The sequence below is a fragment of the Macaca thibetana genome, chromosome Y (genome assembly GCF_024542745.1).
Source record: "Macaca thibetana thibetana isolate TM-01 chromosome Y, ASM2454274v1, whole genome shotgun sequence".
NCBI classification, from domain to species: Eukaryota; Metazoa; Chordata; class Mammalia; order Primates; family Cercopithecidae; genus Macaca; species Macaca thibetana.
Genome location: NC_065599.1, coordinates 6,331,208 through 6,403,296, shown reverse-complemented (window position 1 = coordinate 6,403,296; position 72,089 = coordinate 6,331,208).

Below are 72,089 nucleotides of genomic sequence, written 5' to 3'. Positions count from 1 at the left end.
ATGGGGGTCAAAGAAGTCATGCACGCTCCTGCCCAGCAGCGGACTTTTACGCATTGGTACTGGAAGGGGGAGGGCAGTTGGTGGGATAAGGGCCTGATAGGGACATCTCCATAGGCGTGGCTGGGTAAGTTTCCATTTCTCTGGATTGACTTCACCTCGCGCATGCTCAGTTGATCTGCATTTTCCTGGGCGGGCTACACTTTCCCGGGCACTGGCAAGTTGTTGATGAAGAACACAGAAGCAACAGGGACTGTGCCTTCTTGTTCACCTTCCTCCATCTTGTCCCTTCTCCCTCACCCAAACACAAGGGAAGACTGCCTTACCCACTCCATGACTGGCGCTGGTGTTTTGGGTCCACAGATAAAACGTGTCTGCTTTGTCTCTACTAGAAAAATGAAAGGAATTGAAATTAAGAGAAGGGAGAGATTGAAGGGTGGTGCCAAGATTAAAAGGAGAAAGGTTAAGGGATAGTGAGAGAGGTTGGAGAAGAGGGTTAAAAGGGGCTGCTTAACTGATTTAAAATTGGTGAGCTGTTCCCTGGGCTGGTTGGTCTGAGGACTAGAGATTGTAAGTGGATCTTTCTTATGGAGCAAAGAGCAGGAGGACAGGGAATTGATCTCCCAAGGGAGGTCCCCGATCCAAGTCACAGCACCAAAGTTTCATACGCGTCCGTGTGAAGAGACGGCCAAACAGGCTTTGTGTGAGCAACATGGCTATTTATTTCACCTGGGTGCAGGTGGGCTGAGTCCAAAAAGAGAGTCAGCGAAGGAAGAAAAGGGTGGGGCCATTTTATAGGATTTGGGTAGGTAAAGGAAAATCACAGTCAAAGGGGGGTTGTTCTCTGGTGGGCAGGAGTGGAGGTCACAAGATTCTCATTAGAGAAGCTTTTTGAGCCAGGATGAGCCAGGAAAAGGAATTCCACAAGATAATATCATCGCTTAAGGCAAGGACTGGCCATTTTCCCTTCTTTTGTGGTGGAATGTGATCGGTTAAGGCAAGGCACGGCATTGGCACTTCTTTCTTGATTCTTCAGTTACTTCAGGCCATCTGGGCATACACGGGCAAGTCACAGGGGATGCGATGGCTTGGCTTGAGCTCAGAGGTCTGACTGACACTATCTTCAATACAATGAAGTATGAATCTACAAGCCACGATTTTATAATTCTGTGGATTAGGACCAAGTGCATGTTTTTGAATATTTACATAAAGGGGTTGAAAAATGAATCCCTGTAGGATGTCTTATTATGAAATTGCATTGGAAATGTGAAGAAAATTGAATATGTGAAGTATATTGAATACCAACAAATATATATAATAGTCCATATTGAAATCTCAAAGACCCACACAGTTTAGGGCAAAAATAGGGACCCTAAACTTAATAACAAAGAGAGGCTATTTTATCCTTCCAAAATAAGAAGACATTGATGATGAGAGAATAACCTTGTCAAGAGAACTCCATTAACAATTATTCTGCTCATTTACTTAGTGCAGGTGAAGGCATTGTTCTTAATGGCTTTGGAGTGGCCTTAGAAAGCCATAAGAAACAAAAATATAAGTATTGAAAATGATAGATCATTAATACTTGATAACTTCTACAATACATTTCTTTTACATAAAATTAACAATTTGTTACCAATTAAATTAATTATATATAACATGTGGATAATTTAGCAATAACAACCCAGATTTGAATCAACCAGGAAAATAAAAATGGAATTTTGCAGTATGGTCATGAACCTTAGTAAGATAAAAGAATCTTTATGACCTACCCACGTTTGCCTCTTTCCTAACACAATGTTGTACCAAAGCGAGTTAGAGAGAAACGCCACACTTTCAGATGAATTTAGGAGTCCTTTGTTAGATGGTGACCCAGAGATGGCTAAGACTACAAATTCTCTTGGCCCTGAGGAAGAGGCTTGATTTTCCTTTATGCTTTGGTTTAGAAAGGGGAGGGGGAGCTTAATTGCAGCATTTCTACAAAACTAAAAACATGTAAAAAAAAATTAAAAACACAAAGGGTTACAGGGAAAAAAACAGTTCCAGGTGCAGGGGCTCCAAATCTATCATAAGGCAATAGGTATGGGGGCTCTGCTGGACACAAACTCAGGGCTTTATGGTGTTATCTCTTGAGCAAAATCCTGAGAACTTTGTACATAGCTTACTTCACTACCTTGTCTGTTAATTGGATTCTTTGATATGTTGAGAGTTAGCTTACACAAGTTAACTCCTTGAGGAAGGGGGTGGGTAAGGAGTCCTTGATGCCTTGCAAATGAAGGCGCCAAATGGAGTTCATGGAGCTTTCTCAGCTAAGGGAGAGTCCATTCATATGGAAACAAGGCTGGATGATTAAGACAGAGTCTACAAACAAGGTTAGGTATTACATTCCCCACTTGTGTTTTTGGGGAATCAAATCATTGATTCCTCAGTTATAATAAAGGGCCATATTGAGTTTTAAGATATATAAGTTTCACAGAAGTTATGTGTTTCTTTACAAAGTTAAGAACCCAATCTAATATGCATGGCCTCAAAATTAAGCTTAATATTAATAGCAAGATGAGAAGGGGTCCAGTTAATCCAGTGGCTAGAGTAGCTAGCCATGGATTCCAGTTAAACATGCTTTGATACCAGGGGATGTTACTTTCTCGTTCTGATTGACATCTGTCTAGATTTTCTCCAACCTTTTGGAGAGTATCGTTTATGACTCCAGACTGATTGACATAGAAGCAACAACTTTCTCCTAGAGCTGCACATAAACCTCCTTGAGAAAGGAATAGTAGATCTAAGTCTTGGTGGTTTTGAAGAACTACTTCAGTCAGAGACTCCACCTGCGAATGTGGTATACCTATGGCAGACTGGAGTTACTTAAATCGGCATCTACCTGTTGAGACAGGGATATTAGTCCAGTTTCTTCTTGAAATAGGGCAGCTGTACTGATGGTTGCTGATCCAGCTTTGCTAAGTCCAGCCAAGAGGGGAACTAGGAGTGGGGTGGCTTGGCAAAACTTGGGATGTAACTCAGGAGAAACAATGAGAAGTTGTCCTTCTGGTCCACTGTACATGTATACCTCGGGAAGTACATGAACTAGCACTCATAGGAGAGGTTCTGGTGCAGTCCCATTAAGGCAGCAAGAGACCTGAAGTTCAGGCCAACCAGGTATTGTTAGGTGCTTGGTAAGAGACTAAGGTGCTTATTGAAGTAAGCAGGGACTGATTACAAGTAGCCTGAAAGGAAGAACCAGTTAAGTTATATCCAGTACTAATTAGACGAGAAGTGTTCCCAGACACATCCCCTTGTGTGAGGGCATGGGGTTTCATATGATAAGATAGAGGGCCACTTTTAAGGGTGGCTTCTACTCCTAATCCTGCATAATAAGGGGGTTTTGCTTTTAGACATACCCAAAAATCTAGGGCTAGTTTATGCTGGGTGAGGTTAAAGAGGTGATGTACCCCACCTGGTATAGACATCAGGCTGGGTTGAGGTTGCTGCCATTGCAGCTCCAGTTTAGGAATTAGGAATGGTGGTGGAACAGTTAAATCAACATTGTCCAGTGTTTTTGGAACATAGTGTTGCCTAGATCAGTTAAAGGCCTGATTGACTTGGGTGGGCTCCATGAGACTAGAATTTTCTTCTGGATGGTGAACATAGTCCCAACATCAAATCCTGGGATATAAAGTCTTAATCTCCATGACATGTCGTAATACCATTGAGCTGAATTAGGGTTATGGACAGTTATAGTAAGAGGTTTACAATTTTTTCTAGTACACAATTTAGGATGGGAAGCATGACTTACAGAAAGAGCTGAAGATTGGGTGGATTCCCCAGAGTAAGTGCCTAAATTTACACATGTCTAATTAGGGCAGAAACACCGGTAAGTATCTCGACAGCTAGAGTCAGGATGATTCCCAGGACAGAGGTAAAAGTCAACATTTTGGAGACCTTTTTCTGCACCTTTGGAGCTCCCACATCCAATCTGGCTCCCAGAGTGTCCAAATCCTGCTGCAAGGTTGATGCTTCCTGCCCCCATGACCAGCAGGTTGTGTTGTTCTTCGTGGGTATGGGCTGGTTCTGGGAAGAGCGCACATAAATCAACTGCAAATGAGATTTCCTTGGAGTTTCCTGCCTTCCAAGTAGGGATTGCAATTACATGTCCTGTCGTGAAAGAGGTGAGGAGAAATGAATAAGAAGGTACAGAGGACATGACAGGCAAAAAAAAAAAAAAAAAAAAAAAAAAAAAAAAAAAGAGAGAGAAGTAAATAAAAAGAGTTAATCTAATGGCTTCACCTAACTAAGCCACAGTTTTAAGAGGCTTGACCCAGGCTTGGGGACCTATGTTTCTTGCTGGGTTTTGTTGGCCTTTTTGATGCAGGAATGATGAATAAAAGCAGGAGTCCCATCCACCTTCAGAACCATTGGCATGGTGAGGATGGTAGTGTGAGGTCCTTTCTAAGCAGGAGTGAGTACTTCTCTCTGGAACTTTTTAACAAACACCAGGTCACCTGGCTGGAATGAGTGGCAAGGCCCCATCTGGTCAGGAATTGGATTGGGATGGGCTCCTCAAACAAGTGGTTGGATAGTATTTTGTACCTTTTGGAGAGACTTTAGGTACTGTAATAAAATAGCTTGTGATATTTCTGTCAAATGGGTATCTCATAGCTTAGGTAAGATAGGAGGTGCCCTCCCATACATGATTTGACTGTGGAAAGGAGACTGCGGGTAATAAGTTAAGAGGCATGACTGGAAGTTGTGCTGCATCCCGGGCCTCTGAGTCACCTTTCTGTTTACTATGGGCAATCACCATGTTTTCTCTTTGATGTCCTTTGCAGTGGATTACAGCCACCTGCTGAGGGAGCCATATGGCTTCAAGCAGGGCTAGAATTTCTTCTCTGTTTTTGATAATCTTTCCTGCTGAGGTGAGTAGCCCACGCTCCTGATAGATGGTTCCATGTGCAGGTACAATAGCAAAAGCATACCTGTTGTCAGTGTAAATGTTAATACGTTTATCCTTACCCCATCAGAGAGCCTGAATGAGGGCTATCAATTCAGCTTTTTGTGCAGAGGTGTTTACTGGTAATGACTGGGACCACAGCACATCCCTCTCAATAGTAACGGCTGCGCCAGTATTTCATAACCCCGTTCAAGGAAGTTGCTACCAACTATAAACACAGTGGTTTCCGTTTCTTTTAGAGGTATATCTTGGAGATGAGGTCAGCTAGTTTCCAACAGTTCCTGACAGCCATGGACAGGTGTAGTGAAGTCTGGATCAAGGAGTAAAGCAGTTGAATTCAAACACCTTGTGGGAGAGAAAGTCAAATGAGGCTGATCTAATAGTAAACTGAAACTGTAGGATGAGAGCCTTCAACATACATTTTCCAGAAGTACTTTGTAGTAAAAATTTAACCCTTATGGCTCCTCATGCCATAAGGGTTAAATGTTGGTCTAGAGTTAACTTATCAACCCCTTGGACTAGGCTTGCTATTGTCATTGTGGCTCACAGACAACTTGGTGATCCAGAGGCCACAGGATCTAGCCTCTTAGACAAATAAAACACTGGGTGTTTCCAGGGTCTTAAAGTCTGAGTAAGCACCCCCTTAGCAACTCCCTGGCTTTCATGGACAAACAGGTGAAAAGGATTTGAGATATTTGGGATGGCTAGAGTAGAGGCTTCAGTTAATACCTTTTTCAGATGTTGAAAAGCCTGTTCCTCTGTGTCTGTCCAAACTGACAAGCCATTCCCTCCCATAGCAGTGTACAGGGGCTTGGCAATCTCTGTGAACGATGATATCCATAGGGAACATTATCCCATGACCACCAGGAATTTATGTACCTTTTCTTGTTGGTGGGAGTGGGGATTTCTAGGATAGCTTCTTTCCGGGCACTGGTGAGTGCCCTTTTTCCTTGGTTTATCTTGTATCCCAGGTAGGACTCTCTGAGAAGACAAAGCTGCGCCTTCTTGGCTGAGGCTAGATACCCAAGCTCTTGAAGGAGGTAAAGTAGGTCCCTAGTATGTTGCAGGCAACTGTCTTTAATTTCAGTATCGAATAAAACGTCGTCCACGTACCAAAGAGGAGTACAGTTAGGGTGACTGGCTCAGAATGGTATAAAATCCTGCTGGAGAGCCTCTCCAATAAGGGTGGGGGAATTTTTAAAACCTTAAGTTAATCAAGCCCAGGACAATTGGGTGATGTCTCCTGAGCCAAGATATGTCCATTCAAAAGCAAAGATCAGTTGACTCTTGGGGACCAGAGGAATAGCAAAGAAGGCATCGTGTAGGTCAAGGACAGTGTATACTCTATGTTCTGGCAGAACCAGGCTAAGTAGAGTATGCAGATTAGGGACAGATGGATGGACAGTAATGCTCCATTTATTAACTTCCCTTAAGTACTATACTGACCAGTAATCATTAGTTCCCAGTTTCTGGACAGAAAAAATGTAGTATTCCAGATGAACTGACATGGTGTGAGTGTGCCAGCTTGTAACAGTCGTTGAATATGGGGATTTACCCACTGTCTAGCCCACTAACTCATAGGATATTGCTTTACCTGGACTTACAAGGCAGTGGACAGGAGCTCTATGACCACTGGCGAATGGTGTTTAGCCAGTTCTGGGGGATTTGACTCTGTCCAAAAGCAGGGAAAGTGTGTCTGTAAGTCCAATAGGAGAGGATTAGTATTATTTTTCAGTATTATCTATTGTTTTGAAAATAATAGATATTCCTCTGACAGAGGAGTTAGCAGGAGTTGGGCAGTGGGGGGCTCTGTATCTCCTAGCATGAGGTGGGTCTGCTGGGCTGAGAAGGAGACAGAGGCCTGTAACTTATGGATCAGGTCTCATCTGAGGAGAGGAAAAGGACAGTCTAGGACCACAAGAAATGAGTCCGTCCCAAGCTCACTTCTTGTGAGTGTGTGACAGGATATTCTTGAATAGCTCCAGTAGTCCCTTGTACAGCCATTCTTTTATTAGAGACACTGCTCAAGGGGGTCTGCAGCACTGAGTGCTCTGCCCCTGGTATCTGCTAGGAAACATACAGGCTGGCCCCCTACTGTAGTGGTCACCATGTGATCCCAGGGGCCAAGAGCGAGGGAGCCCTGGCTCTGTCAGTCATCTGACTCCTTCATTTCAGGGAGAGTGAGGACTTTTTTCTTTTCTGATTTCTCCTCTGGCTGTAGCAGCCATTCCTTTTTCTAGTGCCTAGTCTGCTTGCAATAGGTACATTGGTCTTTCTCTAGGAGAGCCAGTTCGCCTCTTTTGCCCTTCTGGTGGGGACCTGAGGTTTTCCAGCCATTTTTCTGTTATGGGAGCCTTCCTTTCTTGATCTCCTGGATAGCTGCTACTAAGATATTTTTTGTCTTTTGGATGCTTCATCAGTGTCCTTTTCACCTGCCTGTGCTGCTTGTTTTTGTTTTTCAAACTCTTGCTTGTCAAAAACTTTTTGGGCCATCTCTAAAAGCTGACTGATATTCATCCCAGCAAATTCCTCCAGTTTTGGGAGTTTTCTTTTAATATCAGGGGCTGCCTGAGCCACAAATGCTAAATTAAGAGCATAGCTATTTTTGGGAGTCACCAGGTCAAAAGGTGTATAAGTCTGATAGACCTCCTGGCGGCATTCTAAAAACACTCCCAATGACTTTATCCAGCCCCTACACAATGTCAGTCATCTGTTTATGGGTTTCCGACCAGCTCCCTTGATACCCACAGGGAGATACTGGTGAAATCATCCAATGTTGTCTTCCCACTTGAGGAGTTTGGGTCCCAATTAGACTGAGTAGAGGGAAAGACGTCCTCAAGAAGGTCTCTAGCTTCCTCCTCCAGCCTACTGGCTGATGTGAGGAAATACTTTCTGGCCTCTCTTCAGATATGTTCCCTCTCTTCTGAGATAAAAAGGGTCAAAAGGAGCTGCTGACAGTCATCCCTGGTGGGTCAATGGGTCCAGAGCATGGACTGCATCAGTGAGATCAACACCTGGGACTTTCCAGAAAAGGGAAGATTATGAGTCTTCCAGTTACACAGGTCAGAAGTAGAAAAAGGGACATAAACCAAGATTGGGACTAAGCGGTTATTACCCAGAGAGACTTGTGTTTCTCTCAGTGGTAGAAGGGGGTCTACTTCCTCTGGCCACAGCTGCAATAGAGAGGCAATAGATGGCAAGCCTACAAGGGACATAGTCGAGGAGACAAGGGAAGATTCTAAGGGAGAAGAAGAGTTACAAGGTAGCAGGAACTGGGTGTGGGAGACTCTCCTTTTCTTCAGAGGGAGGCAGTTCAGGGGGAGCTGAACCAGCCGAGGGTCAAGTCAAAAATGTGGTCTGGCTCAAAAGGACCTTGGAGGCAGAATTATGAATGGCACATGAGCAAAGCCATGGAGGAGGGCTTCTGACCAAACTCAGCCATTGATCAATGTAGGGAAACTGATTGGTGTGACTGAGTGTTCCAGCAACAACCCTCCACACAGCCTGAACAATTGCAAGGTTCTATGACCCTAATGGGGGCCTCCTGACTCCAAGCTTTGGCTGTTCTACTTCACAGAGTGTCCAGAGTTTGCTTTTTTTAAGGCAGACCCCAAAATCCTCTGAAAAGCCTAGAGAAAAATTCTTCAACATACATTGGAAGGGGCTCCAATCCTTATAAGTCCAGGAAGAGGAGTTTCCCATTTTTGGAGGGAGGTTAACAAGGTTTGAGCAGGGATATCAAACCCAGCATGGACAGAGAAACTCACTCCCTGGGGGACTGGAGTATCAGAAAACAGAATTAACATAACCATAAGGAGCAGAAAGACAACGATAGCTAACACTATTTGCCACATGATGATTAACTTTAGTTTTAAGATTGAGGGAGGACTAGAGGACGACCTGAGGTCTCCTTGGCCAGATGGATGTAGGTGTCCTCCCTCTTTCCCTGGACCTGTAGCATAAATACTTTTGGTGTCTCCATGACTCAAAGGCAAATAGCTCAAACTTGGCCTTTTTTTTTTTTTTTTTTTTTTTTTTTTTAAGGGTTTGATGAGTGAGAGAAGAGTCAAGTCCTAGAGATGCTGAACTTGCTGTGACTCTGGAAAACAAGATGTACAAGGTAAGGTATAGGGATGAGCAGGAAAAGGGCCACTCCTCAGATATTTCCTAAAGTAGGAGAGTAGTCACAGAGGAATAGAATAAGAGTCTAAACGGAGTAAAGCGGTAAGGGCGTCGGTTTCTCTGCACAGTGCCCTATATAAGGGCATGACAAAGTTATAGGATGACTGAAGAGATGAATAAGGAGGTCTGCAGAGTGGCTATTTTGAACCCACCACTGGTTTAGTCTGGAGGTGGCCCAGTCACTTGGACATGGGGTGTGTCAATCTAAATGCTAGCAACCTTCATGATGCCAGAAATCCCAAACAGGCGAAATGCCCCCACACTTGTTCCCATAACAAAACCTGATTTATTTGTGACAGAAAAAGCAGGACTAGGATGGACAACCCAAATTATTGATGAGAAATTTAACCTCCTTTGATAAAAAATCAACACTAAGGACCTTGAAGAAGTTCTTGCCCAGATGTCTTGGGCAGTATCAATGACCTGACATATGAAACTGTGACAACAACTAAACAGGACAATAGACACCGAGCAGGACAATAAACATAAAACAAGCAAAAGACTTAGAATATATAAACAATTATGATGGTTTTTATTAGGTAGACAAGGGGAGGGAGTCCCGTGGTGGGATCAGTCAGATGCCTGCCTGGCCGCTCCCCCTGAGGGGAGTTGGGCTCCTCTTAGCATTGGCAGGCCAGTATAAACTCCCGGCTCAGATTGAGCTATGCCTGATGCTGCCTTAAGCCTTACAAGGTCACCACCGAACCACAGGTGAGGGCCCAGTCAAACTCCATAGCTTTCACCATGGAGCTACAAACTGGAGATGCAGAGGTAGACCCCTGGACTCCTCCATCGTGTACACATTCACACAGAGTTTATAACAATTTTTCTTATTTCCCATTCTAAACAAAGGTCCTGGGAGACCTGAACAAGAGGAGGAGAAGAGATAGAGAAATGGGAGCAGAAAGAGAAAGAAAGAAAGAGAGGATGAGAGAGTGAGAGATTAGTTTTAATGGAGAGGCTGGCCTGCTAGAAACCAGAACTCTATCCTGTAGCATCCAGAGTATGGATAGAGTCAAGAGAGGGACACCTTTGTCAGGGCTCCTTCCCTCTCCCCAAACCAGAACCAAAAGGTGCCTAACAGAAAACCAGGGCTCTGTCCTCCAGCGTCCTAGAAGAGTGGGCAGAGTTAAAGAGAGGGATGCTCTCATCAGGACTGCTTCACTCTCACCAAACTGAAGTCATATCTGACTTACCTGACCCTTGGGTCAGAAGCTGAGGACTCAGACGTTGAATTTTGTGGGCACACACACACAGTAGTCGATCCACTCTCCTACAGAAGATGGTCACCTTTTGGGGACCTGGAAAAATTTTTTTTCAGGTGGCACCTCCCCTATAAGCTGACCATCCATCTGTGGGATCCCAGAGTGATCCCAGCTTTTGCCTAGTAGTGAATAATAAATCTCGCTGGGGCCTCCAAATGTTGCACCCAAGCGAATTAGACAGAAACGCCACACTTTGAGATTAACTTGGGAGTCCTTTATTAGCTGTTGACTGAGAGACAGCTAACACAGAAATTCTCTCAGCCCCGAGGAAGGGGCTTTGTTTTCCTTTGTACTTTGGTTTAGAAAGTGGGAGGGGAGCTGAATTGCAGCAATTCCACAAAAGCAAAAACATGCAAAAAAATGAAAAACACAAATGGTTACAGGGATAAAAACAGTTCCAAGTGCAGGACTTTAAATCTATCATAAGGTGACAGGTATGGGGGGCTCTCCTGGACAAAAACTCAGGGCTTTATGGTGTTATCTCTTGTGCAAAATCCTGGAACTTTGTACATTCGTTGCTTCAGTACCTTATCAATTAATTGGACTCTTTGATATGTTGAGAGTCACCTTACACAAGTTAACTCCTTGAGGAAGGGGATGGGTAAAGAGTCCTTGATGTCTTGTAAATGAAGGAGCCAAATTGAGTTCATCCTTTCTCAGCTAAGGAAGAGCTTGTTCATGTGGAAACAAGGCTATACGGTTAGGGAGAGTCCAAAAACAACGTTAGGTATTACACAATAGGTTCTCTCTTACATTGCCTGAAACAATGCAAAACAGCAAAGATACTTTTTTTTGATGATCCAGAACCTTACTTTTCCACCTGGCAATTTTGTTTTCCTTTAGACATTACTTTTTAAAAAAACAAAATCCTGAGGACCTGCAGTTAGGAAGCAAAGTGTGTTATTTTTCTTCCTAGATGGAATGTTTTGTTGTAATTCACAGGAACATATATAGCCAGTGCAGTCTTTCTCAAGGTGGCTTCTGAAATGCATCACATCTAAACAGACACTGTATTGTGTCTCCTCTACATAAAAAAGCCTTTATTAGCCATAATGGAAAAAAATCAATATTTTGATTATGTCAACATTCTTGAAATTATTAAAATTATTATAATAAAAAACCTTTAGCAAAAATTAGCAGACTTTATTTAAGCAAATAATGATTCACAAGTGAGGTGGCACTTGGAAGGAGGGGAGGTCCAGAAAACTGTGCCAAGCTGTGTAACAAGAGAGGTTTTTAGACTAAACACAGAAGCAAACCAGAAAAATCATCTGATTGGCCAAAGCTGGCCATCTTCTTTATTTGGGCATAATGTGATGTGGCATTCACCTTACTTGAGAAGAATCTGATTCATTGGATAGCTATGATTAACTGAAACTCAACTGTTTGTAATCAGGTGAAAACTTAATGGGTGTTTTTCTACATACTACATTAACTGACCTTAACTCTCTATTATGTAGAGACTCAAGTATGAAAGCATAACCACCTCATTTAATTGGTTTGTTTTGTTTTTTTTGAGACAAATTCTCACCCTGTCATCCAGGCTGGAGTGCAATGGTAAGAACTCTCTCAGCTCCCTCCAACTTCTAATTCTCAGGTTCAAGCAATTCTCCTGCCTCAGCCTCCTGAGTTGCTGGGGTTACAGATGCAATGTGCCACCACTCCCAGCTAGTTTTTTGTACCTTTCCAGCTAATTTTTTTTTATCTTTAGTAGAGAGAGGGTTTTACCATTTTTGCCAGGCTGGTCTCGAACTCCTGACCTCATGATCCACCCTCCTTGGCTTCCCAAAGTACTTGGATTACACATCTGAGCCAACGTGTCCAGCCCACCTCATTTAAGACTTACAGTCCACCACTGTAGCCAGAATAGTACCTTTGTAAAAGAAACCTGTAAATCTTTCAAGAGCTGTGGCTTCCTTCAGCATCAAAGTTATTTTACACTGATGTGTACCCTATCTTTGGAATTTTTGTTTTTGTTTTGAGATAGGGTCTTTTTCAGTCACCCAGGCTGGAATACAGCAGTGTGATCTCAGCTCACCGTAACCTCTGCTTCCCAGGTTCAAGCGATTCTCATGACTTAGACTCCCAAGCAGCTGTGGCTTCAGGCCTTTGTCACAAAACCCAGCTAATTAATATATTTTTAGTAAAGACAGTGTTTTGCCATGTTGGCCAGGCTAGTCCTGAACTTCTGGCCTCAAGTGGTCCACCCACTTTGGCCTTCCATAGTGTTGGGATTACAGGTGTGAGCCACCATGTCCAGCCTAGATTCTTTTGAGGAGGTCCTGCAAGGGAAGGAGAAAAGCTTTCAAATGTGATGAAAACATCACTGAAAATTCTGTTAATTGCTAATCCTGCATCCTAGAGAAATCCACTGAATTGTGTAGCTGTTTAAATTATGAGCCATTATGATTATTTTGAATATACTATTTAATACTTTTTAGGTGTGTGACTTTTGTCGTGTGTGTGTATGTGTGCGCATGTGTCTGTGTGTGTTCCAATAATGGACTTTATTAGTGTTCCTCATTCCTTAGACAGATGTCAGTTGTGCAGATATGCTGGCCTAAGGAGGTGGAGGGGAAATATAAGACACATGCAGTGTAAGTAGAGAGTTTCTGTGGTCCAAGTTTGAAGATTATAACCCAGGACCATAGGTTCAAGTTGACCAGAATGTATGCTCCGATCAACAGCAGGAACAAGTGAATTTTTAAAGGAAAAAAAAAAGAGGCAGTTCCTAAATGATTTATCAAGAATTTGCATGAAAATAACATAAACTATTGATTGGCTATAAATTGTTCTTTGTATTACAAATTCCAGAGACATGAAGCTAATAGGTGAGTCAGCTAGTTAGAAATAAAATGTATTCAAACAATTGCCCCCTGGCATGGGTGTTCCAGGAAGTGAGTGTGGCTAAAGTCTCACACACTCTTGTCTCCCTGGGCCTGATAAGTTTTGCATACCTCACAAAACTCAGAGTTTTCTGAACTACTTTTTTTCTATCATGTAAGAGAAAAATGTCTATAAATATAATGTTGTTAACATTCTATTGGAATTTGAGTAAGACTGGAAAAATCTTAAAAAAAAAAATCATAAACTTCTACCTCAAATTTCTCTCAAAATTTCTAAATGACATCTATGCAAACCCAATTTGGAAAACAAATCATGAATGAAAAAGTCACTTTAGAATTTACAAAATTTAATGGAATTTCAAGAAAGCCCCAAAACAAATAAAAATACCTGGAGCAGGATCTCTTTTTGTAGAAATCACTCAACTGTAATATCCTTGAAGTTTTTTTCTTTGCATGGAATAATCTGATTATAAAACTTGTTTCGAATTAGTTGAATGAGATATTTTAAGAATAATGTTCAATACATTTTGATGTAAATAATAGATTGCTCATGGAATAAGTGCATGTTGATTTAAGCCTTCATTTTCTCATAATAGGAAATTTTACTGCTTTCCACACATTTTGTCAGCTTGAGTTATAGCACAGCAGATCAGAGCAAGATCAACAATTGAGAACCATGTGCACACAATTATGCAAATCTTTTATCATGTTCCCTCTACTAGAAGTCATTTAATTGTCTTCTTCTATATGTAAAGACTACTATTTCTGGAATCAGGGAAATAAAGGAAATAGAAATGAATAAAGCTTTATTCAAAGCCAGAAGTGAATGAACACCATCATTAAATAGGGCAATATACAAATAAAAATAGAAGGAAATTTCCATAAGGAACTAAAACACCAAAGAAGGAAAATATTCTAAGACTTTGTCTATATCTGTTGTAAACCATATGGATGTTCCAAACCAAAACAACAACTTTGGTAAAGTTGGAAGGCAATTCTTTTAAAAGGAATAAACAATTTAATTTTTTTGCCATTTTTGTCCTTTATTCTTTTCCTGATTTAAGGCCATTTTTTTTTCTTTTGGAGATTGAAAATGGGCACAAGCTGAACCCTATAAGGAATTCTCATGACTTCTTGTTTGAGATTTATATTCTTTAAATTATATGTGATGTTTAGATGAGGACTGCATTACGTTTTTAGATTGCTTTTGGCAGTATGGTGATTTTTCACAACATTGATTTTACCCATCCATTAGTGTGGGTTGTGTTTCAGTTTGTTTGTGTCACGTGTGATTTCTTTCAGCAGTGTTTTGTAGTTTTACTTGTAGAGTTGTTTCGACTCCTTGGTTAGGTATATTCCTAAGTATTTTAATTTTTTTTTGGAGCTACTGTAAATGGGGTTGAGTTCTTGATTTGATTCTCTGCTTGGTCACTGTTGGTATATAGAAGAGCTACTGATTTGTGTATATTAATCTTGTATCCAGAAACTTTGTTGAATTTTTTTGTCAGTTACAGAAGCTTTCTAAAGGATTCCTCAGAGTTTTCAAGGTAAATGATCAGATCCTCAGCAAACAGTGACAGTTTGACTTACTTTTTACTGATTTGGATGCCCTTTATTTCTTTCTCTTGTCTGATTGCTCTGGTTGGGATTTCCAGTACTACGTTGAAGAGGAGTGGTGAGAATGGGTCACCCTTTGATACAGCAGTCCCACTACTGGGTATCTACCCAGAGGAAAACAAGTCATTATTCAAAACAGATACTTGCACACATATTACTATAGTGGCATAATTCACAATAGCAAAATTGTATATCCAACCCAAATGCCCATCCAATCAACAAATGGATAAAGAAACTGGTGTGTATATATATATATATGGTATAATACTATACCATATGGTGTGTGTGTATATATATATGGTGTAATACTATGCAGCATAAAAAGGAATGAATTAACACCATTTGGAGTGACCCGGATGAGACTGGAGACTATTATTTTTAAGTGAAGTAAGTCAGAAATGGAAAACCAAACATCATGTGCTCTCACTGATATGTGGGAGCTAAGCTATGAGTAAGCAAAGGCATAAGAATCAGACAATGGACTTTGGGGACTTGTGGGGAAGAGTGGAAAGGCGCAAGGGATAAGAGACTGCAAATATCATGTAATGTGTACTGCTTGGGTGATGGGTCCACCAAAATCTCACAAATCACTACTAAAGAACTTACTCATGTAACCAAATACTACCTGTACCCCAATAACTTATGGAAAAAATTTTAAAAAATTGTATGTAAGAGTATAACTATATAATTATGTCATAGATGTTGTTTATAGCATTTTTTTTCTTTTTTTTTTACTTTCCTTTTTATCACCTTCCTTTTTTTTTTTTTTTTTTTCCTTTTCTAGCTTTCTGGGATTGCCAGTAGTTCCTGGTGTTCCTGGATTTGCAGCTGAATAACTCCTATTGCTGACTGCATCTTCACATGGACTTTTTCTTTATTGTTTGTCTGTATCTCCACGTTTTTTCCTTCATATAAGGACAGAAGCCATTGGATTTAGAGTCAACCATAACACAGTATAACCTTATTTTAACTTGACTGACATTGGAATAACTTGTGTGGGTCAGAGTCCTTTGAATAGATGGAGTAACTTAGATTTCAAGACTGGATTCTAAACCTCATCTTAATCACTGTCTGATACTGGGAAATCTTCTCATCCAAACTTCATTTTTCTTATTCATCAAAGCATTGGTGTCAGCAATTCTCATTTCAACAAATTCATGTAAAAGTTAAATGAATCTGTGTAACATGAGGTTGTTGGAATACCTTGGTCAGATCCTAGATAAGGATGGAAACACCACCAGATAAGCAACACAGAACAAATAGAGCATGTCTATTTTCTAACTTACCCTGAATTAAAGTTTTCAAATATTTTCCCCGAAAATTGTAAGTGTTGTTGTGAAGGACAAAACAGGATAATGAGAGCATTCCTGGGAAAATTAGTTTCTTGAAGAATTAGCTTACTTGTTAAATCATAGAGAGACGAGAAAGTGGTGTAAAATTTCATGCTTCCACTAAATGGACACGTTGAGCCCATGCTCAATTACATGCCATTATTTAACCAGCTCCAATTATATAAAGCAAAGGGGCCTTTCTGGGCATTTGACATGCACCTTTTTTTTTTTTTTTTTTTTTTTTTTTTTTTTTTCTTGCACGGAGAACGGATTAAAAGAAATGAGAATACTTCTTGTTTGAGGCATTTTCCTTGCTGGTCCCATGGAGCTTGGCTGTGGGGTCCCAGCTTATTCTTTTGTTTTCCCCTTCTCTCTGTGTGAATGATGCTTTCTGCAGGGTCTGTGTTTGTTCAGATATTTCTAGGGTGACCAACTCATCCAAGTTTGGTCAGGAATTTTCTTGGTCTACCTCTGAAAGTCTTGCATCCAAGAATTCACTCTATCATAAGCAAACTGGCATATGACTCTCATAGCCACTCTAGGGTTTGACTGATTCTATCCTTTGTCAGAGGTAAACACAATTGGGGTGAGGTCCAAATGCTGTCCATTGTCTTCTACAGGAGAACAATATTACAATAAAAATATTTTTACTTGTATCACTTTTTATATTGCCTCATGTAAGACAAGACTCATCTCTTTTTTTTTTTTTTTTTTTTTTTTTTTTTAGACAGAGTCTTGCTCTGTCGCCCAGGCTGGAGTGCAGTGGCCGGATCTCAGCTCATTGCAAGTTCCGCCTCCCGGATTCAGGCCATTCTCCTGCCTCAGCCTCCCGAGTAGCTGGGACTACAGGCACCTGCCAACTCGCCCGGCTAGTTTTTTTGTATTTTTTAGTAGAGAAGGACTCATCTCTTATTTGGCAAATTGTAAATTATGCATGTATCACAGTCTTTACCTACCTACGTAGCCAGTTTCCTAACTGGCTACCTACCTATATACCTACAGACTTATCTATATACTTAACTACCTGCCTATCCACCTATCTATATGTTTGTCTACTACCTACTAAATATGACCTAAGTACCTATATACCTATCTATATTTCTTTCTACTTACCTACCTACCTATATATATGCCTATTTAGCTACCTACCCATCTACCTACCTTTGTATCTCTCTATTTACCTGTCTACCACTTACCAAATATGACCTAAATACCTCTCTATTATATATATTATATATCTACTTACATAATAATATACCTAGCTGTCCACCTATCTACATATCTACATAGATACCTAACTTCCTACCTTCCCACCTACCTACTAAGCAAGCTACATATATTCCCACCTACCTAACTACCTGCCTGTATACTATGTACTAAATGTGACCTAAGTACTTATCTACATAACTTCCTGTCTAATAAGATATCTACCTAGATAGCTAGTTAGCTAGCTACATACCAACATATACCTACAGACTTATCTACTTATCTATATACCTATCAACTTATGAATATACCTACCTATCTATCCTACATATCTGCCTACTAAGTATGACCTAAGTATCTATCTATATACCTTTATACTTACTAAGCTACCTGTATACCTAGCTAATTAGCTACCTACTTACCAACTTATACCTACAAGCTTATTTACTTAACTATCTACTACTTGTGAATATACTTACCTAACTATCCACTTATCTACCCTACTTATCTGTATACTTGTTTACTATCTACTAAATATGACCTAAGCACCTATTTATTTACTTTTCTACCTACTAACCTACCTACCTACCTAGCTACCTACCCACCTACCTATTTATCTACATACTTACCTAACAATCCATCTACCTACTTGCCTACCTAAGTACAATGTTTGCTAACTACTAAATATAACCTAAAATACCTATATACTTTTTGACCTACTAACCTACTTACCTACCTACCTCCCTACCTATATAAAACCACTACCTATCTACCTACCTATGGGAAACCTGGATCCCAAGAAAAAAGTCAGTTTTGGAAACCAAATACCAGACCCTGTTATTATATTGTCAGGTTAAGATGTAGTTATCTTTTCTTTTTCATTAACTGCTCTGCAGCAATACTTGCATCCTGTCACCCATATTTCTGGTAAAGTGTACACCTGACTTGGGAATTGATGGTTGGAGGGAAACTTAGCCACTGTCACTGACCTAAATCTCCCAATATCTTGGTCCTAGCATCTGTCCATTGTTCAACCATTTGTACCTAGTCTTGGCTGCCTCTACTGGGCAGCAGTCAACATTATAGGATTCTGATAATAAACACCTCAACAGTTTCCCTGATGTTCTTGTAAAACATATACCAATTTACACCATGCTTCACACACTGATTTGGAAAAAAAAAAAAAACAAAAACAAAAAAAAACAGATTCAATACCTAATTAAAATATACCACCACTTTAGTAAATTACATGATGGAAAACACTGAACTGTCAAATCGTACCCTCTGGAGTCACCCGAGCAAGGCTTTAATGAGAATGTCATAGGAATGAGTCATTTTGCAACACAGTAAAGAAGGGATGTTTCTTTTCCTCCATCATCACTCCTCAAATTTCCTATTCCACACTGTATGTTTCTAGCCCAGGCTGATGGATAAGGTTTCTAACAAAGACCTATGACCACTTTACCATCAAAAAAGAAAAATTTGGGGTCATCTTTTTTCTTTACTCAGTTGCAGCTTAGGTAAATGTTTCCAGGGAGCTATTTCACATAAATCCATAGATAACATGTTTCCTTGCTATAAAAGATTCCTAAACAACTAGGTACATCAGGATGAAACAGTCCATAGATAAGGATTATCTTGCTAGCAAAAACCACTTGGTTGGCTCACTATAAGGTCTGCAAGGAGAATACTTAGAATAACATGAGCCTGAATCTCTAGTGCTAACTCCCACACCAAAGGAAATGAATCGGTAGAAAACTTATTACTTTAATTGTTGGCTTCCCGGTGAAGAAACGTAAAGATTTTTATTGATATTAACATACATAAGCACTATCCCAACACACTCTCTCTCTTTCTCTCAGCTTATTTAGCTTTAAGCCTTCCAAGTCTATAAAAGTATACTTTAACATACTTTTAGACTATAAAGAAGTTTATAGTCGATTTTAACATTATTAAAATAGCAATGTTTAATATTTAGGATTTAATTCTGTTACATTAATTTTTCTAGCAGTTAGAAAATTAATTACTTTTTCTACAGGATCTAAAGCTGTCATTAAAGGAAAATTTTACATCTTTGTATTATTAATAGAAATGGCTTAGCACCCTATTACAGTAATAATAGTATCAGTAATAATGAAACACCACTTTTGGCAACTTTTTATTACTGATTACAAATGAAACTAATGTGTCATTTGTTGCTGAAAATAATCAATATAAAAGTGAGCAATAAGCAATTTTTAAAGCAGTAATAAATGTGATTTTTTAATGGCTTTGTTCTGCTTTCATTTCTTCTGCTACTGAATTATTTGATATTTTATGAATTGGCTGATGTGTACCATTGGTAGATGTTCAAAAGCAAATACAAATAGAAGATTATTCTCTTTATTAATGGTTGCATTAATAATGTTTCCTCTATTGAGAGAATCCATAAATCCTGTAACATATGAAATTGTCTGTATGTTAGCCAATCTTTGCTTATTTGTGTTTTCTCTGTTGGTAGCCACCCTTCATTATTGGATGATAGGTCGACTGGATGTTTAGTACATTCTTGACCTTTGTGTATGCAAGTGGAAAAACAATTTTGGCTAAATGGGCCCTTGTGGTTTTAGAGCCTTGACTTAACAATTCATTAGTGACCTCTACAGTAGGTAGAGAGTGACTAATTTGTAAGAGATTGAAGAACAGCGAATCAACTATTGTTATTTAGTAATTTAGTCTAAGCTTTGCATTTCCCACTGGTTGAGATATACTTTTGAGTGGACTTTTAGATGAGAATTTGAAGAGTTGATAAAGACATCTGTAAAGGTGACCAGGAGTGAATTAATCACGTGAATTCCATCCTGCTCAAAACATATTACAATGAGGAAAAGCGTGAAAGAAAATATTAGAGAAAAAGACAAGATAATTACATGACTTCACTATATAGTCCTACACCTCTTTTCCTCATATCTCTTTTGGACATCCACCTTGGCAATCTGCTGGTAACTCTGTGTTCGGATCCCAAATTACGACCTGCTCCTGGGATTTTCTCTCGGTGCCACTTACATGTTTCAATGTATTACATAGCATTACCAAAAACAAGCAAAAATCCTTAGAGATCCTTGATTTTCTCCTTCTTATTAATGGGTCAGTAAATGTTTGTAGAATCCAACTCTTGCACTATATTGATTCATTTTCTTTCATTGATTTGTTCCGTAAGAGTTACAGAATTCAGCTTCCAGAGTCCCAAGAATTTGAAGATACATTCTGGAGTGTTTCCCAGTGTAATTTGTTAGTAGCTGCTACAAGTTACATTTATTGCTATAATTTGAGTAGACCCTTCTGTCAGGGAAGGTCTGTCCAATGCATGAAGGAAGAACTATCTGGGTTGCTGTATTTGATTTGATTTGATTTGATCTGATCTGATTTGATTTGATTTTAGAGATTTGATTTGATTTGATTTGATTTTAGAGATTTTATTTTATTTATCTATTTGTTGTTGTTGTTGTTGTTGTTATTGTTGTTGTTGTCCTTGTTTGATAGGGAGTCTCGCTCTGTTGCCCGTGCAGTGGCTGGAGTGCAGTGGCGCGACCTGGGCTCACTGCAAGCTCCGCCTCCTGGGTTCACGCCCTTCTCCTGCCACAGTCTCTAGAGTAGCTTAAAATACAGGCGCCCGACACCACGCCAGGCTAATTTTTGGTATTTTTAGTAGAGACGGGGTTTCACCGTGTTAGCCAGGATGCTCTCCATTGGCTGACCTCGTGATCCGCCCGCCTAGGCCTCCCAAAGTGCTGGGATTACAAGCCTAAGCCGCCGCACCCGCCGTGGGTTGCTGTTTTATGTGTAATTGCAGATGGCTTTCTCTTAAACTTCCATCTGGGGTGCCTTCTGCAGAGCCCATGACAAATCATGTTGTCTTATGTTTTATTAATTAAAGAAATTTAAGATTAGTTCATCCCCTGAAGTCTACAGATTCCCTTCTCTGACACATGTTCCCTTATCTCCCAAAGATCTCAATTTCTGGAAGCCTCCACTTGACTCTGGTACTGGTAAAATTTTATCAAAATTCTTTTCACCCTAAACCCTTTTGGAACATTTCCTTTACTTTATTTTTCTCATTGAAAACTTGGTCCTTCCTTGGGAGGTAATAATTCATTGGCAGCACCTTTCAATAGAGACAGTTCTCTTTATCAGTTTTCTCTTCCCCAGAACTAGAAGTGGCAAGATCTCCTTTTACCTGCCAACAGCCTCCTGCAGAATCTCCTCTTTTAAAAAGGCCAGCTTTGTAGCTCATAACATTGGTCATGTGGCTATGTCACTTTCCTCCTCCCTCTAAGGGACAGCCATGGAGGAATACATTGTTTGTATTTTACAATTTTGTATTGTATAAAATTTCCATGCCGAAAATTTTAACATGTCATTCACAGACACTTCTTTTGTTTTAGTAACTAAATATTTTAAAATTCATGGAGTTTCAACCTCAGGTATATATTGACATCTTGGAGGAGATTTACAAAATTATAAAGCCTACAAAGTAATAAATCCTCTGTCCCCAGAGAGTTTCAGATTCTGTGACTTGGGCTCTGCTTTCAGAAGTTACCCAACTGTGCATAATGCATAGGCAAGATTGAAAACCACATACATAAATGGTCTTTTCAATACCTTGGTTATTTCCATTTCTTGATCTCTTGCATGGTTTACCTTGTTGCTAACTCTGCCATGCATTCCTATATTCTCAACCTTCTCATTACTCACTACCAAAAAGCACAGACAAAATTTCCAATGCATTCATATTTCCATATCTTTATGTCTTCTCTTGCATATTTCTTCTTGTTCCTGACTCTGGTATGTATGCCCATACTGTCCACCTTCTCATCATTTGTAACTCTGACATTAGTTTTAAAGATTAACATCCTTTAATTACCGTTTATCACTTTTTCTTTTCTGTTCCTCGTACTGACAGTCTTGAGTTCTGCTAGGGACTGAAACCTACTGTTTTTGGTTTTATTTTTACCATTGCATTGCTATTTGTTGCTGCGTTCCTGTTCTTATGGCTACTTTTATTTATCTTCAATGATGTGTACCACCATGATATTCCTGGTTTGCCTTCATCTATGACACATTTTACCCTCTGGAAAGAAACCTCACTTGAAAAAATTAAAAATATATATATGATGACAGATTGGTATTTTATTATATAGAATAGACTACGTGATACCGCAGTAAGAAAATCATATAGTAATTCAGAGTCCCTTAAGATAGCAAGGGTTTGTATCTAAATCTTGACAACTCTTCAGAGAAGCTATTTTCCATGGAGATGGCTCTGTTCCTAATTTGTAGCTCAACAATCTGGAACAGGTGGCCTCCTTAGTGTATACAGGAAAGGAAAGAAAACTGGATAACTCCACATAGAATTGATTGCGTGTATTTCATGAGTGAGAAATAGGTGTATGATATCACTGAACAGCCAGGAGCCTGAGATGCAGTCTGTTTTTGGCTAGAGGGGATGACAATCATTTGTTGATGAATACTAGTATTTGTGGGGGATTTTAAGGGGTCTACAGATCATATTATTTATTTTTTCAACTATCTTACTTTATTCCAGATTGGGAGTAACAGACAATAACAATATATTATGAGGTAACACAGTGAATTGACTACTCTACTAATTCCTTATTTTATTTTATTTTTAAATTTCAGTAGTTTTGAGGGAAAAGGTGATGTTTGGTTGCATGGAAAAGTTCTTTAGTGGTGATTTCCAAGATTTTCCTGCACCCATCAATTGAGTAGTGTACACTTTATCTAATGTGTGGTCTTTTACTCTCACCCCCACTTCCACCCTTCTCCCCAAATCCCCACAGTCTTTTATGTTATCCTTATGCCTTTCTGTCCTCATCACTTAGCTCCCACTTATAAGTGAGAACATGTAATATTAGGTTTTTTATTTCTGAGTTACTTCACTTAGAATAATGGTCTCCAGCCCCAACCAGGTTGTTATGAATGCCATTTTTTTCCTTTTATGGCTGAATAGTGTGTATATATATTTATATTTTTATATTTTTTCTGTTCACTTGTTGGTTGATGGGCATTTAATCTGGATACTTATTTTAGCAATTGAAAATTTTACTGTTGTAAACATGCTTGTGAAAGTATCCTTTTTGTACAGACATTGACTTCCTTTTCTCTGGGTAGATATCCAGTAGTGGGAATGGTGAATCAAATGGCAGTTGTGATGGTTAATATTGAGTTCATCTTGACTGTATTGAAGAATGCAAGGTATGGTTCTTGGGTGTGTCTGTGAGGATATTGCCAAAGCAGATTAACATTTGAGTTGGTGGACTGGCAGAGACAGATCACCTTCATTCTGGGTAGGCACCATCTAGTCAGCTGCCAGTGCAGCTAGGATAAAAGCAGGCAGAAGAAGGTGGAAGAACTAGACTGGCTGAGTTTTCTGGCCTCCATCTTTCTCCTGTGCTGGATGCTTCATGGTCTCAAACATCAGGCTACAAGCTTTTGGACTCTTGAACTTACACCAGTGGTTTGCCAGGGGCTTTCAAGCCCTTCGGCCACAGACTGAAGGATGCACTGTTGGCTTCCCTGCTTTTGTGATTTTGGGATTCAGGCTGGCTTCTTTGCTCCTCTGCTTGCAGATGGCCTTTTGTGGGATTTCACCTTGTGATCATGTGATTCAATATTCTTTAATAATCTCCCTTTAGTATTTGCATTTATCCTATTAGTTGTGTCCCTCTAGGGAACCCTAATATAGTAGTTCTAGTTCTTTAAGGAATCTCCATACTGTTTTCCACAGTGGTTGTACTAGATTGCATTCTTGTCAGCAGTATAAAAGTGTCCCTTTTTACCACACCCATGCCAACATGTGTTATTTTTTTACTTTTCCCACGGTATGATTGACCCCATTTTCTTGATCAGCAATTGAAGGTCAGATTTGTCATCGAATTTATTTAAACTTCACTATAATTAAGAATGATGAGATTGGAATAATGGTTTGCCTATAACCACCATGAGTTCTATTGCTATAGCAGAAGGATAATTCATCCTAGAACATAATGCCACACCTGGATTAGAGGTGTGATTTGAAGACCACTGTCATGTTTCTTCTTTGTGCTTTCATTAGTGATAGGCACTTCAATTTTTAGCATCTTCAGAACTAGGTCCGTTTTGGTTCTCAAAGCTCCTGGTTGTTTCATCCTGAAGACATTTACATATTCGAGTTGTCCTCCTGACCAAGAAAGCCAACTGAGCTTGCGGTTCTGCCCTTTAACCTCTATAAGTCACAATAACCTAAGATGCAATAACCCAAGGCAGCTTATTTTGGTGGAATATTATTCTTGTTTGCTAGCTAGCTTTAAAATAAAGACCTGTACAATTAATTTGTTTAATCTGTTGCCAACTAGCTGAAAAAGTACAATAAAAACTGATTACTTGTTTTGTTTCTTAAGACCTTAATACTGCAAAGATTAGACCAGCCATGACACAGAAGCCTTGAATGAACCAGCTGAAAAACAAAATGTCATTTTAATGACCACCATCATCTTTGCTGTGTCTCCTAATCTTAGTGAACTGATGTTGACATTTCCAGTAAATAATATTTCAGGATTATGAATGCTTTATTCTGTTGACCTCTTCCCTACAAGGAGCAGAGCGGGCATTAGGGAACATCTACTTAATGCTGGAATTTGACTCTGCCTGATTTAGCTTCCAGCTTAGAAACATTTTGGTTTTAATTGTGTTTAGCTTTTAATGACTGCAATCAAAGCTCAGCAATAATAAAAATTCATCTACCATTGGGGAAAGGTGCTCCAAAAATCAACTGCAGTAAGTTAAAATATTATCAGTCACATTAAGTGTCACTATTTATCCAGTTCTCCTCCTTATACTCTTGTCTCAGGAAATTGTTTGGAAATGCAAATTCAGACTTTAAGGTCATAGTCAGGGATATTCTGTAACACTGGATTGAATGAGTATTTCAGACATCCATACCCAGTATCCAAAATATTCTATTTCATGAAACTTTAGCAAAGATTTGGGGTAGGGAGAAGGAGTACGGGGGTTAATGTATGTTGATTAGGAAACAGCAGGTCATCAAACTTATTTTCCTACAGTTTTGAACATGATTTTGAACTGTTCCTACCCTGTTTTCACCAGGATAAAAAATTGCATGACTTTACTGATGGATGGATTCTTTTTACTGGCTACATGATCACAGTAAGTTTGCAATCCCAATGCCTCCCTTTCCTTACCTGTTAACAAGATCACAGTGCATTCATCATGAGCCTACAATTAGGTAATACAAGCAGAAAGGGTGGCAGTACAGAAAAATCCCCCCCAAAGACTTTGGCTGTTATGATTATTCCATTCTGCCTGCAGTACTGTTCTAAGAAGTTGTGGAACAAAATCAGCTACCCAGATTTACAAGTAATTCCATCTGATCATGAACATCCAATCATTTCAAAAGCATAGAAGCAAAAGTTTACCAGGTGATGGAACGTGCTGCATACAGGAAAATATAGTGTTCTATCTGCTGATTTATTGACTGTACCGTTGAACAGCAATGGTAAATCCCTGTATAGAGTTAAGATTATTTTCACTTAGAAACTTCGATCCATTAAGTGTGGTTGAACCTCAAACAACATGTTGCGTATTGATTCCTGAATAGAAAATCTAAATATAAAGCTTAATACTTGTGGGATTTACTGTGAATGTATTTACATGTTCTCACAGGAGTTAGATGTCAGGATTTAAAGGTTATGCCAATGGATTGTCCACATGGATTCTAAAATTGATTCTTAGTAATCTTTCTTCATTTCCCAGTCAGAAAATAGAATTTAATTCACAAGCATGTTGTAGAAATCAACACCACATTATAATCTCAGGTCTAGCTCTTACCCTCATTGTCACCATGGGCAAACCAGAGATCTCCAAGATCCCTCATCTGAAAGTTTAAAATAAAAAATATGTCCTACAGAGCTCTTTGGGTTATTATGAATATAAAATGACTGATTGCATATGCAATGGCTTCATAAATTATAAAGTGCTATGAAATGTAAGAATCTTGAATTCACTCCAAAAATGTATGAGTGGAGCAAGTCTTCTCTTTTCTCCTAATGTGTTTGGATTTCCTTGTCTATTATCCCTGGACTGTTTGCCCCTCAACTTTTTGGGCTACCAAACAGAAAGTCCTAAAATTGGTAGAACCAGGTCTCCCTAACTTGCCCCTGGAGGTGCTGGAGAAAAGCAACATGCCAAATGATGGTAACCTTAAATTATGACAGTGACCCATGTAGCCTGTGGTACTGCCAGGAAATCCTACGATATTTTCTTTCTTAATTTAGTCTCCCAATCCCGTGAAAGCCAACTTTGCATTTTGTCCTTTCTGCTTAAACTTCTAAAGCCAGTTTGTGCTCTTCAAACTTGGCTAATGACCTCATTCTGTGTTTCTGTAAGAAAAAAAAAAAGCATATTAGAAAGAATTTGCTCGTTGTATTTGTCCATTCTCACACTATACCTGAGACTGGGTAATTTATAAATAAAATAGGTTTAATCAGCTTGTGGTTCTGTGTACTGTATAGGATTTTGCTCCTGGAGGAGGCCTCCGGAAACTTACAGTCATGGTGGACGGCAAAGAGGAAGTAAGCATATCTTCACATGGCTGGCAAGAGAGAGAGAGAAAAGGAGGTGCTGCCTACTTTCAAACAGCCAAGTCTTGTGAGAACTTACTCATGAGACACCACTAGTTGTATTGTCCTAAACAATTAGAAATTACCCTTGTATCCAATCACCTCCCACCAGACCCCACCTCCAACTTTGGGAATTACAATTCAACATTAGATTTGGATGGGGACACAGAGACAAACCATGTCACCTGTGGTATCACATCTTTAGGTAGTCTCCTTGAGGAAATAGTAAATGTGGTGGGGTCTGTTTTCCTTAATTCTAGCTTATGTCTGCAGTCTTGACAATGACCCTTGATCAAACTGTGAGAACAACACTACTGAAATCTTCAGATGTGTATTTCGTGTATCAGTCAGGGGTCTCTTATACAAAAATGTATAAGATGTATACAGTGATATATAGAAAGATATTTATTGTGGGGAATTGACTTACATTACTATAGAGGGTGAGACATCCCACAATCTGCCTTTTGCAATCTGCAAGCCCAAGAAAGCTCATAGTGTAGTTTCAGTCTAAATGAAATCACTTAGCACAAAACACAGATGTCCCACATAGAGAAGAGAGAGTAAATTTACTCTTACTTAACTTTTAATTTAATTTTTTTTTTATTCAGGCCTTCAATGGATTGGATGATGCCAAGCTACATTGGTGACAGCAATCTTCTTTATTCAGTCTACTTACTCAAATGTTAATCTCCTGTGGCACCCTCACTACTACATCCAGAAATAATGTGTTTCCTGCTATTAGGCATCCCTTAGCTCAGTCAAATTGACCAAAAAAAAATTGACTATCCCACTAGGAATATATGTTATTCTGCATACCCAAGCAGTGGGTCAAGATGAACTGTGCTGTCAACCTTATTTGCTGTAAATATGATTTGAGCCTTGTGTGGATTTTGAGCTCAGCACCATGGCTAGTCATCTATAATATGTACCTATTTGAGTAGCATTCTTTTATAATTCTGAACCCTGGGACTTGAGTTAGATTCCCTGAGTGGAAATCCTGCACGCATCTTTTAAGTTTACACTGGAGAGTGTGACCATCACAGAAGAGTAGAAGGAAGTGTCAGAAAATTATGTTATTTTCCCAGTCTTTGTCTAGGAATGTATTTTTCCTGTTGTTCCTTTCTGAAATATTCACTCTACTTAGACATTCAGGCTTACCTCCTCTCATCTACCCAAGGATGATTCATCTATTGTATCCTCTCTCTTTTCTCCATTGATAACCTTTTCCATCATCAGTATTTGTTTTGTTCTAGAGACAGGGTCTCACCGTGTCACCTAGGCTGGGGTGCAGTGGTGTAGTCATAGCTCACTGCAGCCTCAAACTCCTAGGCTCAAGTCATCCTCAGGCCTCAGCCTTCTGAGTAGCCAATACTATAGGTGAGCACCACCATGCCCAGCTAATTTGTTTATTTTTATTTTTGTAGAAATGGGATCTCACTAGGTTATCCAGCCTGGTTTTGAATTCATGGCCTTAGCCAATCTTCCTACCTCAGCTTCCCAAACTGTTAGGAATACAGGCATGAACCATTGTGCCCAGCCATTCCTTCATAAATCTTTAAGTTGATCATTCAATCAATTCAAAACACACTGAAATATAAGCTACCTTAAAACAAACACACACAAATCATCTTGACCTGGCAAAACTCAGAGCCTCACTTCAGTAATGCCAAGTGTTTACAATTATGCTCACCGTCTTTAATGCATTTCCTGTTATTCTTCGGGAAGCTAATACGATTTTCCTTATTATTGTGCAGAGACTGCTATAGTTTAGGCTACTAGTGCCTCTTTGGTGACATTTCCAGTAGTCATTTGTATAATTTCAACATCCTTGATCTACCAGCTTCATTTGAAGTAGGTGAAGATTTCCTTACTTGTTCTCCAAAATGATGCTGTTTCTTGGACTTCTTTTTAGCTCAATGGCAACTTCTTGCTCTGTATTTTTGGTATTTTTCTGTATTTCCCATGAACTCTAAAATTTTGAGAGTTCCAGAGCTCAGTTTTAGGGTGAGTTTATATTTTGTACATTAACTCTATATTTGATATCATCCTGTTCTACACAATTAAATAGCTTTTATTTCTTGATAATGGCTACATTTATATCTGGACAAATGTCTTTTTTCTTCTCCCAGAATCTTGGCAGAAAACTCCAGATTCTTTTATCTCACCACCAATTTGCATTCACACTAAGATGCATTATTGACATATCCATATGTTTTAAATATCTGCCTTTCCATTTATTTGGCAATTATTTATTTATTATTGATACTTAATAGTTGTGTATATTTTGGGAGTGCGTGTGATATTTTGATACAGGTGTACAATGTGTAATGATACAAACAGAGTCATCGAGATAATCATCACCTCAAACAATTATTAAATTGTTGAGTACTTTTCAAATCTTCTCTTCCAGCTGTTTTGAAATACATTGTAAATTCTTGATAACTTTCATCCCGCTAGTGTGTTACAGAACACTAGAACTTATTTTTTTTTCTAGCATATTGCATTTTTATTTTATTTTATTAGAGAAGGGGATTTACCATGTCATCCAGGCTGGATTGCAGTGCCACAATTATAGTTTGCTGCAGCCTCAGCCTCCTAGACTCAAGTGATCCTCCCCCTCATTCATCCTTCCAAGTAGCTGGGACAATAGATACCCACAACCATACAACCATCCCGGCCAAACTTTTAAAATGTTTTGTAGAGACAGAGCCTTCCTGTGTTGTTTAGCCTGATCTCAAACACGTGGCCTCAGCAATTGTCCCATTTCAGCCTCCTAAACTGCTGGGTTGACACGCACAAACCACCTCACCTGGCTCCTTACTGTATTTTTGTGCTCATTTTATCAAGGTCATTTAAAATTTATCTAAACAATATAGTTTTTTGGAGAAGATATTTCACATCTGTTATTAATTAGTTCCTAGTTTCTTGATGTTTTTAAGATATTGGAAGCATCCCCTTATAAAATTCATTTTGCTACTTATTCCTGACTGTGCTAATATCTGCAGGTACATAATAGGAATGGGCTGAGCTGTTTTGCTGGAATAGGAAGCATAGTTTGTTTCATGGCATTGATCCTTGATTGAACATCTCTGGATTAAGTTGTTAATAATACCCTGTTGAGTGCTACCTCCTTCCTGAGTTTGTCCCCCAAATATTTCCCACCTACACAAAAAATTTATACGATTACTGTAGCAGTTCTCTAACAGTTGCATAGGCTATTTTTTTTTTTTTTAGATGAAGTCTTGATCTATCACCCAGGCTGCAGTGCAGTGGCACAATCTCAGCTCCCTGTAGCCTCCACCTCCCAGGTTCAAGTGATTCTCCTGCCTCAGCCCCCCAAGTATCTGAGACTATAGGTGGGCACCATCACACCTAGCTAATTTTTGTATTTTTAGTAGAGACAGGGTCTCAGCATGTTGGTCAGGATGGGGCTAAAAATCTTAAAATGTTTATGTTGCCCTTTTATGAATAGCCCACATTTCAATCTACCAACTTCCTCTATCTGCAAGCCTTGAAAAATATATCCAGAACAAATACTTTCCAGTGCCACAATTCTATCACTTTTTATACCTCATACTCTTTTTCACTGTCAGTTATGATAACCTGATATCCGTCTTCTTTCTGTTATTCTTGTGCTCCTTCAGTCTGTAGTTGATTTCTTAAAAACTGAAAAAGACAACACCTCTACTTTTCTCAAAACCCTCCAAGGATTCCCATCTCAACAGGGTAGAATCAAGTCCTTGGTAGGCCTATGATACCCTCATCCACCTCTCCTCCCATTCTCTCCAATTTCTTTTGTCACCTCCATTTTCTGTATTCCAACCACTCTTCTGCTCACATTTCCTCAAATGTCTCAATCCCAGTGCTATACTAGGAAGTTTTTCTTGCCATTTTTGTTCCTTCATTCTTGCTTGCTCTTCCCAGCAGCTACCAACTTCATATGTTTTCCCACTTTCTTCAAAATATAATATTTTCAGAGAGGTATTCCTAAACCACTTTCTACAAAAAATCTCCATGAGTTGCTATTTTCTATATAGTGGTGCTTCTTTCCAGTTATTACCATTACCTGACCAAAGACATATCCATTTGTTCATTACGATTCTTATACTACTAGAACATCAGTTTCATAAAAGATGAGTTTTATTTGTTTTCTATGATATTGTATCTCAAATGCTTAGAAGAGTACTCAACCTATAGAATAATATTGTGTTTTGTACAAAAGTAATTGTAGTTTTTATTGCAAAAATATGGAACCAGTCCAAACGCCCATCAATTAATAAGTAGACTGTGGTATGTGTATATATATGTATTCATACATGCACACATACACACACCCACACTTTTTTATATATAAATATATACCACATGGTGTATATATATGTATACACACACACATACAGTGAAATAAATACAGTGAAATACTACTGAGCCATAAAAAGCACTAAAATAATGGCATTTGCAGCAACGTGAATAGAACTGGAGACTATTCTAAGTAGCTCAGGAAAGGAAGACCAAATATGATATGTTCTGACACATAAGCGGGAGCTAAGCTTTGAGGAGGTAAAGGCATTAGAATGATAGAATGACTTGAGGGAAATAGTGGGAGGGGGTGAGGGATAAAAAAACATACAAATTAGGTTCAGCACAAGGGAGAAACAGGAACTGTGTCCTGCACAGGGCAGACAGGAGGTGTATGACACACAAGTGAGGAACAGCAGGTATGTGCTGCACAGGGAAGGAACAGGAAATACATTATGCAAAGGGGAGGAATAGAAAGTGTGTCCTGCATAGGGGAGACACAGGAAATGTGTCAAGTACAGGGGCCACACAGGAAGTATGTCCTGCAAAGAGGAGGAGCAGAAAGGGTGGCCTGCACAAGAGAAGAACAAAAAGTGTGTCCTGCACAGGGGAGACACAGGAAGTGTGTGCTGCACAGAAGACAAATAGGAAGTGTATCTGTGTCAGGAGGGTAACAAGAAGTGTTTCCTGCACAGAGAAGAAACAGAAAGCGTGTGCTGCACAGGGGAGACACAGAAAGTGTGTCTGCACAGGGGAGAAACAGAAAGTATTTCATGCAGACAGGTAAAAGAAGTGTGTCCTTCAGAGGGAAGACACAGAAAGTGTGTCACACACATGCGAGTAATAGAAAATGTGTCATGCACAGAGGAGGAATGGAAAGTATGTGCTATGTAGGGGAGAATCCCTTAAAAAAAAAAAAAACCTTTTTTGCCCTCTACAGGGAGGAATAGGAAGAGTGTCATGTAAAGAAGAGAAACAAAAAGTATGTGCTACATTGAGAAAAAAATCACAAATAGTGTCATTCACAGGGAAGAAACAGGAAGCATGTCATGCACATGGGACTAACAGAAAATGTGTCATGCACAGAGCAAGAAGGGACAATGTGTGTTGCACAGGGAGAAACAGAAAGGGTGTCATGCACAGGAGAGAAAAGGAAGTGTGTCCTGCACAGTGGAGGAACAGAAAATGTGCCATGCACAGAGGAGGAATGGAAAGTGTGTCCTACACAGTGAAAAACCAGGAAGGGTGTCCTGCACAGGGGAGAAACAGGAAGTGTATCCTACACAGCAGAAGAATGAAAAGCATATATTACACAGATAAGAAACAGAAAGTGTTTCTTCCACAAAGAAAAAACAGAAAATGTGTCATACACACGGGAATAACAGAAAATGTGTCATGCATAGAGGAGGAACAGAAAGTCTTTGCTATACAGGAAAGAAAGAGGAAGTGTATCCTGCATGAGAGGAACAAGAAGCATGTCCTACACAGCAGAGAAACAAGAAGTGTCTCAGAGAAACAAAAAGTGTGTCCTGAACAAAGAAGACACAGGAAGTCTCTTCTGCACAGTGGAGAAACAGGTAGTGTCATGCACAAGAGGAGGAATGAAAAGTGTGCTGCACGGGAGAGACAAAGGAAGTAGGTCCTGTGAAAGGAAAAAACAGGAAGTGTGTCCTGCACAAGGATGAAACAGGAAGTGTGTCCTACACATCAGAGGAAAAGGAACTGTGTCCTGTACATTGGAGAAATAGGAAGGGGATAATGCACAGAAAATGAACAGAGAGTGGGAGCTGCATAGGGAAGAAACAGGAAGTGTGTCATGCACATAGGGGTAACAGAAAATGTGTCACTCACAGAGGAGGGACAAAAAGTGTGTGCTACACAGGAAGGAGAGAGGAAGTGTGTTCCCCACAGGGGAGACACAGGAAGTTTGTCCTGCACACTGGAGAAATAGGAAATTTGTCAGATACAGTAGAGGAACAGAAAGTGCGTGGTACATAGAGGAAAGACAGGAAAGGTGTCATTTCCAGGGAAGCCACAGAAAGTGTGTCTTGCATAGGGGAGAAACGGAAAGTGTGTCATGCTCAGGGGAGAATTAGGAACTGTGTCCTTCACAGAGGAGAAGCAGGAAGTGTGTCATGCACAGGAGAGGCCCAGGAAGTGTCAAAACAATGCAACTGGTTTTCTCTCACTTACCGGTGACCTGGAAGCCCTTCTCTGCTTTGAGTTGTCTCTGCCTTTCTGAACAGGACCAATATACTTCTTACATACATTGATTTATGTCTTACATACATTCATGTCTCTCTAAAACATATAAAACCAAGCTGTTCCCCAATCCCATTGATTCTACATTATAGTGAGTTGTATAGTTACTTGTCTATTACAATGCAATAGAAATACATTGCATAATTAATATAATGTGCCTGAATCATCCTGAAGCCATCCGCCTCCTCTCCCCATTCTGGTCCACAGAAAAATTGTCTTCCACAAAACTGGTCCCTGGTGCCAAAAAGGTTGGGGACTGCTGCTTTAAAAGTAAGTAATATACCTGTTTTATAACTCAGAAATTCTAATCATGATTATTTATCCAAAATATATACAAGCACTTATCCAATCAAAATCATGTATACAAATATAAATAACAGCTTTATTTTTATTAGCAAAACCCTGGAGACAACTTGAACCCCCATCAAGAGTTGAATGGATAAACAAATTGTGGTGTATACATACGGTGAAATACAATCCAGAAATTATAAAGAATAAAATTACTGATACATAAAACAGCACTGATGAACTTCAAAATAATTTTATTGAGTAATGCCATAAAATAAAAAATAATGTATAAGATACCATAGCATTTATGTAAAACTCTAGAAAGTAAAATCTGTAGTGGAGGGAAAAAATTTTAAGGGAGCATGAGAGAATATGGGGAAGTAATGGTTATGTTTATTTTCTTAATAGTGCTGAAGGTTCAATGTACAGATCTGTCTAAATGTTATCATAGTGCAGATTTTAAACACCCATAAAATTGATTGTGCCTCAGTTATATAACTGAAAATATAGTGAGTTGAGTGCAATTTCTACTTTGATGGTGCTTGGGAGGAAAAAACAAACAAACAAACAAACAAACAAAAACATTTATAACCAACCCAACAAGCATAGTTACTGTTTCAAATGAGAAGCATTATCCCTTCTTCATCAGGAAATTTGTGTTATCAAAAATAAAAATATTTCATCATAAAAATGTAAAATTAGATACTATAAGGAGACACCAGTGGTTTATCAATTCAGTTCAACACTAGCTGATGTTCTAGAACTCCCATTTCCCTTCTCCCAGATAAGATTATCCAGTTGTTATTTCTGAGCCTGAACTTAAATGAGCATGCCAACACTCGGAAGAATGTCAGGATGGAAATTGAGTTTTAATTAAGAAATCTGAATGGAGGTTAGGCCCAGTGGCTCACATCTGTAATCCCAGCACTTTTGGAGGCCAAAGCCATTGGATCACGTGAGTCTGGGAGCTCCAGAGCAGCCTGATCAACAGAGAGAAACCTGTCTCTACTAAAAATACAAAATTAGCCGATTTTGGTGGTACATGCCTGTAATCAGAGCTGAGGCAGGAGAATGACTTGAACCCAGGAAGCAGAGTTTGCAGGGAGCCGAGATTGTGCCATTGTACTCCAGTCTGGGCAATAAGAGCAAAACTCTGTCTCAAAAAGAAGGAAGGGAGGGAGGGAGGGAGGGAGGGAGGGATAGAAAGCATGAAAACTCCATCTACAATGTTTCTGAAGCTTCCCTAGCAGTAACTAGAGTCCAAGATTCCTGATAGAACTTGAAACCTGTGAATCCAGCCATCTGAGGCTTTTGGAGAAACCTCATGAAGATGGAGAGGTATAGCTAACTTCCTAATATTGTTGGCAATGAAATCATATGGGCCACTAAAATTGATTTTCAGGGAGAAGATCAAAGAGATTTAAATCTTCTGATTGGCTTTTATCTTGGCAAAACATTATGTTATAAATGTGCTCAGAGAACAAATCTTGCTATATTTTTATGTTGAAGATATACACAGGGAACAAAAGGTACATAATTTTAAACAATATATTTGGTCAGTTGTTAGTTATGTAATTACTATACAAATATACTGGAGGTGAAGACATAATAGAAGAGAAGACATAATAGGATTTTGATCGGTGGTTGCCTAAGTAACTTGTTTATATAACAGGTTAATAATAAAACTCTCGGCATGAGTTGTTTCATTTGTTTTTTTCAACTTTTGTTTTAGATTCAGGGGGCATATGTATTACCTCCTGGTTTGTTACATGGATATATCATATGATGCTGAGGTTTGGGGTACAATTGATCCCATACCCAGGTACTGAGCACAGTGGGTAATAGTTAGTTTTTCAGCCCTGGCCTCCCAGGCTGCAGTTTCTACCGTCTCCATCTTTATGTCGATGAGTACTTAATGTTTAGCTACCACTTTTAAGTGAGAACATGCAGTATTTAACTTTCTGTTTTTGCATTAATTTGCTTAGATAATGGCCTCCAGCTCCATCTATGTTGCTGCAAAGGACATGATTTTTCTTTTTTATGGATGTATAGTATCCCATTGTGTGTATGTACCACATTTTCTTTACCCAGTCTACTCTTGATGGGCACCTAGATTGATTCCATGTCTCTACCATTGTGAATCAGTTTCTCCAGTTTTAAAATAATGGTGATTGGTTTTCAGTCATATAAAAAAAAAAAAAAAAGACCGTGCAGTATACTTTAATCTCTCAGAATCCATGATTTGTTTTACTTGAGATTATATTTATTTTCCTAACTTCTAGAGAATTTTTGTAAAAAAATTTATCCTTCTTTGACGAATCATTTTCCAGTCTGTGAGGTCACAGTCAACAGTGAATTATCACAAGGCAAGCGAGCAGCCTCCAACTTAAAGAAACATATCATGTCAAAATTTAGATGAATAGTTAAAATTTTACAGAGTGACCATTTTAGCAAATGTAGCTTTCTAATATAAACATGTATTAAAACAATTTATAGCTAAATATGCTTTGAAAGATAATGATTTAAACAAACTCCTAAGTATCATGAGAAACCCTGTGATTTGTTTTAGTAACAGACTTAGAAACTCAACTTTACCATAACAACACATGACAGAAGAATAAAGGTTACTTTTTATGACAACTGCTATATTAATAACCTCTGGCTGTTTCCTTTTCTTTCTAGCAAAGAAAAAATAATTCATTTGTTTGCATTTTTAAATTTCTTGCTTCAGCAACTTCATGCAAGTCTGTCAATGGATACCGCTGAATTTTAGGTGCTAATCAAGAAAACATGGAGATAAATAACCCAGAAACAGAAAACCAAATACTGCATGTTCTCATTTTTTAGGGAGATGAACAATGGGTACATGGGAACACAAATATGAGAAAAATAGACATTGGGGACTGAAAAGTTTCCTATTGGAAACAGGGAAAGGACTGAAAAATTTTCCCTAGGGTATTTGTTTTGATGATGGAATAACAGAAGGCAAAACCTCACCATCGTATTTGTAACACACCTGCACGGGTACCCCTGGACCTAAAATAAAAGATGTATCAATACATAAATAAATAAGTACAAGTCAGAAAGAACAAAATCAGTTATATAATTTTTGTTGGTAATGAATTTATTGGGAAGACAGTCATGTAGTTACTTTTACTTTATAATGAATTGATACTTTTTCTTCTGAAGTGTGGTAGAGGTTTTCAGTTACCCTCAAGGATTTATGCCATCTGGGCATAGTGATTTCCTTTCAAAATCAGCCTTATGTGTTACTATATGAAATGGATATTTCCCGATTCCTTGATGGAGTTCACCTAAGATTTTCCCCTAGGTATACAATAGTGACTAGATTTTTCTGCCTTCACGACAGTCATCTACATGAAATAGGTTAAGGCTTGTGGAAAATTGGATTATAAAGGTTTAAAATGTTCATGAACTCATGAATGTTCCATGACCACATAGGTTAAAAAAAAAAAAAAAAAAAAAAAAAAAAAAAAAAAAGAAGAAGAAAAGAAAATAAAACACAGAAGTGTCTTAATTGAAGACTGTTGAATTGGATTATCATTTAGTGATCTAAAGGATATAATGTTTGGAAGGCATGGCATTTCCTGGGAGGGCAAGTAAAAATTGGGTTTACTGAATAAAATTGCTTCTGAATTGATGCTGGATTGAGGCTTATCTGTCAGCTTCGTTCTTTCCCTGTATATCTACTTTCTAGAGAGCACAAAATCAGGACCTGGCAAAATGGACTGCAGAGCAGATATGTCTCCCTGAGCCCAAGTTTTCATGGGGTCCTCAGGGAGAGCTGATTTAATGGCATTCTTCTTGTTTGAAGGCAAGGGCTGAGGTAATAAGTGGGCAGGACATTTTGAGATGGAAGAAGAGGAAGAAAAAGTCTCTTCACCTCCAGTGCCTGCCTCCACATCCCTAGAGGTGGAGAGGAATCTGTTTCTTGATCATAAGCAGATCTAGGGGGTAGTTCAAAAGAAAGTTGAAATTTAAACAATTTTCAAACCTAAAAGGAAACAAAGTGAACAAAAGCAACGGCAGCAAAAGCCAAAATTGACAAATGGGATCTCATTAAACTAAAGAGTTTTTGCACAGCAAAAGAAACTACCATCAGAGTGAACAGGCAACCTACAGAATGGAAGAAAATGTTTGCAATCTATTCATCTGACAAAGGGCTAATATCCAGAACCTACAAAGAACTCAAAAAAAATTACAAGAAAAAAACAAACACCCCCATCAAAAAGGGTGCAAAGGATATGAACAGACATTTCTCAAAAGAAGACATTCATACAGCCAGCAGACACATGAAAAAATGCTTATCATCACTGGCCATCAGAGAAATGCAAATCAAAACCACAATGAGATACCATGTCACACCAGTTAGAATGGTGATCATTAAAAAGTGAGGAAACAACAGGTGCTGGAGAGGATGTGGAGAAATAGGAACACTTTTACACTGTTGGTGGGATTGTAAACTAGTTCAACCATTATGGAAAACAGTATGGCGATTCCTCAAGGATCTAGAACTAGATGTACCATATGACCCAGCCATCCCATTACTGGGTATATACCCAAAGAATTATAAATCATGCTGCTATAAAGACACATGCACACGTATGTTTATTGTGGCACTATTCACAATAGCAAAGACTTGGAATCAACCCGAATGTCCATCAGTGACAGACTGGATTAAGAAAATGTGGCACATATACACCATGGAATACTATGCAGCCATCAAAAAGGATGAGTTTGTGTCCTTTGTAGGGACATGGATGCAGCTGGAAACCATCATTCTTAGCAAACTATCCCAAGAACAGAAAACCAAACACCGCATGTTCTCACTCATAGGTGGGAACTGAACAATCAGATCACTTGGACTTGGGAAGGGGAACATCACACACCAGAGCCTATCATAGGGAGGGGGGAGGGGGGAGGGATTGCATTGGGAGTTATACCTGATGTAAATGATGAGTTGATGGGTGCTGACGAGTTGATGTGTGCAGCACACTGACATGGCACAAGTATACATATGTAACAAACCTGCACGTTATGCACATGTATCCTAGAACTTAAAGTATAATAATAATAATAACAATAAAGAAAAAAACTATTTTAATTTGAGTAAGCTAATACTGATTTCTTGTCTAAAATTTGTACTGGCATCATCTTTAATTGAATATAGGAATGATTGCGTGTTTACCACAGAAGATAATGTGTGGCCCATTTCTAAAACACAACCTGCCATAGCTGTGATTATCTCAACATTGGACCTAGATCAACATCAACTCTGTTAGCACAATCTACTAATGAATGGCATGGTGCTTGCTATGGTCTGAATGTTTATATCCCTTGAAAGTCCTAAGTTGAAATCCTAAACCCCAAGGTGATAGAGTTGGGGCATGGGGATTTTTGGAGGTGATGATGTCACGAAGATGGAGACTTTCATAGTTTCCTTATAAAAGGGACCACAGAGAGCTCCCTTGCTTCCTTATAAAAGGGACCACAGAGAGCTCTCTTGCTTCTTTCTCCATATGAGGACACAGAGAGAAGGCACCATCTATGAACCAGGAAATGGGTGCACAAGAAACACTGAATCTGCCATGCCTTGATCTTGTACTCCCAGCTTCTAGGATTGTGAACAATAAACTTCTATTATTCATAAACCTACTGGTCTATGATATTTTGCTATAGCATACTGAACAGACTAAAAGTGAACTATTTCTGCTTTTCCTTAAGGTTGGCATCTCCTGACTCCTTTTAAAGCAAGCAAAAATTGTGATTGCTTGCGTTCCTTGGTCACTTCTTTGCCTGGAGGTAAAAATGTTCTATTGGCTTTTCAACAGGCCGTGTTTTCTAATGGAGATGTTTCATTATGGCTATTCATGTATGCTTCTGATTCTTTGTTATAATATTGCTTCTTTCATACTGAGATACTCAGTATCTTGAAAAGTGAAATATAGTCACACACTCACATGTCCATCCATTCTTTATACATACACATATGTTTGCATAAACACACAGAGACAGAGAAAGACAGAATTTTTAACTTATTCATACTTACAAATATTTTTACATGCACACTGACAGAGATCTTCATGTATTTATAGCTACAAATATATTTACACAGAGAGACAAAGATCTTCATCTGTTTATACTTACAAATGTTTACACATGCAGAGAGATTTTTATCTATGCTCACAGATATGTTTACACACACAGAGAGACATAGAGACTATTATCTATTTATATTCACAAATATGTTTATGCACACAGAGAGACAGGAAGAGAAAGATTTTCATCTATTTATACTTAAAGATATAAAGAGAAAGATTTTAATGTATTTGTACTTACAAATGTATTTACACACACACACAGACAGAGAGAGATGATTTATTTATACCTACAAATGTTTATACACACTGAAAGGCAGAGAGAGAGATTTTCATCTATTTATACTTACATATATGTTATATTGAGAGACAGAGATTATTATTTATACTCAGAAATATATGTACATACAGAGAGAGATAGAGAAATGTTTTCATCTGTTTATACTGACAGTTATGTTTGCACAGAGAGAGAAAGAGAAAGAGAGATTTTCTTCTATGCATGTTTACACAGAAAGAAAGAAAAAGAAAGAAATATTTTCTCTTTTTTTCTTAAGAAAAAATTTTTTCTAATTATACTTTAAGTTTTGGGTTACATGTGCAGAATGTGCAGTTTTGTTACATAGATACACATGTTCTCTGGTGGTTTGCTGCATCCATTAACCCGTCATCTACATTAGGTATTTCTCCTAATGCTATCCGTCCCCTAGCCCTGATGTTCTCCTCTTTGTGTCCATGTGCTCTCATTGTTCATCTCTCACTTATGAGTGAGAAGATGCAGTGTTTGGTTTTCTGTTCTTGTGGTAGTTTGCTGAGAAAGATCATTTCCTGATTCACCCATATCCCAGAAAAGGACATGATCTCATTATTTTCCATGACTGCATAGTATTCCATAGTGTATATGTACCACATTTTTTTAATCCAGTCTATCATTGATGGAAATTTGGGTTGGTTCCAAGTCTTTGCTATTGTGAATACTGCCACAATATACATATGTATGTATGTGTCTTTATCGTAGAATGATTTATATTCCTTTGAGGATATGCTCAGTAATGACATTGCTGGATGAAGTGGTATTTCTAGTTGTAGATCCTTGAGGAATTGCCACAATGTCTTTCACAATGGCTGAACTAATTTACACTCCCACCAACAGAGTAAAACCGTTCATATTTTTCCACAATCTCTCCAGCATCTGTTATTCCCGGACTTTTTAGTGATCGCCATTCTAACTGGCCTGAGATGGTATCTTCTTGTGATTTTGATTTTCATTACTCTGATGACCAGTGGTGATGAGCATATTTTCATGTCTGTTGGCTACATAAATGTCTTCTTTTGAGAACTGCCTATTCATATCCTTGGCCCATTTTTTGATGGGGTTGTTTGATTTTTTTCTTGCAAATTTGTTAAGATCTTTTAGATTCTGGATATTAGCCCTTTGCCAGATGGATAGATTGCAAAAATTTTCCCCCATTCTGTAGGTTGCCTGTTCACTCTGGTGACAGTTTCTTTTGTTGTGCAGAACCTGTTTAGTTTAATTAGATCCCATTTGCTGATTTTGGCTTTTACTGACATTGCTTTTGGTGTTTTAGACATGAAGTCTTTGCCCATACCTATGTCCTACAAACGTTTACACACACAGAAAGACAGAGAGATTTTCATCTCCTTGTACTTGCAAATATGTTTACATAGAGACTGAGAGGAAAAATCTTCATCGATTTATACTGACACATAATTTTATACACACAGAGACAAAGAGAGAGATAGTCATCTATTTACACTTACAAACATATTTGCATACACACACATGCATATACACACACACACTTACACACACACACACACACACACATATATATATATAGAGAGAGAGAGAGGGAAAGAGAGGAGATGGACAAAGTTCTATCACGACAATTTTGCCTTGAGAGGACCTCTTCTGCATTTTTTAAATGTTAATTTCAGTGTTAGTGTGGAGAACTAGAAAGAGCATAATTTACTTGAGGACCATTGCTAAATTTTAATAATATGGTGAAGAGAACTTAGCCAGCCGATCAAATAGCAGGAACACCCATTTAAGGGGCAGAATAGTCTCTTGACTCAACAAATCCATATGGAGAATGTGGTCTTTTGAGAGCCTTCTGCATTGAAATTGGTTTTGTGTGAGCAAAGATAAACATAGCCAGGGTTTCACTAACTTACATGTTCCCCTCTCCAGCACTCCCTAGTCCAGGCCCTTGTCTTAAAGTACTTAAAATATATCAAACGAAAGGAGATGATTTTATCTCTATGTGTGAACTTGGAGGTTACTGGCTCTAAGAGGGCCTTATTTTCATGCATGCTCCTATTTTGTCAGAGAATGGGAATTGGGGAGTTGCTTTGTCCATTCCACCCCACTCAAGTTCAGCAGTTGACCTCTTGTTCTTTGTATTGTCTCTTTTGGAAGAAAGAGAAAATTAACTATGGCTGATGCAGGTGTGTACAGGTTGCCTTTTGGTTTTACATAGACTCGGGGAGATAGGAAAGGAACATTAACCATGGCTTTCAAGATAATTCTTTATATGTAAATGTAGGGTTGGTCATCAAGTTTTGAATTCATTTGTCAGAATTATCATAAAGTACCCCAGACTACGTGTCAAGAATACAAAAAAAATTCATTATTTCATAATTCTGGAGTCCAGAAGTCTGAAATCAAAGTGCCAGCATAGTTGGCTTCTTTTGTAAACTCCAGGAGAATCCATTTCATGCCTTATCCTATTTTTATGTAGTTGGTGGTAGTCAGTGTTCTTTAGCTGGTAGACACATTATGGCAGTCTCTGCCTCCATCTTATGATGTTTTTCCTGTATGCATGTAAGTGTTTACATTTCTATAGGGACACCAGTCATATTGGATCAGGGAGTCACACTACTCCAATGGAACCTCATCTTTAATGATATCTGTGCAGACCCTATTTCCAAGTTAGTTCACATTCACATGTATTGGGTGTTAGGACTTGGACTTGGACGTAATTGTAGTAGTTGCACTATTCAAATTGCAACAGTTTCTTAATGGGTTCTTGGAAACACCAGGGAAGTTATGCATTGGTCTAATACATTTTGGCACCACTTTCAGGGATTCTTAGATGTTTAGCAGAGAAGGTAGCCTCACCAGGGGCCCTGCTTGGGGAAGTTGGACTTTCAGAGGCTGAGAAAAGCTGGAGGAAGAACTGTCCCTCACTTGGTGGTATGGTTTGGCTTTGTATCCCCACCTAAATCTCATCTTGAATTGTAATTCCTACATATTAAAAGAGGGATGTGCAATACCCACATGTCAAGGGAGGAAGGTGATTGGATGATGGCGGTGGTTTCCTTCATGCTGTTTTCATGATAGTGAGTGAGTTCTCATGGGGTCTGACTGTTTTATAAGCACCTGACATTTTCCCTGCTTGCACTTCTCTCTCCTGTTGCTGTGTGAAGAATATCTTTGCTGCTTCTTCACCTTCCTTAATGATTTTTTTTAATTATTAGACTTTAAGTTCTAGGGTACATATGCACAATGTGCAGGTTTGTTACATATGTATACATGTGCCACGTTGCTGTGCTGCACCCATTCACTCATCATTTACATTAGGTATATTTCCTAATGCTACCCCTCCCCTTCCCTCCTCCTCACAATAGGCCCCAGTGTGTGATGTTCCCTTTCCTGTGTCCAAGTGATCTCATTGTTCAATTCTCAGCTCTAAGTGAGAAGATGCGGTGTTTGGTTTTCTGTTCTTGCAATAGTTTGCTGAGAATGATGGTTTCCAGCAGCATCCATGTCCCTACAAAGGACAAAAACTCATTCTTTTTTATGGCTACATAGCATTCCATAGTGTATATGTGCCACATTAGCTTAATCCAGTCTGTCATTGATGGACATTTGGGTTGATTCCAAGTCTTTGCTATTGTGAATAGTGCCACAATAAACGTACATGTGCATGTGTCTTTATAGCAGCATGATTTATAATCCTTTGGGGATATACCCAGTAATCAGATGGCCGGGTCAAATGGTATTTCTAGTTCTAGATCTTGAGGAATCATCACACTGTTTTCCGCAATGGTTGAACTAGTTTACAGTCCCAACAACAGTGTAAAAGTGTTCCTATTTCTCCACATCCTCTCCAGCACCTGTTGTTTCCTGAGTTTTTGATGGGATTGTTTGTTTTTTCCTTGTAAATTTGAGTTCTTTGTAGGTTCTGAATATCAGCCTTTTGTCACATGAGTAGCTTGCAAAAGTATTCTCCCATTCTGTAGGTTGCCTGTTCACTCTGATGGTAGTTTCTTTTGCTGTGCAGAAGCTCTTCAGTTTAATTAGATCCCATTTGTCAAGTTTGGCTTTTGTTGCCATTGCTTTTAGTGTTTTAGACATGAAGACCTTGCCCATGCCTATGTCCTGAATTGTATTACCTAGGTTTTCTTCTAGGGTTTTTATGGTTTTCAGTCTAACATTTAAGTCTCTAATCCATCTTGAATTAATTTTTGTATAACGTGTAAAGAAGGCATCCAGTTTCAGCTTTCTACATATGGTTAGCGAGGTTTCCCAGCACCATTTTATTAAATAGGAATTCCTTTCCCCATTTCTTGTTTTTGTCAGGTTTGTCAAAGATCAGATGGTTGTAGATGTGTGGTATTATTTCTGAGGGCTCTATTGTGTTCCATTAGTCTGCATCTCTGTTTTGGTACCAGTACAATGCTGTTTTGGTTACTGTAGACTTGTAGTATAGTTTGAAGTCAGGTAGCATGATGCCTCCAGTTTTGTTCTTTTGGCTTAGGATTGTCTTGGCAATGCGGGCTCTTTTTTGGTCCATATGAACTTTAAAGTCATTTTTTCCAATTATGTCAAGAAAGTCATTGGTAGTTTAATGGGAATGGCATTGAATCTACAAATTACCTTGGGCAGTATGGCCATTTTCACTATATTGATTCTTCCTATCCATGAGCATGGAATGCTCATCCATTTGTTTGTGTCCTCTTTTATTTCATTGAGTAGTGGTTTGTAGTTCTCCTTGCATAGGTCCTTCACATCCCTGTAGGTTGTATTCCTAGGTACTTTATGCTCTTTGAAGCCATTGTGAATGAGAGTTCTCTCATGATTTGGCTCTCTGTTTGTCTGTTATTGGTGCATAAGAATGCTTGTGATTTTTTCTCATTGATTTTGTACTCTGAGACTTTGCTGAAGTTGTTTATCAGCTTAAGGAGATTTTGGGCTGAGACAATGGGGTTTTCTAAATATACAATCATGTCATCTGCAAACAGGGACAATTTGACTTCCTCTTTTCCTGACTGAATACCCTTTATTTCTTTATCTTGCCTGATTGCCATGGTCAGAAATTCCAAAACTATGTTGAATGGGAGTGGTGAGAGAGGGCATCCCTATCCTGTGCCAGTTTTCAAGGGGAATGCTCCCAATTTTTGCCCACTCGGTATCATATTGGCTGTGGGTTTTTCATAAATATTATTTTGAGATATGTTCTATCAATACCGAATTTATTGAGTGTTTTTAGCATGAAGAGCTGTTGAATTTTGTCAAAGGCCTTCTCTGCATCTGTTTAGACAATCATGTGGTTTTTGTCTTTGATTCTGTTTATATTGCTGGACTACATTTATTGATTTGTGTATGTTGAAAAAGCCTTGCATCCCGGGGATGAAGCCCACTTGATCATGGTGGATAAGCTTTTTGATGTGCTGCTACATTTGGTTTGCCAGTATTTTACTGAGGATTTTTGCATCGATGTTCATCAGGGATATTGGTCTAAAATTCTTTGTGTGTGTATGTGTGTCTTTCCCAGGCTTTGGTATCAGGATGATGTGGGCCTTATAAAATAGTTAGGGAGGATTATCTCTTTCTCTATTGATCAGAATAGTTTCAGAAAGAATGGTACCAGCTCCTCCTTGTACCTCTGGTAGAATTCGACTATCAATCCATCTGGTCCTGGACTTTTTTGGTTAGGAGGCTATTAATTATTGCCTCAATTTCAGAGCCTGTTATTGATCTATTCAAGGATTCAGCTTCTTCCTGGTTTAGTCCTGAGAGAGTGTATATATCCAGGAATTTATCAGTTTCCTCTAGGTTTTCTAGTTTATTTGCATAGAGGTGTTTATAGTATTATCTGATGGTAGTTTGTATTTCTGTGGGGTCAGTGGTGATATACGCTTTATCATTTTTTAATTGCATCTATTTGATTCTTCTCTATTTTCTTCTTTATTAGTCTTGCTAGGGGTCTATCAATTTTGTTGATCATTTCAAAAAACCAGCTCCTAGATTCATGGACTTTGTTGAAGGGTTTTTTGTGTCTCTATCTCCTTCATTTTTGTTCTGATCCTAGTTATTTCTTGCCCTCTGCTAGTTTTTGAATGTATTTACCTTGCTTCTCTAGTTCTTTTAATTGTGGTCTTAGGGTGTCAATTTTAGATCTTTCCTGCTTTCTCGTATGGTCATTTAACGCTATAAATTTCCCTCTACACACTGCTTTAAACGTTTCCCAGAGATTCTGGTATGTTGTATCTTTGTTCCCATTGGTGTAAAAGAACATCTTTATTTCTGCCTTCATCTTGTTATGTACCCAGTAGTTACTCAGGAGCAGGTTGTTCAGTTTCCATGTAGTTGAGTGGTTCTGAGTAAGTTTCTTAATCCTGAGTTCTAGTTTGATTGCACTGTGGTGTGAGATAGTTTGTTATAATTTCTGTTCGTGTACATTTGCTGAGGAGTGCTTTACTTCCAAACACGTGGTCGATTTTGGAATAAGTGTGATGTGGTGCTGAGAAGAATGTATATTCTGTTGATTTGGGGTGGAGAGTTCTGTAGATGTCTATTAGGTCCACTTTGTGCAGAGCTGAGTTCAATTCCTGGATATTCTTGTTAACTTTCTGCTCATTGATCTGTCTAATGTTGACAGTGGGTGTTAAAGTCTCCTAGTGTTATTGTGTGGGAGTATAAGTCTCTTTGTAAGTCTCTGAGTACTTGCTTTATGAATCTGGGTGCTCCTGTATTGGGTGCATATATATTTAGGTTAATTAACTCTTCTTGTTGAAATGATCCCTTTACCATTATGTAATGACCTTCTTTGTCTCTTTTGATCTTTGTTGGTTTGAAGTCCGTTTTATCAGAGACTAGAATTACAACCCCTGCCTTTTTTGTTCTCCATTTGCTTCATATATCTTCCTCCATCCCCTTATTTTGAGCCTATGTGTGTCTCTGCACATGAGATGGGTCTCCTGAATACAGCATACTGATGGGTCTTGACTCTATCCTATTTACCATTCTGTATCTTTTAATTGGAGAATTTAGCCCATTTACATTTAAGGTTAATAGTGTTATGTGAGAATTTGATCTTGTTCTTATGATATTAGCTGGTTATTTTGCTCATTAGTTGATGCAGTTTCTTCCTAGCATCGAACGTCTTTACATTTTGGCATGTTTTTGCAGTGGCTGGTAATGATTGTTCCTTTCCATGTGTAGTACTTCCTTCAGGAGCTCTTGTAGGGAAGTCCTGGTGGTGAGGCAAATTTCTCAGCATTTCCCTGTCTGTAAAGGATTTTTTTTCTCCTTCACTTATGAAACTTAGTTTGTCTGGATATGAAATTCTGGGTTGAAAATTCTTTCTTTAGTAATGTTGGGCCGGGCGCGGTGGCTCAAGCCTGTAATCCTAGCACTTTGGGAAGCCGAGATGGGCGGATCACAAGGTCAGGAGATTGAGACCATCCTGACTAACATGGTGAAACCCCGTCTCTACTAAAAAATACAAAAAACTAGCTGGGCAAGGTGGCAGGCACCTGTAGTCCCTGCTACACGGGAGGCTGAGGCAGGAGAGTGGCATAAACTTGGGAGGCGGAGCTTGCAGTGAGCTGAGATCGGGCCACTGCATTCCAGCCCGGGCGTCAGAGCAAGACTCTGTCTCAAAAAATAAAAATAAAAATAAAAATAATGTTGAATATTGGTCCCCACTCTCTTCTGGTAGAGCCTGGCTTGTAGAGTTTCTGCTGAGAGATCCACTGCTAGTCTGATGGGCTTCCCTTTGTGGGTAACCCAACCTTTCTCTCTGGCTGCTCTTAACATTTTTTCCTTCATTTCAACTTTTCTGAATCTGACAATTATGCATCTTGGAGTTGCTCTTCTCGAGGAGCATTTTTGTGACATTCTCTGTATTTCCTGAATTTGAAGGTTGGTTTGCCTTGCTAGTTTGACGAAATTCTCCTGGATAACATCCTGCAGAGTGTTTTCCAATCTGGTTCCATTCTTCCTGTCACTTTCAGGTATATCAATCAGATGTAGACTTGGTCTTTTCACATAGTACCATATTTCTTTGGAGGCTTTGTTTCTTTTTATTCTTTTTTCTCTAAACTTCTCTTCTTGCTTCATTTCATTTATTTGATCTTCAATCAGTGATACCCTTTCTTCTAGTTGATCAAATCGGTTGCTGAAGCTTGTGCATTCATCACATAGTTCTTGTTCCATGGTTGTCGGCTCCATTAGGTCATGTAAGGACTTCTCTACCTTGGTGATTCTAGTTAGCCATTTGTCTAGTCTTTTTTCAAGGCTTTCAGCTTCTTTGCAATGGGTTTGAGCTTTTTCCTTTAGCTCAGAGAAGTTTGATTGTCTGAAGCCTTCTTCTCTCAACTCATCAAAATCATTTTCTATCCAGCTTGGTTCTCTTGCTGGCAAGGAGCTGCATTCCTTTGGAGAGGGGGACATGCTCTGATTTTTAGAATTTTCAACTTTTCTGCTCTGTTTTTTTCCCCATCTTTGTGTTTTTATCTACCTTTGTTATTTGATGATGGTGACATACAGATAAGGTTTTGGTGTGGATGTTCTTTCTTTAGTTTTCCTTCTAATAGCAAGGACCCTCATCTGCAGTTCTGTTGGAGTTTGCTGGAGGTCCACTCCAGATGCTGTTTGCCTGGGTATCAGCAGTGAAGGCTGCAGAAGAGTGAATATTGCTGAACAGCAATTGTTACTGCCTGATCGCTCCTCTGGAACCTCATCTCAGAGGGGTACCCAAGCATGTGAGGTGTCAGTCTGCCCCTACTGGGGGCTGCCTCCCAGTTAGGCTACTTATGGGTCAGGGGTCCATTTGAGAAAGCAGTCTGTCTGTTCTCAGATCTCCAGTTCCGTGATGGGAGAACCACTGCTCTCTTCAAAGCTGTCAGACATGGACATTTACATCTGCAGAGGTTTCTCCTGCTTTTTGTTTAGCTATGCCCTGTCCCCAGAGGTGAAGTCTATAGAGGCAGGCAGGCCTCCTTGAGCTGCAGTGGGCTCCACCCAATTCGAGCTTCCTGGCAGCTATGTTTACCTACTTAAGCCTCAGCAATGGTGGAAGCCCCTCCTCCAGCCTTGCTGCGGCCTTGCAGTTAGATCTCAGACTCCTGGTCTAACAATGAGAGAGGCTCCTTGGGTGTGGGACCCTCGGGGCCAGGTGTGGGATATAATGTGCTGGTGTGCCATTTGCTAAGATCGTTGATAAAGTGCAGTACTATGGTGGGAGTTACCCAATTTTCCAGGTATCGTGTCTCAGTTTCCCTTGGCTAGGAAAAGGAATTCCCTTCCCCCTTGCACTTCCCAGGTGAGGTGATGCCTGGCCCTGCTTCAGCTCTTGCTGGTTGGGCTGCACCTGCTGATCAGCACCAACTGTCCGACATGCCCCAGTGAGATGAACCCAGTACCTCAGTTGAAAATGCAGAAATCACCCATCTTGTGTGTTGCTATCGCTGGGAGCTGGAGGCTGAAGCTGTTCCTATTCAGCCATCATGGGTGTCCCCCTCCCACTTTCCTTAATGATTTTACATTTCCTGAGGCCCCCTCCAGGCATGCAGAACTGGGAGTCAATTATACCTCTTTCCTTCATAAATTACATAGTCTCAGGTACATCTTTAAAGCAGTGTGAGAACAAACTATTACATTTGAGGAACACACACATCTCAGAATTCGGGGTGCATGCTTGTATTTAAACATTGGTCTAATTTGATTATTTCCTCTTTGTCTACCCAGGGCCTTCATCTCATTGGGTAGATTTCTTCTCTGCAAATGTCTTTTGCTTTCTGGGTATTTACATTTCATCAAATTAGTAGATCATTACACAGTTTCTATCTGCTGTCTGAGCTACCTGTCTTCTGGCAGCATAAATCTTTGAGAGGGTAATCAGCTCTGTTTTTTTTCTACTGATCCTGCACACCCCTGAATTTTTACCATGAGTCTACTTCTGTTCTAGATACTGTCTTGAATTTCACATTTTTTTCATATAAAGAGTAAAAGCGCATCCTAACATACATATATTTTGTAAATAATTAGACCACATGATTGTCATCATGATAAAACCAATTTAAATTTTTTAAAGTAGTAGAGTACATCACATCAGTGAGCTATCTCTTAAAGGATTTATTTATTCAACTCTACTCTCAGTGACCTTGAAACACATAGAGCACATACAGGCATGAAATTATCAGTGTCTCTAATGTCAAAAGATTTCTAGTAGATGCTAACTAGGACTGTTAACTGCTTACTAATGGGAACTTATAGGTGATGTCATTGTCCTAATTTTAAATAAGTAGCAACACTGATTCTTCCACAGAACTATGATCAAATCCACCTATCTCTAACTTCTCCCTATTACTGTTCTCCAGAACATTACATTCTTCAACTGTGAAGTGTGTATGTAGTGTGTGTGTACCTTTCTCTCTGTGTGTGTGTGTGTGTTTGTGTGTGTGTGTGTGTGTTTTGAGTTCAGTCGTGTCCTGAAAATAGATATGTTGTAGCCTTAACTCTTGAACCTCAGAAAGTGATATTTTTTGAAAATGGAGTGTTTACGGTGTGTTCAAGTTAAGATGAGGTCACTAGGGCGAGACTCTAATTCAACATGACTTTTAAGAAGAGAAAATTTTATACATAAAGAAAGAGATCAGTCATGTGGAGATGGAGACAGAGACTAGAATGATGCTGCCACAAGCCCAGAGATCCCTGAAGTTACTGGGAGCTGTGAGAGACAGGAAAGATCTTCTTCTAGAGTCTCCAGATGGAGCACAGCCCTGAGACATCTTCATTGTAGACTTCTGGTCTCCAGTACTGAGAATTAATTTCTGTTGTTTTTAGTCACCACATACGTGATATTTTGTTATGGCAGCCTCTGAAAACTCACACACTGTGTTTGTGTGGTCTTTTAGGGCATCATAGATATTGAATGCTACCTTCAAATTTTGAATTTTTTTCTTTTTCTTTTTTTTTTTTTTTTGAGAAAGAGTCTCGCTCTGTTGCCCAGGCTGGAGTGCAGTGGCCGGATCTCGGCTCACTGCAAGCTCCGCCTCCCGGGTTCACACCATTCTCTTGCTTCAGCCTCCAGAGTAGCTGGGACTACAGGCGCCTGCCACCTCGCCCAGCTAGTTTTTTTGTATTTTTTAGTAGAGACGAGTTTCACTAATAAAGAAGAAAAGAGAAGAATCAAATAGATGCAGTAAAAAATGATAAAGGGGATATCACCACCGACCCCACAGAAATACAAACTACCATCAGAGAATACTATAAACACTTCTACACAAATAAACTAGAAAATCTAGAAGAAATGGATAATTTCCTGGACACCTACACTCTCCCAAGACTAAACCAGGAAGAAGCTGAATCCCTGAATAGACCAATAGCAGGCTCTGAAATTGAGGCAATAATTAATAGCCTACCAACCAAAAAAAGTCCAGGACCAGATGGATTCACAGCTGAATTCTACCAGAGGTACAAGGAGGAGCTGGTACCATTCTTTCGGAAACTATTGCAATCAATCAAAAAAGAGGGAATTCTCCCTAACTCATTTTATGAGGCCAACATCATCCTGATACCAAAGCCTGGCAAAGACACAACAAAAAAAAAGAGAATTTTAGACCAATATCCCTGATGAACATTGATGCAAAAATCCTCAATAAAATACTGGCAAACTGGATTCAGCAGCACATCAAAAAGCTTATCCACCATGATCAAGTGGGCTTCATCCCTGGGATGCAAGGCTGGTTCAACATACGTAAATCAATAAACGTAATCCAGCATATAAACGGAACCAAAGACAAAAACCACATGATTATCTCAATAGATGCCCAAAAGGCCTTTGACAAAATTCAACAGCCGTTCATGCTAAAAACACTCAATAAATTTGATATTGATGGAATGTATCTCAAAATCATAAGAGCTATTTATGACAAACCCACAGCCAATATCATACGGAGTGGGCAAAAACTGGAAAAAATCCCTTTGAAAACTGGCACAAGACAGGGATGCCCTCTCTCATCACTCCTGTTCAACATAGTGTTGTAAGTTCTGGCTAGGGCAATCAGATAAGAGAGAGAAATAAAGGATATTCGGTTAGGAAAAGAAGAAGTCAAATTGTCCCTCTTTGCAGATGACATGATTGTATATTTAGAAAACCCCACTGTGTCAACCCAAAATCTCCTTAAGCTGATAAGCAACTTCAGCAAAGTCTCTGGACACAAAATTAATGTGCAAAAATCACAAGCATTCTAATAAAATACCTAGGAATCCAACTTACAAGGGATGTAAAGGACCTCTTTAAGGAGAACTACAAACCACTGCTCAGTGAAATAAAAGAGGGCACAAACAAATGGAAGAACATGCCATGCTCATGAATAGGAAGATTCAATATCATGAAAATGGCCATACTGCCCAAGGTTATTTATAGATTCAATGCCATCCCCATCAAGCTGCCAATGAGTTTCTTCACAGAATTGGAAAAAACTGCTTTAAAGTTTATATGGAACCAAAAAAGAGCCCACGTTGCCAAAACAATCCTAAGTCAAAAGAACAAAGCTGGAGGCATAACAATGTCTGACTTCAAACAATACTACAAGGCTACAGTAACCAAAACAGCATGGTAGTGGCACCAAAACAGAGATATAGACCAATGGAACAGAACAGAGTCCTCAGAAATAATACCACACATCTACAGCCATATAATCTTTGACAAACCTGAGAGAAACAAGAAATGGGGAAAGGATTTCCATTTAATAAATGGTGCTGGGAAAATTAGCTAGCCATAATTAGAAAGCTGAAACTGGATCCTTTCCTTACTCCTTATACAAAAATTAATTCAAGATGGATTAGAGGCTTAAATGTTAGACCTAATACCATAAAAACCCTAGAAGAAAACCTACATAATATCATTCAGGACATAGGCATGGGCAATGACTTCATGTCTAAAACACCAAAAGCAATGGCAACAAAAGCCAAAATTGACAAATGGGAACTAATTAAACTAAAGAGTTTTTGCACAGCAAAAGAAACGACCATCAGAGTGAACAGGCAAACTACAGAATGGGAGAAAATTTTTGCAATCTACTCATCTGACAAAGGGCTAACATCCAGAACCTACAAAGAACTCAAACAAATTTACAAGAAAAAAACAAACAACCCCATCAAAAAGTGGGCAAAGGACACTTCTCCAAAGAAGACATTCATACAGCCAACAGACACATGAAAAAATGCTCTTTGTCACTGGCCATCAGAGAAATGAAATCAAAACCACAATGAGATACCATCTCAAACCAATTAGAATGGCAATCATTAAAAAGTCAGGAAACAACAGATGTTGGAGAGGATGTGGAGAAATAGGAACACTTTTACACTGTTGGTGGGATTGTAAACTAGTTCAACCATTATGGAAAATAGTATGGCGATTCCTCAGGGATCTAGAACTAGAAGTACCATATGACCTAGCCATCCCATTACTGGGTATATACCCAAAGGATTATAAATCATGCTGCTATAAAGACACATGCACATGTATGTTTATTGTGGCACTATTCACAGTAGCAAACACTTGGAATCAACCCAAATGTCCACCAGAGACAGACTGGATTAAGAAAATGTGGCACATACACATCATGGAATACCATGCAGCCATAAAAAACGATGAGTTCATGTCCTTTGTAGGGACATAGATGCAGCTGGAAACCATCATTCTCTGCAAACTGTCGCAAGAACAGAAAACCAAACACAGCATGTTCTCACTCATAGGTGGGAACTGAACAATGAGATCACTTGGACTCGAGAAGGGGAACATCACCCACCGGCGCCCATCATGGGGAGTGGGGAGAGGGGAGGGATTGTTTTGGGAGTTATACCTGATGTAAATGACGTATTGATGGGTGCTGATGAGTTGATGGGTGCAGCACACCAACATGGCACAAGTATACATATGTAACAAACCTGCACGTATGCACATGTACCCTAGAACTGCACGTATGCACATGTATCCAAGAACTTAAAGCATAATAATAATAAAAAAAAAGAGTAGAGTGCTTAATTGAATTGGGCCATAAAGCACGCATACACCGCCCGTCACTCTCCTCAAGTATATTTAAAGGCTAACTTAACTAAACACCCCTAGCGTTTATATAGAGGAGATAAGTCGTAACATGGTAAGTGTACTGGAAGGTGCACTTGAATAAACCAAGGCATAGCTTAACAGAAAGCATCTAGCTTACACCCAGGAGATCTCAATATCATTTGATTGCCTTGAGCTAACACTAGCCCTAAATCTAATCAACACTATTACCAAATTAACATATATTAAATCATTTACCCATACAAAAGTATAGGCGATAGAAATTTTATCCTGGAGCTATAGACACAGTACTGTAAAGGAAAGATGAAAAAAATTAACCAATCACAAAATAGCAAGGACTCACCGCTATACATTCTGCATAATGAATTAACTAGAGACAATTTCGCAAAGAAAACTAAAGCCAAATCCCCCAAAACCAGACGAGCTACCCAAAAACAGCCGCTATACATTCTGCATAATGAATTAACTAGAGACAATTTCGCAAAGAAAACTAAAGCCAAATCCCCCGAAACCAGACGAGCTACCCAAAAACAGCTAAAAGAGCACATCCGTCTATGTAGCAAAATAGTCGGAAGATTGATGGGTAGAGGTGACAAGCCTACTGAGCCTGGTGATAGCTGGTTATCCAAGATAGAATCTTAGTTCAACCTTAAGTTTACCCACAGAACCACTCAATCTTCCTGTAAACTTAATTGTTAGTCTAAAGAGGGACCGTTCTTTAGACATTAGGAAAAAACCTTGCATAGAGAGTAAAAAATCCAACTCCCATAATTGGCCCAAAAGCAGCCGTCAATTAAGAAAGCATTCAAGCTCAACATCAATTAATTTAAAAAATTCCAAGCATCTTACTGAACTCCTCACATCACATTGGATTAATCTATTATACCATAGAAGCAATAATGCTAGTATAAGTAACATGAATATTTTCTCCACCGCGTGAGTCTAAATTAGACCGAAAAACTTCACTGATGCTTAACAGCACAATATTAATAAATGCAAACAAGCCAGTATTATTTATACCATTAATCCGACCCAGGCATGCTTTTAGGGAAAGGTTAAAAAAAGTAAAAGGAACTTGGCAAACTCAACCCCGCCTGTTTACCAAAAACATCACCTCTAGCATTACTAGTATTAGAGGCACTGCCTGCCTAGTGACACATGTTTAATGGCCGCAGTCCCTGACCATGCAAAGGTAGCATAATCACTTGTTCCTTAAATAGGGACTTGTATGAATGGCACCACGAGGGTTCAACTGTCTCTTACTTTCAACCAGTGAAATTGACCTGCCCGTGAAGAGGCGGACATAAAATAATAAGATGAGAAGACCCTATGGAGCTTTAATTTATTAATGCAACAAAAAACCACAATCTACAGACCCTTAAACTACTACACCTGCATTAAAAATTTTGATTGGGGTGACTTTGGAGCATAACTAAACCTCCGAATAACCTATGCTAAGACTACACAAGCCAAAGTGAGCCAACACCTATAATTGATCCAATAACTTGACCAATGGAACAAGTTACCCTAGGGATAACAGCGCAATCCTATTCTAGAGTCCATATTGACAATAGGGTTTATGACCTCGATGTTGTATCAGGACATCCTAATGGTGCAGCAGCTATCAAGGGTTCGTTTGTTCAAGGATTAAAGTCCTACGTGATCTGAGTTTAGACCGGAGAAATCCAGGTCGGTTTCTATTTAATCTATATTTCTCCCTTTTCAAAAGGACAAGAGAAATAGGGCCCACTTCATAAAGTGCCCTCATTCCATAGATGACCTAGTCTCAATCTAATAAAACATCACACACCCAACCCAAGAACAGGGTTTGTTAAGATGGCAGAACCCAGCAATTGCATAAAATTTAAAATTTTACAATCAGAGGTTCAACTCCTTTTCTTAACATCATGTCCACAACAAACCTCCTACTCATCATTATACCTGCACTAGCCACCATAACATTTCTCACACTCATTGAGTGAAAATTATTAGGCTATATAGATCTATGCAAAGGACCTAATATTGTAGGCCCTTACGGACTACTACAACCCTTTGCCGATGCAATAAAACTCTTCACCAAAGAACACTTAAAACCTTCAACATCCACTACTACTCTCTGTATCATTGCACCAACTTTAGCCTTTTCCATTGTCCTTCTCCTATGAACCCCCCTCCCCATACACAATCCCCTAATCAACTTTAACCTTGGACTTTTATTTATCCTAGCTACATCTAGCCTAGCTGTCTACTCCATTTTATGATCAGGATGAGCATCAAATTCAAACTACACACTAATCGGAGCACTACAAGCCGTCGCCCAAACAATTTCATATGAAATTACTCTTACTATTATTCTACTATCAGTCTTACTAACAAGCAGCTCATTCAACCTTCATATACTTATCACAACACAAGAGTATCTCTGACTCCCCCTATCATCATGACCCTTGGCCATGATGGCGTTATCTTGGCCATGAGTTTGTTATCTCATATGTAATGGTTACATTAAAATTCTCTTAAAATTTTTATGGTATTCTTGCTTTCCAAATTTACAAAATATCAACTGCAAGGGTAAAAAGTGTTTAAAATTTTAAAATAAAGCAATGAGTGGATAGAATTTGATGTTGACACAGATTGTCCAAGTGCCAGGTTGTATTTACAGAGGAAACCGAAATTACATTTACAAGTGAACTAATTATTTCTTAGCTACATAAAGGTTCTTAAAGTAATGATTTTCATATTATTTTCATAGATTGACTCCAATACTTTCTGCTATATAGGTGAGAAAATAGATACCTTTAACTCCTTTTTAAACAATAAATGAACTAAGTTTCCATGTGAGAGTATTTGCCAACAGTCCTGAGATATATATATCTGGATCTAGATATGGATGTCAGGAAAGGCTTCCTGCTGTAGGAACAAACCCCAAGTCCCAGTGGTGTCATTCAACCAAAGTTCATTTCTTGCTAAGATTGAAGTCCACCATAGGTTGTCTCCCACGGTGGGGAGAGATAGGTGTTCTGTCCACTTTCTGCTTCAAAGACAGGGCTGAAAAGAGCTGTGTCTGTTCAAAGCACATTGAGGTCACCCTGGCCGTCAACATTTAGCTGCCAAATAAGACATTAGAGAGAGCAGAATTTGGAGATGTCTATTTATACATAATAGGCATGTGCCCTACATTACTCTTGCCTCAATTCCACTGATGAGAACTAGGAACAGTACCTAAAAGCAATCCATAAGACTCATTGATCATGTCTCCAATTACACTCTCAGTTTTCACCATTCTATTGGTTACCTCTGCTCAATTTATCTCTTCCCATATTGTCGCCCTACACTCATGGTCATGTTAGTATTAGGAAATATTAGTATTTCCTTGAGATACAGCCTAAATATTAGTATTTCTTTGAGATACAGACACATATCTATGAGGCCTTCTTTGCATTCAGAAACTACTGGTAATCATCAGTGAAAGAGAAGAAGCAGGAGATAAAGGAAAGTTAAAATGTGTTTAATAAAGATGGTTTTACAAATTGAGCAGTAAAGTGTCTTTGAGTGCTGTAAATATCTGTGTGTGCATGTAGCAATAAAACAAGTCACTCAAATGATAGTGTTGGCCCTGAAAAAAAGAAGCAGCAGGATACTGGGAACCTGGAGGCTGAATGATGTGGAACTGAAAGCTTATATGTTCAGGGTGCTGTAATCTCAGTCCTAGGGGTTCCCTGTGCCTCCACTCCAGGCCTCTCTTCACCCTACTGATGGCCACAGGAGGCAGCCAAATGCCTAGGCAGATAGACTTGAGTCCCTGGTGAAATCTGACCTTCAAGCAAAAAACAACCTGAAGGCTGGTCCTTGATTAAACCCATGACCCAGAGTGAGAACTTCTATTCCTATTTGCCTTCCCTTTCCTAATTGATTCTTTCAGAATAATGCCTTTTAACCAATTGAAGGTTGCCTTTTGCAATACTACCTACAGCCTGTCCCTCCCCTATTCTGAGCCTATAAAGAGCCAAGACCCAACCACAAAGGGAGGAGAGAACCACCTGACTCCTGGTGCAGGAGACCACTCCTCACATCCCCTGTCCACCGAGATCTGTTCTGTCATTCAATAAAATTCTTCTCCACCCTCCTAATCCTTTAATGTCCAGCATATCCTCATTCTTCTTGAGTGTGCTACAGGAGCTCAGGAGCCACAAAGGCAACTACAAGCTATAAAACATGTGAGCTGGACTATGCCCTTCTCAGCCATGGGCTGAGCCAGTGCACAAGACTCTGCTCGAGTAGATGATTGGGTGGCTGTCTCCTACAGCAGGTTAGTGTGGCCAAGCAAGTCCTGCTGGTGCAGTGTTGGCTAGAGATCCCTGGCTTGCAAAGTGACCAAGAAGAAAAACCGTATATCACTAAATCCTTGGATGCTGCTAAGATGCTACTGAATGCTGAGATGCTACTGAATGCTACTGAAGATCACAGGAGTGAAAATGAAAATATGTCTATCATGGAGTGCAACTTTGCATCCCCTCCAAATTCATATGTTGAAATCCTAACTCCCAATAGGATGGTACTGGGAAGTGGGACTTTTAAGTGGTGATTAGGTTTAGATGGAGTCATGAATGTGAAGACCCCCTAAAAAAAGAAGAAACACAATGACTCTCTCCTTCTCTACCATGTGAGAACACAGTAAGAAGCCACTAACTATGAATCAGGCAAAATTCTTCACCAGGACCTGAATCTTCCAGCACCCATTCTTTTACTTCCAGCCTCCAGTACTGTGTGAAATAAATGTCTGTTGTATCTAAGCTGACTGGTCTATGATGTTTTGTCTTGGAAGTCCCAGTGGACAAAAACAATGTCCTCAGTCTCACTGACCCTCAACTACAAGAAGTCACTGTGGGGTTTGGTGTTCCCCACCAACAAGGGCAAGAATTTCCAATCTGTATAGTTTTAACTGTTAGAAAAATCAAGGATATTTTATTTATGTTGAAACCATTGTACACTATGAAGCTGAAATAGGTTACATCATGGCTGGCATGATCTCTCTTGATATATTACCTAGTTGTTTGTGTGTGCGTATATATGCATATGTACATATATGTACACATATGTATATATACACACACACCCCATATATATACACATATATGCAGAGGAGGGGGAACACAGTCTTATTCTGTCACCCAGGCAGAGTGTTGTGGCATGATCTCAACTCACTGCAACCTCCATCTCCCATTCTCCTGCCTCAGCCTCCCAAGTAGCTGGAATTATAGGCATGTGCCACAGTGCCAAGCCAATGTTTTTTATTTTTAGTAGAGACAAGGTTTCACCATGTTGGCCAGGTGCGTCTTAAACTCCTGACCTCAAATGATCCTTCCACCTCGACCCCCTCAAGTGCCAGTATTAGAGGCATGAGCCACTATGACCTATCCCAAGTAGCATATTAAATAATTGCTATTTTCATTTTTTATTAATATAACTAGATCTTTCAGTTATTACATTCTATTTGGTTGCTGTTTGTATTTAACAAGGTATATGTAAAGGTAACTTTTTTTTTTTTTCTTAAGAGATAGAACCTTACTCTGTCACTCAGGCTGGAATGCAGTGGTATGATCATAGATCACTGCAGTTTCAAACTCCTGGGCTCAAGCAATCCTCCCGCTTTAGCCTCCCAAGTTGCATAGATTAAAGTAAGGAGCTGCTATGCCTGGGTAATTTTTACTTTTTAGAGACAAAGTTCTCACTATTTTGCCCAGGCTGGTCTCAAACTCCTGACCTCAAGCATTCCTCCCACTTTGGCCTCCCAAGTAACTGGTATTAAAGGCCTGTACCACCACACCCAGCTAATTAAAATAAATTTTATTGTAGAGACAGAGTTTTACTATGTCGCCCCAGCTGGTTTCAAACTCCCAACCTTAAGTGATCCTTCTGCCTCAGGAGAGGTAAAATATGTTTGTGCATAATAAGATACTAATTTGTAGTTAGAAATTTATTGAGTAGTTTTACTATGATTGAAATATTTTTTTCCAATATTTATAACATTTTCATTTATGCAATACACATTTATCTAACTATTTTTCATCTGCTTTCCAATTTTCTACCTCTTATGTTTCTTGTGTCAAATTGCTTTGACCATAACTTCTGTAACACTATTCATGGTGCGGTGGGGAACATCTTCCAGAAAGTCGTGATGTTCCAAGAATTTCTATGTTTTTACTAATAAACAAAATTCTTTCTCATTTCTGTCTCTATAAACATGCATATAAAACATTAAAATATGTTTTCCCAATTTGTTTTCTATCTGAAAATAACAAATTGATAAGTGTCTTTTCAGGTTCTATGATGATGTTTATAATTTTTCTCTATGAATTCTTGATCTGCAAAATGAAATCAATATATTTCTGTTTTATAATAAATTATCCTTTATTTCTGGTGTGAACCCCATATAATAAGGATACATTTAAAAATGTGTTGCTATATTATAGTTTCAAATGTTCTACTTAGACTTAGTCACATTTGTAAGGGGAGTTGCTTTATAGCTTTCTTTTGAAAACGTTCTTAAAGCTTTATGCCTAGAACTATATAAAAATTAACAAGTTTTTCTCCTTTTCCTGCATTTTAAACTAATTTTCAAAAACATTGAAATGATCTGTCTTTTGATGTTTGAAGAGAATTTCATCTTTAATCCACCGGTCTTTGGGGTATTAGGAATTACTCCTTGATAATTTCTTATCTTTCCTAGAAATAATTAAAATCAATTTTCAAAATCCCCTTGGAATCAGGTTAGTAATTCATATTCTTACAGATAACTATTTTGTGGAACACAATCCCATAATTCACCCCTTCCATCTGTGTAAAGCAACTTCTGCATCCATTTTGAGTGAGTGGTAGAGTTACTCAAAAGTTCTTTCAATGATGAGGTTTCCAGTTCTGTTGCTGGATCTCCTTGTTGGCTTGTTTGTATTCAGGCAAGAGATTCATTAGAGATGACTGTGCTTATTCATTAACCAACCATTCAGTCTTTTCTGAAATCTCACTGTCTTTTCCTCTTCAATATTTACAGTTCTTGATTCTTCTATCATAGTGACTCTGAGACATGTGTATATAACCTTAGAGGAAGATTCCATGATAATGCCAGGCATTTGTCTCTCAGAACTTTCTAAATGTCAGCATTCTCCAAGCTTCCACATTAGAAACACCTTGTTATTTATTCCAAATGCTTCTCTGCAACAGTTTTCATCAGAACATTACCACATTCATAAATTTCTATCCTAAGCTTGTTCTTGTTTTTGTTGCTTAAATTTACTTATAACTCTCACTTAAAACATGACAAAACCTACTTTTTCATCTCTTCCATACTATGCCTTTTTCTATAGTCATATACTCTGATAATTATACAGCTTGTTTGGAGTCTTATATTAAGAAAATTATATGCTGGTTTTGTTTTATTTCTTTATATTATGACTAGGGAGAAAAATGAAAGAAATTTATAAGCACCGTGTGTCTGAGTGAACAAAGCTTTGTGAATTCAGTGGTATCTCTGTGGAATGCATGTAAGCTGAGATCTGTGTGATAGTACACTTAGAATGCATCAGGCCTTAACATAGATACACTCCCCAGAAGTGTGGTTTTATAAATAAATCTTATTGTCCAGGCAGATTTCAAGTTTGTCGGGGTACAGTGCAAGGCTCTGTGTTCATTGTTTTCTCAAAGATTAAGTTTCAAGGAAACTACTATTAAAAGTTTGAATGAAGATAGACACACACACACACACACACACACACACACACACACACACGTTTTAATCCCTGAACAACTCCAGGGTTAGGAGTGCCACCTTCCTGTGCAGCTGAAAATGTATATATACCTTTTACTCTTCAAAAACTTAAGTACTAATAGCCTACTATTACTGGTAACATAGTCAATTAACACATATTTTATATGTTTTATGTATCATATACTGTATTCTTAACAATAAAGTAAGCTAGAGAAAAGAAAATGTTATTAAGAAAATGATAAGGAAGATAAAACATCTACTATTCATTAAGTGGAACTGAATCATTGTTAAGGTCTTCATCCTGGTCATCTTCACCTTGAGTAGGCTGAAGAGGAGAAAGAGGAGGGATTTGTCTTGCTGTTTCGGGGGTGGCAAAGGAGGAAGGAAATCCACATGTAAATTGACCTATGAAGTTTAAACCTATGTTGTTCAAGGGCCAATTACATATGTATGGAGAGAGAGAGAACAAAAGAGGGAGAAAAAGAAGGAGACAGATATACAGAGATAGATGGATGAATAGATAGATAGATAGATATACAGATAGATGATAGGTAGATAGGATGCATGGATGGATGGATGGGTGGGTGGGTGGATGGATGGATGGACGGACAGATGGATGGACGGACGGACGGACGGACGGATGGACGGATGGATGGACGGACGGATGGATGGATGGATGGATGGATGGATGGATGGATGGATGGATGGATGGATGGATGGATGGATGGATATAATTGATTGATGGATGTAGGGAAAGGTGAGAGAAAGAAAGAGAGAGAGAGACGGGCAACCTCAAAGCTTGATATAGTTTCAAAAATTACCAGGAAGATCATATATCTTCTAGGATTAAAGAAGGAATATGATGAGTAAGTAATGTCTTCCACTAAAAAAGTTTAGATCATAAGTTAGAACCTTGCCTTTGAGCCAAAACTAATAAGATGGAATTTACATGGGATAAACATGGCATGCTTGTGTAACACTAACATGCAATAGGTTGAAGGTTAATCTGTTTGTCTCTCAAATTAAAAAGTGTCAGGATTTGACATCATGAATATGAATATCACAGATGTCATAGTGGGATGCAGCAAAGGTGACTTTTAGATATTTCAAGTGGTCTTTGGCCTGGGTATTTCTTGCCCCTTTCTGTCTTTCTTGCATTCACATCAATTTTCTAAGTGTTCCTGATTTCTTTATGAATATTAACACATCTCTATTGCAAGTAGTCCAAAGTGATGATAATCCAGATTTTTTTTTTTGTATCCCAGCCTAGGGGGAGCACATGGCATATGACAGCTTAGGGAGATTCCCCTTCCATAAATTTAAATTTTGATGAGAGGAGTAGACACCTTGGAGAGTATTGATCCTCTACACCATTATTGTTTGTGTTATTTATTATTTTTATTTTTAGAGATGAGGTCTCACTATGTTACCCAGGCTGCTCTCAAACATCTGGGCTCAAGCAATTATCCTGCCGCCCAAAATGCTGGGACTACAGGCATGAGTCACCACATCCAGTCTCTCCAAGATATTCTAGTAGCTGCATCTTGCCTGACTAATTCTTTGGCTTTCATTGTAGTTTCTGCTTTCTTACTCTCGAGTGACCATCCCCAAGCCCAATTTTGTAGCCTCCTAATAATCCTGAGACAGTAAGAAGTCCTCCCAAAAATGCACTCTTGCTTTTCTTAGCAAACCAAAGCTCTTTCCTCCAATCAAAGAAGCTCCAGTCTTAACGAAAATCACAGTTCATAGGGGCAACAATGTCCACGGGTTGAAGTTCTGTCTTCATACTGCAGGGATTTTCATTTATTTGTCATTCCCTAAGAATTTTGAATGTTTGTTACACCTTAGGCATTGTTCTGGAAACTCTGGATACTATAAGACAATAGTCCCCAACCTTTTTGGCACCAGGGACCAGTTTCAGTGAAGACAATTTTTACACGGACCAGGGGTTTGGGGAATGGTTTCGGGATGATTCAAGCACATTACATGAATTGTGCAGTTTATTTCTATTATCATTACATTGCAATAGATAATGAAATAATTTTACAACTCACCATAATGTAGAATCAGTGAGAACCCTAAGCTTGTTTTTCTGAAACTAGATAAGCCCATGTAGGGGTGATAAGAGAGTTACAGATCATCAGGCGCTAGATTCTCATAATGAGCACAGAACTTGGATCCTTCTCATGGACAGTTCACAACAGGGTTCACATTCCCATGAGAATCTAATGCTGCTGATGATCTGACAGGAGGCAGAGCTCTGGTGGTAATGCCAGTGACGGAGTATGACTGGGAATACAGATGAAACTTCACTCGTTTGCTGGCTGCTCACCTCCTGCTGTATCGCCTGGCTCCTAACAGGACACAGACCCACTGGGAACATATCGAATAAGAGACACAGCAGACAAATACAGCTGCCCTCAAGGAAATTATGGTCTTAAGTGGGGAAAGAAGTCATCTTATTCACTGTTTAAATTTTAATAACTTCAAGGAATAAAAATTAATTTTAAATAAGTATCAGCTAAATCCCCTCTAATCTTCAATATTCTCCTACAATGGGCACAAGAAGCTACAATTATCCCCAGTGTCTGAGGTTAGGGAGGGAACTTGCTCCAGGAACCCTGTGGATACAGAAATCCACGTGTCGGGGCCAAAGCTCTTGGATCCCTAAAAGTTTGCTGAAAATCATGGATGTGACGCAGATTAATAGGATAAAAGGCATACAAATGTATTTGAATATATGTGGGAGGCTTCAGAGTGAAGATCCAAAGATATAGGAGAATTGCCCATTTTTATGCCTTGGTTCAACAAAGTATGGACAGCGATGTAGAAATAGTATTGGACAAAAAGGGCCTAATCTAATTCTGAAACATTAAATATATATTTTTTTAAATGCCAAATTTGCAGTGCTTCCTACCATCCATCATCTCCATGGGAAAAAAAATTACTTAAATAAGAAAAAAGATTATTTCTCAGTAGGATAATTTTGTCAACAATCATAGAGATTCCCTGAGAATAATCTGGTTGTCCCTAAAATTAAAAAGTATCAGGACTTGATTCTCATTGCCACAGTTAATCATAGCTTATTTTAATGTAATAAATTAGAAATGGGAATACTGTCATGTTTATTAATGAAACAAAATCACAATAGAAAGAACATATCAGAAGTAGTTATTAGAAGTCCTTCTATGCTCTTCCTAGCTATAGGGTCATTTTATTAACTATGTATTTTTTTAGCATTTTTTTGTGTGTGTTTTAGAAATATTTTTATTTACTTCAAATATGTTCCACATATTCCACAGCCATTTTATTCTCAGAATTTTATACTTTGATAGTCTTGATGCCGTAATTTCTTTTCAACAAATTAGTTTCAAACAAAATAATCCTTTTCCTTATGATAAGTTATCAAAATTGAATTTTACCTGAGTATTTTAGTACATTCACCTAAGGTCCTTCAATAGTTTCAAGTAGGTTATGTGGGATGTTCTAATAGACAATGACATTACCTACAATCGCAGTTTATTTTACTATCTCTTGCCAATAATTTTAATTATTGGCCACATTACCACATTAAATAGCTCATGTAGAATAACATTGATAAAATTTTGTATTCTTGATTAAATTATAGCTATTCATAAATACAGAAGAATAAGTCATCTAGATTATTTGTATGTTATATTAGATAGTAGTTTCATGTATATATAGTAAAATATAAAGAATTATCATATTCCTGGTTTGCTAAGATAGAGCAGGTATATAAAAACAGCATTTTAATTTATTTTTATGATTTACTAATATAGAAAATAATTTAGGATATAGATCTGCTGTGTGTTGAACATGAGCAACATCACTTTGAACTCAGCTTTAACATCTGTAGAAATTGTATGTCATCTACTGTATAGAGTTGCAATAAGAATGGAATGAAATAACTTAAGAAAAGCACTCTTCTAGTGTCTTATACATATTAATGTGTAAATAAATGACATTTATACTACTAAGGGGTGGTATACTTAATATTGAACATTATTACTTCATGCGTTGACTCCTATTGAGTTAGGTTTGTATACTAAATAGAGATCATTTGCTCATGTGCTTAACTATATTAATGTGTTATCAAATGCTCAACGAACTTTTAAACTTAGAGGAGGTTGCTCGAGGTGGTGCATGCCTGTAATCCCAGTATTTTGGGAGGACAAGGCAGAATGGAACACCTGAGCTCAGGAATTCGAGACCAGCATGGGAAACAAAGTGAGGCCCCATCTCTAGAAAAGAATACAGAAGAAAACAGAAAAAAAAAAAAAATAGCCAGGTTTGGTGGTGGAGGCCCACAGTCCCAGCTACTCAGGAGGCTGAGGCGGGAAGATTGCTTGAGCTCAGCAATTTGAGACCAGCCTGGGAAACAAAGTAAGTTCCCATCTCTACAAAAAATACAAAAAAAATAGAAAAACAAAAGAAGAAGAAGAAAAGGAAAGGAAGGTAGGAAGGAAGGAAGGAAGGAAGGAAGGAAGGAAGGAAGGAAGGAAGGGAAGGGAGGGAGGGAGGGAGGGAGGGAGGGGGGGAGGGAGGGAGGGAGGGAGGGAGGGAGGGAGGGAGGGAGGGAAACAGGGAGGGAGAGAGGGAAGGAAGGAAAGAAGGAAGGAAGGAAGTAGCTAAGTGTGGTGGCTCAGGCCTCTATTCGCAGCTACTCAGGAGGCTGGGATTGCTTGAGCTCTGGGGAGGTTAAGCCTGCAGTGAGTCATGATCGTGTCACTTGCACTCCAGCCTGGGCAACAGAGCGAGACTCTCTTTAAAAAAATAAACACGAAGAAACAAACAAACAAAAAAGTTAGAACTAATCCCGGCAGCCAGGAAGCCACTCATTTTGTATTATTTCAATATAATGTGAAAATGATTGCCTTTTAATATTTTAGTTTTCATTTTTTATGTACAATTGTAACTTACATTAACCTGTTTTATTTTGTGCTGTTACACTTGTATATGTAAACTGTATATAATATATATTACATAAATGTAAATTGTATCCACTTTAACATTATAGTTCTCATTTCCTACATATAGTCATAATTTAGAGTGATCTGTTTTATTGTGTACTACATTTATATGTATGATATAATATACATTATATATTTCTTTTTTTTTGTTTGTTTATTATTTATTTATTTTAGTAAACATAGAAATGGACCCTTCTGGTCTTTTTTTTTTTTTAATTTAATTAATTTATTATTATTATACTTTAAGTTCTAGGGTACATGTGCATAACGTGCAGGTTTGTTACATATGTATACTTGTGCCATGTTGGTGTGCTGCACCCATCAACTCGTCAGCATCCATCAACTCGTCATTTACATCAGGTATAACTCCCAATGCAATCCCTCCCCCCTCCTCCCTCCCCATGATAGGCCCCGGTGTGTGATGTTCCCCTTCCCGAGTCCAAGTGATCTCATTGTTCAGTTCCCACCTATGAGTGAGAACATGCGGTGTTTGGTTTTCTGTATTTCTTATATATGAATTTTATAAATTTTAACATTTAAGTTTTAATTTATTATATATATTTATGATTTAGATTGATCTAAATTTTATTTGGTGCTATATTTCTATATATATTCATCATATTTAAACTATGCACATACTTTTGTAAAAGTGTTACTACTTTGACATTTCATTATATCTTTTATTTAAAGAAGTATTTGATATGTATCAATTTTGACTCATTGAATATGTCTTTTTCATTTTTCATCCTAAGATCTGCTTCATTTTTCTTTATTTCTATATATGTTCTGTTCTTTTTTTTAAAAAAAATGAATATATCATCAATTTATTAATCTGCAAGAAATTTTATATTCTAAAATGGGTATTTGCCCCATTTGCACCTGGAACCCTTACCAGGTATAACAAATGACCTCCTCAATAGCTACCTCCATTTTGTGTCATTGTTGACCTGCATTTTGTTTCACAAAAGGGAAGTTTTAGCTATATAAGGTAACCTGTCCACACCCACACCACTCTTCATACCCTGGTATAATATTTTTCATTGCAAATGCAGTTTAAGACATGTCTGAGTGGAGATCCAGATCATCCTGGCTAATACGGTGACACCCCATCTCTACTAAAAATACAAAAAAAAAAAAAAAAAAAAAAAAATTAGCCGGGCGTGGTGGTGGGCACCTGTAGTCCCAGCTACTCGGGGAGCTGAGGCAGGAGAATGGCGTGAACCGGAAGGCGGAGCTCGTAGTGAGCCTAGATCGCACCACTGCGCTGCAGCCTGGGTGATAGAGCAAGACTCTGTCTCAAAGAAAAAAAATAATAATCATGAAATAAATAAAGAGTTATGCCTGAGTGTGCTTAGGCAAAGGTGACATCTCCCTTGTGTAAATGGCAATGATAGCTGTGATGTTTGTGTGTGTGTGTGTTTGTGTGTTTTTTTCTTGTAATAGCTGAACCTTTGCTAGGGCAAATAAAGTTGAGGACACATACAAAGGATTCTCCTTTGCAGAATATTACAAATGAGTGTGGCTGTGTGTTTCTTCACACACATGCATATACAGAAATGGATGAAAAGAAGACTGGCCATTCTAATATTGAAAATTCCTGTGGAAAGACTTTTTGTTTCAGATATAAAATCCATATAAGTGATTTTGCGATTTGTAAAACCTCTCTGATCATCAATTTAATGGTTTGCTTTAGCAAATAGTATCAGCATGTTGAACCTGAGCTTCTATTACCACCATTTCAGAGGTAATTAGCATTAAATTAGCAGAGGTAAAATAGCATTAAAAACAGACACAGGAATAAATTTTTCTTGGTCGGATGCATAAGAACTGTGGACGTAAAAACATTAATAAACTTTAAAAAATGGACTAAAGGTCAGCAGATGTGCAGTAATGATAAATATGTCCTTTGTTCAGATGTTGCCTTAGAGTCAAAATCAATCCTGAAACAGTAAGATCAAGAAGCTCTTTACAGCACAATTGAATCCAGCCTCTTTACAGTGAAAACAAATGATAATAACTTTTTTGGATTCTAGTTTAGAAGATGGGGAAAGAGAAAACACTTATTTCTTTATTTCCCTGTTGTGAATATAAATTATTCTATTACAAAGACGCATGCACACATATACTCATTGCAACACTGTTCACCATAGCAAAGACATGGAATCAAGATGCCCATCAATGATAGAGTGGATAAAGAAAATGTGGTACATATACACCATGATAATATGGCAGCTGTAAAAAAGAACAAAATCATGTCCTTTTTGTAGGAACATGGATGAAGCTGGAGGCCATTGTCTTAGCAAATTTACATAGTAACAGAAAACCAAATATTACCACAAGTTCTCACTTGTAAGTAGAAGCTAAATAATGAGAACACATGGACAACACCTATGTAGAGGGGAATAACACAGACTGGGAACCAATGGAGCATGGAGGGTAACAGGAGGGAGAGGATCAGGAAAAATAATTAATGGGTACTAGGCTTCATAACTCGATGATGAAATAATCTGTACAACAAACCCCCCATGACACGTGTTTACCTATATAAAAAACCTGCACATGTATCTCTGAACTTAAAAGTTAAAAAATATTTCCCCTTGTTCAAACAACCCAGTAAATAACTCATTTTTTGCAATAGCTGTTGTTAATAAAACAGCTTCATTCCCTTGAAAGATTCAGGCAGACTAAAGGGATGGGCCAGTTGCCCAGAAACTGATCCACAGTACCCTATCTTGAGTGCATTTTGATTACAGAAAAACCCAAACATGGCCAAAGTTGCATTATTTCAAAGTACATTCTAATAGCAAAATAAGGTAGTTGGAGAGCATGATGAATGTAATAATTTAGACAGGAACATTTTATCATTATGCAGTCATTAATTATGCTCAACAAATTCTTTTCTGGACATCTGCCTCCAAGTCAGTGCCCAATTTAAGGTGCCCAGGAATTTTATACACAGAGTGGGCTGCCTGTCTTGGTTTGTAGACAAAAGCCTTCTGGAAAAGAGTTTTAAAACTCTTGAAAGCTTGGCTAAATTTTGTAGGGAAGAGGTAAGGGCTACTAAAAACTAAATTCTAACTTTTAACCAAAACAAACTTCTTCAATAATGTTATCAGTGACTGTGAGCCAAGAGCTTTTGCATGGTTTGGCTTTTTTGTGGAAGGGTGAGTTAGACTTGTTTTTTGTCTAAAAATGAGGATACTGTTTTTGTGTCACATCTGTATTTTTTTGTTGAAAGAAAAATAACTTTTGGCTTTTATGTTATGGAAATCTGATCTCTAATATGTGGTTCATAAATGAGGACACTTCAATCACCTAATAACGTATGTAACAGTGAACACATACAAGAATTTATTTGAAAACACCCCTTTTTATTTGTAGATAATGTATTTGTGGAATGTGTTACTGTTTTTGGATGGAAGCATGGACAGTTGGAGAGGTATTCTATTACCAGTATGGGGAAAACACTGATCTTCTAAAACCAGGCAGACTGAAAGCATACTTTCTCACCGCATTTTAAAGGTACACAATTTTTAATGTAGACTTTTGAAACTTGGCTAGGGAAAATAAAGATAATATCTATGAAGCGTTCTCCTTTGCAGGATATTATAAATGAATATAAAAGGTACACATTTTATAATAAATTATCTGTTTTAATGTTTTCAAATTCTCTCATGTACAGCATCTTGCAGTGTTACCTCCTGCACTTTGATCACACGTTGAAGAATTATGACATCCTAGTAGGAAAGAAAGCAGTGAGCAAAGGTAGACACTCACTTACCTATCTAGAGTTTTATTATCAGTTCTTATGATCAGACCATGTTAAAAGGTGTATTCGACAACTATATATTAACAATCATTTTCTAAAATAACATATTTCCATATTTGCAATGGAATGCTATTGCAAAGTTATAGAGACAATCTGAACCCATCCTATAGCTCTATTTTTACTTTCTTTTCCACTCTCCCCATTTTAACACACCAAATCTTGGAAGTATTAATTCTTCATAATCAAAAAAATTTAAGCCCATAGAATAATACATATGTTTAACATTAGAGATTTTCTGGATGAAATTTCTAACTATTGAGCAAAGTATGATTTTATCATTTTTATAAGTATGATTTTATCATTTTTATAAGATAGAGATAAAATAGTCAACCTGAGTGTAACAAAATATATCACAAAGAGATTCTCTTATGTCTATCAGGTGGTCCAGCTGCAGATAGTCTTCTGAACATCAAGGTTTATGTATTTAGAATGTTAATCATTCCATGCAAGGTCTCAAACCTGTTTCAGGAACATGGACAGGGATAATTTCAGCTGCAACAATAAAACATATGATAGAATATCAGTTAATTTCCACAATTTATCATACTGAAGTGTTATTGTATTTCCATAATTGATTATACTATAAAGCCAGAGTAGAATGGTTTCCAGCGTTTAAATGTTAACTAATGGAAAAGCAGAAATGCTGTCACTAAGAATGGGTTTAAAAATGATCTGCAGCAACAACAATCTTTAGGTGCTTCACTAATAATTTGACCATGTGAACTGACATTTTGACGTTAAGAAAACTAGGAAGCTTGCATTATTTGCATACTCCACAGATCAGTGATGCCTTCCTGACATGTCAAAACCTTAATCATTGGTGGCAAAGTGATTATTGATGATTGATGATTGATCAGAAACTTCCTAGTGAGAACTACTCATGGGTGATGAGATCATTTGTCCTTCAATGATGTTTCTTTTATTAAAAAGTTCAAGATGATACGCCTTTTCGTAATTCTCAGGACAACCAATTGCATTCAAAATTGATAGGCTTTGTTTGCTGTTCATGTTGTTATTATTATTACTACTTTGAAACTTTAAGAGTAGTTTTAGCTTCACAGCAAAATTGAGTGGAAAATACAGAGATTTCTCATATATCTCTTATTTTGATTTGTTATCGTT